The 72,089-nt window shown below is 43.3% G+C and overlaps 3 protein-coding genes across 3 annotated transcripts; 1 reads left to right on the top strand and 2 right to left on the bottom strand.

Moving 5' to 3' along the window:
- The first annotated feature begins 32,287 nt into the window (after window positions 1-32,287).
- Window positions 32,288-36,261, top strand: LOC124660894 (RNA polymerase II subunit 5-mediating protein homolog). Its single transcript, XM_047198735.1, has 11 exons — window positions 32,288-32,512; window positions 32,609-32,668; window positions 32,767-32,934; window positions 33,418-33,481; window positions 33,948-34,237; window positions 34,343-34,420; window positions 34,530-34,566; window positions 34,766-34,848; window positions 35,610-35,648; window positions 35,726-35,803; window positions 35,900-36,261. Exons 1-11 carry the CDS (start codon window positions 32,309-32,311, stop codon window positions 35,960-35,962), a joined length of 1,164 nt encoding a protein of 387 aa, XP_047054691.1. The 5' UTR covers window positions 32,288-32,308; the 3' UTR covers window positions 35,963-36,261.
- Window positions 36,262-39,770: 3,509 nt separating this feature from the next.
- Window positions 39,771-45,293, bottom strand: LOC124659477 (protein LAX PANICLE 2-like). Its single transcript, XM_047197343.1, has 5 exons — window positions 45,108-45,293; window positions 44,620-45,071; window positions 44,253-44,303; window positions 43,699-43,771; window positions 39,771-40,201 (listed from the first exon to the last, which is right to left on the bottom strand). Exons 1-5 carry the CDS (start codon window positions 45,291-45,293, stop codon window positions 39,998-40,000), a joined length of 966 nt encoding a protein of 321 aa, XP_047053299.1. The 3' UTR covers window positions 39,771-39,997.
- Window positions 45,294-54,591: 9,298 nt separating this feature from the next.
- On the bottom strand, window positions 54,592-58,674 carry LOC124659934 (long chain base biosynthesis protein 2d). The gene is made up of 12 exons (XM_047197739.1): window positions 58,458-58,674; window positions 58,283-58,348; window positions 57,178-57,266; window positions 56,925-57,070; window positions 56,709-56,833; window positions 56,536-56,629; window positions 56,289-56,452; window positions 55,926-56,087; window positions 55,715-55,841; window positions 55,459-55,625; window positions 55,188-55,295; window positions 54,592-55,015 (listed from the first exon to the last, which is right to left on the bottom strand). Exons 1-12 carry the CDS (start codon window positions 58,581-58,583, stop codon window positions 54,920-54,922), a joined length of 1,470 nt encoding a protein of 489 aa, XP_047053695.1. The 5' UTR covers window positions 58,584-58,674; the 3' UTR covers window positions 54,592-54,919.
- Between the last annotated feature and the right edge of the window lie 13,415 nt (window positions 58,675-72,089).

Below are 72,089 nucleotides of genomic sequence, written 5' to 3'. Positions count from 1 at the left end.
CGAACACCTCCATCATCGGACACCTGAGTCCAGCTTCTGCACCACTACCTCGGCGAAGAGCCACTTACAGTGCTTGATTTTTGGCCCCATCGTCGGTGTGCATGTATGGAGTCCTGACCAACCATGACCAGGCACCTTGACAACATTTAGTTTGAGTTTCTGCATGATAGCTTCTCTAGGATGGTGGTCCAGTAGTGAGATTTAATTCAAAGAATTGGAGATTTTTTTTGATAATAATCTTTTCCGTTTGTTATCCTGATCCCAAATACTAATCCAAGGAACTTTATTGATCTCTGAGTCTGCACTTTACATTGAAATTAATATAACTATTGTGGAAATCTGGTATCAATTGCTGAAAGTTATGTGTTCGACAAAATTTAGAAATTATGTGCTTGCTATCCCTTTGGCATCTCAGAAACTTATATTTTATTATTTGATATGTGCTCATTAATTGTTTACCTTCAGAGTTTGTGTTCTATCACCAGAAAAATACTCAGAAGGGAAATCCCAATTCAGAGCAAAAATATAGGCATATGTGGTGCCGATGGATATATATGTTGGTAAATCCTTGAATATAGACTAAAGTTGACTCTCTCATTTAGCAAAAGTTTCCTTAATCCTTATTCTTGGTTCTCCTGCATGCTTCATGCATCAGCTCCATTCTGTTAAAAAAAAATACAGAAAATTTTCTTCTCTCAAGCTTAACCATTCTGCTTTCTTCACTTCTCACTTCTAGATTATAAAATTCCTTTGGAACAATCATATTATTTGAATGATGCCATATTGGCTTATTCTGGAGAATTAACGTTGCTTCTTTGTTTTGCATCGTTGAGTATTATGTAGCTTGTAGCTCTCGGTTCTTTTTTCAAGCTTCTGGAGAATTTTCTTCTCTCAAGCTTAACCATTCTGCTTTCTTCACTTCTCACTTCTCCATTCTTTTTTTTTTGTTTTGCTTGTAGCTCTCGGTTCCTGTTAGCTGGTTTCTCAGCATCTTGTATCTTCTTGCCGGCAACAGCCTTATTAATTTAAGGCAGGGCTTCAGCCTACTATTTAAAAAAAAAGTATTATGTAGCTTTTTGTAAAATCTGAAATGAACTTTCTGATACCACCTACCACACTTTTCAGTTTTAGTGTTAGCACTTTTCAGTCACTAAGCCAGTACTTTTGCACTTTGTGATATAACTATATATTGTTGCGACCAAATAAATGGTTGTGATAATAATATTACATTACATCACCGGAATCTGGTATTCCTCTTCTCTATACAACATGTCACTTGGAGGGCTCGGGTCTTGTTTGACGCCTGCTCAGCCACACCGTTATTTCATTTTGCACATTGTTATTCCTTTTGAAAAGAAGTATGAGAAAATGGATATAATTTTTGCTGGTATTTAGCAAGTTATTTTCATGGGGAACTTGATATATATGTGTTTTCTAGAGTTGGTCCATAGTTACCTTTGTATTTCTTATTTTGTTATATATATTGTTGTTCTGTGATACAATCATCATTTAGTTCGCTTTATGTTTTTTGGGCGGTTTAATTCTTCGATCCCAGTAGTTTATTTGCATAAATATAGACCAATTAGTTAGCTTATGCCTACATCGTCTGTCACATATCACACGTGAAGCCAAAGAAGTACAGATCGCAAAAAAATGAAATGATAACAACGAAGAAGGGCGCTGCAACGCGCGCAAGGTCCATCTAGTAACACACTGGGCCTTGGGTCGGTCCTACTCTGCCATGCGATTGCCAACTTTTGGCATGATCATTGGCTCCTTTCTTCTTACCATTGCATCACGCAAAAAACAGATTTATAAAGGAAGCAATGCAACAGGCAAGGAAATAAACGGCTTCTTGATTTAAGCAGAGGATTCAAGGTCGCCGTGAAGGTCTCATCCTCTTCAAGGCCTTCTAGATCAGGATGTAAATGGACACGTCCGTCCGTGATATCTGTCACTTGAATCGCATCGGCTACGTAAGTAAATTTTGTTGTCCGCAGTATCCGTATAAAGTACCTCAGCAGACCGCGGACGTGTCGAACATATGATGCTAGCTTGTACGAACTACTGATTCCTCTGTGTATTATACCCTATATAAAAGTTGATCAAAGTAACGACCTCAACAACATTTTGACCACTGTAGATATGGTATTTATCCTGATCCTGTTCCAATTGTTACGTGACAACGTTTTGCTTTCAATGATTTGTGATTAGTCGGGTAGGCTGGTTTGGTTTTTATTTTATTTTTCTGCCTTAAAAGGGCTACCGGTTACCTGCTGGATCCTGTATGCGTTCTGTCTGGGTATAACTACCTGGAGGCCGACCTCCGCGAAGTCCACCAACCACGCCGCGGCAATAATCCAGCGCGAAGATCGCGACAAGCGAGAGCATGACGTGTGGCCGCTGGCGTGGCTACATCGCGGAAGTACTACCCGACGCGCGGAGTACTTCTACGCTCACGCGCGGGCTCACGTACGCATGTCTCTCAAGCGTGGAACCAAAGTCATGCCAGCTCTGGTACTTCTCTCTTATTGTCTTAGGGCATCTCCAACCACGCGATCCAAACGGACGCGCTGGGCCGTTCGTTTTTGGGTGGCCGAGCGGACACACGGACAGCGGCCCGCGTCCGCGTGTTCGTTTGGATCGCACGCTGCGCCCAACGCGCGGACGCAGCGCATAATCGGAGAAATACCAAAACAAAAGAAAAAATGCAAATTTAAACGAAATTTGATTAAATATATGTCCTATTTTGGGCAAATTTGTACATAGCCCTATTTTGGGCAAATAACTAACAAAAGAAGCCCCTATATGGGATTTAAAATTTAAACTTAAAAACCCTCTATTAGGGTTTGGTCGGCGGCGCGGTGGCCGCCGGTGCGCCGCCTAGCCCCATGTGGGCGTCGTCGGCGTCGTCGTCGGCGTGGACGACGTCCCCGGGCGGCGAGGCACTGTTGTGGCTCGACCGCGCCGGCGACTCCGGCCACGGAGACCACAGGGCCTCCTCCCAGGCCGAGTGGGGGTCCGAAGCCACCCGAGGTAGCGGCGGCGCACGGAGCAGCGCCTCCTCCCCGAGGCGCCGCTCCTCTCTGCCGCGGCGCGGCGCCTGGCCTTCTGGCGCCGCTCCTCCTCCGCGCGGCGCCGAGATTCCTGACGCCGCTGCTCCTTGCGCCGCTGCTCCTCCGCGCGGCGCGTGGCCTCCTTCCGCCGCGCCGCTTCCTCCTCCTCCCGTCGCGCCTGGCGGGCCTGGGCGTAGAGCTCCCAGCCCTCGGCTTCCTCCACCGCCTGCCGGGCGGCTTCCTCCATCTCGGAGGTGCGAATGGCCGCATGGAGGTGCGGCGATTTTGCGTCCTCCTCCGCCGCCGAGATGAGCAGCGCGGCGCGGAGGTTGGGGTCCTCCTCCGAGGACTCGGGCTTGGGCTCGAGCAGCAGCGGCGGCGGTTGCGGCAATGCCGCGCCACCGCGGGCGGCATCTCCGATGTGGAGGCCACGTCGGTTTCCTCCGGCTGGCCGCAGCGCCGGCGGACGACGGCGGCTGCTGCTCGCCTCGTCGTCCTTGGCTCCGGAAGCGAACCGTCGCTTCGGGGCCATGGCGGAGGTTTCGCTGCGGGAGTGGAGTGGGGACTGGAGTGGAGGGCCAGATCCCCTCCAGTCCCCATTTAATAGCGTCCCGGGTCACCGATAGGTGGGCCCAAGGGAGACGAGGCGACCAGCGCCCGGACGCGAGCGGACGGCGCGTGCCATCCGCGGCCACGCAAACCTAGCCCAGATTTGGGCCGGGTTTGCGTCGTTCCGGACGCCGCGGCCGTCCGCTTTTGCGGTGCGTCCCCGCGTTGGGCCGGGATTTTGTCCGGCTCGACCCATCCGGACGCGCGGGCGCGGGATGGGTCGCCCCGTTGGAGATGCCCTTAGGCCCTCCACAGTGTGGTCGATGCCCACAACCTGAAAATATTGCCACCTCGGCAGCGATGGAGTGAGAGAAAAATCAGGCACTGATCCTCACAGTGTGGTGATGCCTCAACAAGAAATACCGGGCCCACTTATATTGATAAAATATGTTGATTGAACCAACGGCAGGTTTCTAGGGCGATTTACACAGAAATAAACCTTTGCTGGAAGTATAGCACAGACTGATCCTCCGGGGAAACTATTTCACCCATCTAACCCTTTTGTGCGCCGCCCTTCACATCGGCGCCACACGTTACTGTGCGGCGCCCGTGCCTGCGGCGCCACTCGCCCATCCGACGTGGCGCGGTCGACGCTGATGTGTGCTCCAGTCCGACGTGGCAGGATGTGTGGCGCCGCTCCCATCGGCGCCACAGAGTGAAAGTGTGGCGCCGATGCCAAGGGCGCCACACATCCACTTATGTGTGGCTGTGCGAGCCCGCCCCATCCCGACCCAGCCATTCTCCTCTCTCTGTTCCTTCTTCCCTCAAGAAGGCGCCCGATTTTCTCTCTCCCCCCTCAAATCCCTACTAAAATCTCTTGGATTTCGTCAGATCTGCCCGTGGAGATCGTTCCCAACCCGTTCCTTGAGGTAATCTCCTCCGTTCCCCTCCTTTTCATCCATTGATTTTGTGTATTTGGTTGAATCTACATGTGAAACCCTAGATGTGAAACTCTAGGTTGATTTGAGGGTGTATTTGGATTTGGTTGGATGTTAGGGTTGTTGAAGTAGGAGAAATGGTAGTGTGCTAGGTTGTATGGGTAGATTATGTTGATTATGGTAACTAATGAACACATGTATGTATGTGTTGTTCACATTATGCTAGGGGGATGGATAGAATTGTACTTGTTCATCATGTGGACAAGGATGCTTTCTTGAAGGGAAACATAGAGCCGGACCCGGAAGAGGTTGGCTTGGTGTTTGACCTTAGCCCTAGCTTTGCGGAGGTGGTAGCACAAGTGAGGGTTGAGTTGAATTGGAATGAGCCAAATGATGGTGTCGAGCTAGACGGAAGATGTGATGACCCAGCGTACCACTGCATGGTGTAGTACACAAGTCGTTGACATAACACAAGTGAAACACCGTTCCACTCATATTACATCCCTCAGAGTGGTACAACAGAAACATATGCGAGTCCAAGGTATGTCTATAGAAGGATACACAAGCTGTTTACAGAAGATCAACACAGCCTCCTACTTTACAGTGAGGTAAAACTTCAAATAAAGCTCCAGAAGAACGACTCGTAGTCTAAGCTATTGCTAACTCAAGCTTTTAGAGATATCTGGCTTACTACAGAATTCTAGCTACTTAGGTGCTAGGATTAGGGAAAAGTTCCCTTCTAGTACTAGTCTAAGTTTCCACTATAGTTGGTGCAGAAGTTGACTCCATTGACTTCTTTAATTGGATTCTTCATCTTGTTGCAGCTTGACTCCTTTGTCTTCGAGTTCCACGGTAGTTTCTCCTTCGGTGCCTTGATCTAAGAAGGGGGTTCAAATGGGATAGAATGAGTACGAGCGTACTCGGCAAGTTCATATTAGGAAATATGTGTATCATGCACTAGCTACAGCCATAGACCGGAAAGTCATAGGCCAATGCAAGTTTTTGTAATCATTTCTTCCAAAGGTTTATTTTATTCTGAAAACTATGCCCGTCAGTCTTCACAGGTTGAACAGAACTTCATGGAGTTCCTTTCCTGCCGCGTTCGCAGTTCCCTTCCCGGAACGAGGAGTGACAGATCACAATTCGGTATCCTCTCGCAGAGGTGCGTTACTTTTCCCATAAGAGACCTTATCCTTGTTGCCAACCGGGCGATATCTTTCCCGTCCACACTTCCTTGGTGTGAGGCCAGGTGTAAGATCCAAGTCCACACCGCCTTCTCCGCGACCTCGCAGACCCACCCTTTTGTAAGTCTGTCCTCTCCTATATCTATGGGTAGACCGACCCAGGCCTTTGTTCTCACCTTTACCAATAAGGTAGACCGTTCCGAACAATTAATATGACCTGTCCTATACACCATAGATAGACCGATCCGGACAACCCTTACAATCCTTCATAGACCAATAATAAGTCTACCCTCTCCCGTATCTAATGGTAGACCGTGCGGGACCACATGTCCCCACCTTTACCAAAGATAGACCGATCCGGGCAACCCTTATCACCGAGTCCGTTGGCATGCGAGAGGGAAAAGATACAGCTGACTTCCCCAGAGCCATTATAGATCTTATGGTTAACGCGATATGTACGGCGCCAGAATCACTGGACGGCATTGGTACTTAGTCCTAGATGAATAGTACCCATGCAATGGAACCTCCACCAATCAACACATACCATGGTTCCATTGCCCACCACATAGTCATATTCATAATTGTAAAATAATACTTTGCTTTTCAATGCATGAGTGATAAGTATAGTACTTTGCATATAGTTTGATAAAAATAATCAAATGACATGAGCAAGCGATGAACTTGCCTTTCTTGACTGCAAGATTATGCGGGCAAAAGCTTCGATACGTGAGAACTCCAAATTCTGAAATACCATCATTGTCCGGTAAGGACAATGTTTAAAGAACTGGCAAAGATGCTATAATGCATAATATGAGATGCAATCGTCCCGTGCGTAACCTAATCTCGATGATTTAGGATGTATGAGTTGTAAATATTTCTTTAGGATTGGTTGCACTTTTAGAATGGTTCTCAAACAAGGTTCTTATTAGGGTTTGGTTATATTAGCATCATAACCAAGTGATATAGGACATCATAACAATCATAAACATAAAGAATAGTGATGAAATAATATGTAAAGAACAGTTGTCAATTTTAAGTTCTACGGAACATGGTTGATGATTACTTATACTATACTTCAAAAGAATAACTTTTGAAGAACATGTTAATTAAGAAATAATGAGTATTTCAAATAAGAACTATGGTTTCTATGGCTTGATTGACATTTGTACTTCAAAAGAATAACTTTTGAAGAACAGGTTAAAATAAAAATATGAACTACTTTAAATAGGAGCTAAGTGCTATTAGGGTTTAATAATAGGACTGGTTGGTGCTTAAGTAGAAGTGATCTACATGTAGCAAGTATTAGTAGGTTTATTACTATGGTTTCTCCTAAGCATCATATCAAAGGATGGTTATCAAGGTGTTGCTATGAGTTAGGGTTTACTATGACTTCATATTTGCTTTACCAAATAATCTCTAATAGTTTCTAAGCTAAGTGGTTTATCATTTCCTAAGTAAGGTTTAGTTGGATAGGAACATGTGATGTGATTTGCTACATAAGGTTATACTAGGGTTTATCATTATGGTTCTACTAGGGTTTAATGCTTGAGGTTAATCCTAATGGTGTGGTATAATGGATTGGTGATCAATGGCACTACTCTAATTATCAAGCTAGGGTTTGCATCTAGGTGGCATTAGTGGATCATACAAGGTTTGAATAGGGATATGAAATTATAATCTCATGTGACTTGGTTTTATGCTAGTGGATCATAAGCATGCATTCAATTGTTGCTTATTAGGGTTCTATATGTTAAGTGAATCTCACATGATCACATGTGACACAAATTAGGGTTTTAGAGTTGCTTCTAAAGTGGAATGATCACATGAAATAATGAGATCAAGGTCTTACTCAAATTGAAACTAGGGTTTCTAAATTATGGTACAACTCCTAAAATGATGATTGGCAACATAGGTGTGGTAACTAGTTACTTTGAAACAAAAATAATGATTTGTCATTTTATTAATGTTCACAAGACTTAATAATTAGAGTAATTCTTTTTTAGGTTTAATTAAGAATCAGGGTTTAATAAATGTTATTAGGTTTAAAGTATTTAACTTGTTGACTTAAGATGTTTAAATAAACAATTGTTGGGCTACCAAAATAATATTGGCTTTTAATATTTTCTTGAGTTATTACTATTTAAAGAAAATAAAAATAGTAATATGCCACTTAGGGTTTATGAATTACCACTAAGAATGAAGTTAATGCAATTATGGTAAATAAAATTAATCTTAACATTTTACTTAGTTACTGAATAGTTAAAATTTAATTTTTATCACTTCACTAATTATTGAATTCAAATTGTATTTTAAATAATTGAAATGGCATAATTAATAAGGTTAAAAATAAGTAAATTTTTATTTTGACACACATTTTTGTTTTACATTTTATTTGAATAGAGTTTATTTTTGTGAGCATTTTGATATATTATTCATATTTTTCTGAGCTGAAATGGATTTTATATAATTTTGCAAAGTTTCGGTTATTTACCGGAATTTGAATTTAAACAAAAATACTAAACGTACCGGTTCATACCTAGCTATAGACACTGACGAGTGGGGCCAAGTCCTAGTCATCTGCCTCGTTGGCAGCTGACCGAGTCAACACGACCAGCGGGTCCATCTCCACGTCACCCTACCGGCGGCTCAACGCCGGCGAGGCGAGGCACGACGGAGACGTCGATTTAAGGCCCCCGGGACGGACTCACTGGATGATTTCGACTCCTCTCGATCTACCGAACCCGATGGTGTGGTTGTCTACTCGAATAGCTCACCGTAGCTTCGCCGACAATCATGTCCGCGGCGGTGCTATCCGGCGAAGTGGCTAAATGAAGCTACGGATGTCGATATGATGCGAGAGCGAGGCTCTGCGGACGCGCAAACTCACCCTGAATGTGATGGCGTGGTCGGTGACGACGATGGATGACGGAGACGGCGAGGACCTCGCCATTCCCGGCGATCTGCTGCAAGGGGAAAACCCAAAATTGGCGTCGCTCCGAGCTCCCCTGGATGCGTAGCTTTGCCAGTAGAACGGCGACGTCGAGGCGCATCCCCTCGACCAAACGGTGAGCTCCGGGGTGGTCTCAATCGACGGCTAGCCGGAGAAGGACTGCCGGTGAGTTTGGTTGATTGAGAGAGATAGAAAACGATTGAGGAAGAATGGATGGGCGGCGAGGTACTAGGGTTTCCTGGAGAAGTTCTTGACCTATTTATAGAGCTCGGCGAGGTCAAATTAGGAAGTTCACCGCCGGCGACGGCCGAGATGTGGCGGTGTCATTGTTACCGCAAATGAGCACGAATCGGGACGCAATTAGATAGGCTCGGACGCGAGAGGATTTTGGGCGCGGTTCCGAGATTTCGACGACGTCCGTGGCGTCCCTATCGGCGGCGACGACGTGGCCGGAAGCTCCCGTGCGCTTGTCGACGCCGGGGAGGAAGACGAAGCCCCTTTTCTTCTCTTTGCCGAAACGGTATGGTGGGCTGGTTGTTCGTGGGCTGGGCTGAGGCCGGCCCGTGGTGCTAGCACTGGTGTTGGGCTCGTCGTTAGGCTTCGACCGAAGAGGTAAGCCCCTCTCTCTCTCTTTTCTTTTTCTCGTTTTATTTTCTGTTTTGAATTTTTCTATTTGAATTCAAATCTGATTTCTATTTTGTTTTGCGGGTTCTAAACTATGTGAATATCAACATAAATTGATAATAATGCTTACTCGTATTATTTTGTTGTTTAAATAAACATTGAATTTTTGATTGGAGTGATATGTTGTGGGGTTTAATTAAAATGGACATGGTTTAGATATTTATCTAAATTTCTTTTTAATTTAGGAACAAATTCTATTTGAATGAATTGGAAATTCCTAACATGTGCATGGTGAACATATTCTATTGTGCTAGTGCTCATTCATAGTGATTACTCACATATAATTTAATTATATCTAGGGTTTAACAAATGGAATAGGGTATGGAATTGGTTTATGATTTTATGTGGAGAATTATTCCTAAGTTTTTAAGAAGATGGTTAAGAAAGTTCTATAATCACTAATCTGGTTTTAGTAAACTTTAGCTTGAACTAATTAAGATGGATCCTATGTTTATAATTAGCAATGCATTTGCTAATGATGGTTTAATTTATAGAACACTACTTCATTTGGTCTACTAGGATGGAAAGGTAGGGTTTAATATTTTATGTGAAGTGATTCCTATGTGAAAGGTTTAGGGTTTTGGTGATGCTTCACTAATTGAAGTATTAAATAGGCATGAGGCATGGCAGGGTTATAATTATAAAGTAATCCATGGGTTGGAATTCACATGTAGTTTAGGGTTTAAGTTGTGACCACCAATATGACACACAACTAGAATTAGGATATGGCATAAGCTTTGGTTATGTTTTATCGATGGGACATGGCTCTCACCTCCAAGATTAAAGGTTGGTTTGAACAAGTAGAATTTAATACTACTCTAATATTCTCTAGGATAGACATGGATATGGTTAGCATCTATAACCACTCTCACTTATCAATGTCTTGGAATATCCTAAGGTCCTACTCAAGATATGATGATATGATCCTCTAATTATATGGTTTGCCTAGGAATTCTACCTTGCAATCTTATGTAGCTTGTTCTTCGGAAATCCGATAAACCTGCATCTTGTGGTATGCCTCCACCTCCTAGCTTCTTCATCTTGATCCTAGCTAATTCACATGGAGTGGCTCTATGTGTTTGTTCCCATGTATCATGGTACTTGATGAGCAAATGGATGAAGGGTGTGGCTCTATTTATAGGCTTGGGCAAGCTCTAGTATCATGACACCTAGGTGGTGACTCTTGTGTTGGTTTGATGAGTAAGGTGCTTGGTTGTCATGCCCTCATCCATAGCAATCCTTTGAGCATGAGGTGGCAAAGCTTGGAAAGCAAGTCATGTAGATATTTTCATCCCATGTGGCAAGATCATTATCCCCTCATATGATTTATTTTTGGATAGCCAAGTGGCATTTGCTACTAAATATCTTGTGGATGGTTTTATTACTGTTGATGAGTCACTAGATCATATTGGATTGGATTTATATTATAATATTGGTGAAAAGGTTAATGTTGAGGGTTATTTCTCAAGTTTGGATAGTTGGTGTTTGAATTCACCAAGGCATGATCATATGAGTTTCCAAATACTCATAGTTAGTTTGATTCAAATAGTTTGAACTATAATTTGTAATGTAAATGGATTTAGTTTTATGATATTCCATGTATTTAATAAGTTATGATTTAAACAAGAATGTGTGGCTTTTATGCACTTTAGACCCTGTGGTTTAATGTATTTATAAGTGAATTAATTTACACACAAAGGTAGTTGCTAACTTTTAAGTGTTAATAAGTTAGGGTTTGATTCTTAAAGAATGTGTTGTTGTAAATCTAATTCCATTTGATCTAATCCATAGATCAAATCATCTCTACCCAAAACAAGGTTTAGCAAAGATCACAAGTGAAGTTTATAGCGCTTGACTTGATGATCTACTTCAATTCCAAGCAAGTCAAGTGAAACTTCGATTCATCGTGGTAAGTTTTATTTGAAGCGCGAAAATCCCCCGGATTTTCTATGCATGAATGCAATGCACACTTTGGTGTTCTCTCATTTTGTTGCCTCTAAACCTGGGATATTACAGCCTCTCCCCTTAAACCGAACTTCGTCCCGAAGTTCGAACGCTCTTATGTTTCGGAATGTTGAAATGTCTTGAACAGCATCACCATCCTTCAACTCCATGGTGATCACACTAGATATAATTGGATATATCCCTTGTCCAGATCCTTCCGAAGTCTTCTCGATGTCCGGCATCGATACTTTCTTCTTTTCTATGATTCCTTCCAACACTCTAAGCTTATAGGTTTACTATCCAAAGATTCTTGGATTAAGACATCTTATTGTGTTAATGAGCCTTACTAATAGTTGTGATGACATCTTCCTATTTAGGTACTTAAAACTTGGTTCTACCAGCTGCGGTAATCCAGCCTGCGATGTAATATGGCACTATGGTGTACCGGCTGCGATGTCCAAACCTAATTCTAAAGGATTTGTTTAAAGTAAGGTATTGTTTTTCCCTTACTACCATAACGAAAGTAATGGTACTTGGTAAGGTATTTACAATAGGCATGGTCCTGGTGGTTTAGTCCTACGAACGGATTAAACTCATTTAGTCCATCCAATCATGGCTTCTAGTTTATGCTAGTTATCTTCCTTTTGGTTTCTTTAGGTTCCATGAAAGGAATCTTTCTAATAGGTTTATGTTTTAGTATGGTCAAACTCCTTCGTATAGTATCTTCTTAGGCTTTGATTGTTCTACGATAACTTCTTCATCCAACTCCATTATCTTAAGCTTACTTAAGTTCTCTTGGTTTTGAGTAATAACAATTACCCACTCTAGTTAAGGTCTAACCCTTACTTCCTCGAGATATGAACCTCGGCTTCTGGTCTGACAACCTCCTGAGAGTACTTTTATATGGGTAGTTCCCAACAACCTTATAAAAATAAGATTGGACTTCCTCTCAGTTCAGACCTTTTTCTCCGTCTATCATACTCCAAATCATATTTTAATACTTCTCCTTCAACCTTCCTCTCCCCCTTGGAGTTTACTAATGATCTTCAAACTTCCTTTCTTCTAATCATTAAACTCCAAGGTTAGGTAGTTGGTTTAAGTCTGGTTTATATTTTATACCTTTCTAAAGTTTCACGAAGAATTCTTTGCGGTGTATCCACACAGTTGGGGATATCCATTATGAATCCTCCGACTAAATATTTACCAGCTATGGAATACCAGCTATGAAATACTAGCTGCGGAATCCCCCTTTCTTTTAGGGTAAAGAATTGTTCAGGCTGTGGGCTATCCGGTACCAGCTCGCAAACTACCTAGTACCGGATGTGGCTTATTGGATACCAGCTTGTGGCTATGTTATAGTTCTAGTCACCACCTTCTTACCACTGTGGCTACTTACCTAGTTTTTGTTAAGATATACCTCACTTTACATACTTTCTCTTCATGATTATCCTATATCAGCTGCGGTCTTATTATACCAGCTTGCGACTTCACTTGTCTACTTTCCTTCTTCTAGGGTTTGTTTTGTGAGATAATCACTTGTTGATACTATGAAAATAGTATTGTAAGTGACTTCACTTGCATTCCCTTCTTCTATAATGAATACAGTTCTACTTCTTTTGCTCTATATTCACCATTTTTTTCACTTCCATGATACTTCCATGTTGAAGTACTCCTTGATTAAGGATAGAAGTGAGTTTGATTGGTCCTTCCATCAGATTGTTGTGGTTACTTCCCACAATTTTACTTGCTTCTACAAGTGAACCTTCATCTTGTCTTCCAAAATCTTCATAATTCGTCACTTCCTCACACGAATACCTTTACCCTCTAGACCTATAACATCAAGTAAGAGCTTGATAGTGCAACATGCATTTGCATATCAAAGTCAAACTTCATGTATGGATCTAGTGAAACAATGAAAATCCAATAAAATCCAAGAAAATCCAGCTTTGTGTTTATAATACACATCCTTATATGCCTGAATATAATAATTGGGTAAGACATCCCTAAACATCAGGCTCAGATGTGTAGTATATAACACCACATAAGATAGGTTTAGGTTGTGATACTTAGCACAAATACGTGAATTTCTACTATTTGTCTCAACATTTATCTTAATTGCACATTTGCAATGAGACAATTTGAAACAAAATGGCCTGGGATAGTTGAAGTTAACCTAGTTTTCTTTGGAATTACTAATAAAATAGTATTCCATATATATGTGCTATTGAGGACTACTTCCTATAATACAATTAGTTCTAACATGTCTACTCTAAATACATGGTTGTTTAGAATATACCACCTATAACTCTAGGTTTTCTCTATGTGATATGCTCTAAATAAGACTTCTTTAAATTAAGGACTATGGTTCTAGAATACTTGGCACAGTTATTAGGATTTTAAGGCCTAAGCTTTCGAACTATTCCTTAAATCCTACTCCTCATCATACTTCTGTTATCATACTTATGATGTTCTACTCCCTCATATCATGATTCTCAAGTGAATCATATATGATTACCAACTTTACCATGAAAAGTAGACTTAAATACTCCTATCACTCTTCCTTACCTCCTATGATTGACTCATCATAGACCTATACTACCTTATATAACTTATCTCCCTTACTTAACATCAGTAATTTAACATTTTAAATGACTCTTACTTAACCATAACATGACTTGGTATACATCTTCCAATAGGTTATCTTCCTTATGGTTGTATCCTCTCTTTGGACTACCAGGTGTTGTATACCAACTGTGGTCTTCTGCCACCCTATCTTAAGCTTCAAGGGTGTTCTAATTATTTGGAATGAAGCAAGATAACTAACTAACTTAACTTTAGAAAATAGACGAGAAAGATTGACTCAAGTGTGTCAGGATTATTCTCAAGTGAATACCCATCTCAAGTCAAGAGAATAGTTGGTTTAGCATAGTTGGCTTGGCTAAAACACTTCCTATAGACACTACCAAACCTATAGGTCTCCTTTAAAGGGTTTTAATCCTAGGGTCAAAGCATTTGCTCTGATACCAGCTGTGATGACCCAGCGTACCACTGCATGGTGTAGTACACAAGTCGTTGACATAACACAAGTGAAACACCGTTCCACTCATATTACATCCCTCGAGTGGTACAACAGAAACATATGCGAGTCCAAGGTATGTCTATAGAAGGATACACAAGCTGTTTACGTAAGATCAACACAGACCTCCTACTTTACAGAGTGAGGTAAAACTTCAAATAAAGCTCCGGAAGAACGACTCGTAGTCTAAGCTATTGCTAACTCAAGCTTTTAGAGATATCTTGGCTTACTACAGAATTCTAGCTACTTAGGTGCTAGGATTAGGGAAAAGTTCCCTTCTAGTACTAGTCTAAGTTTCCACTATAGTTGGTGCAGAAGTTGACTCCATTGACTTCTTTAATTGGATTCTTCATCTTGTTGCAGTTGACTCCTTTGTCTTCGAGTTCCACGGTAGTTTCTCCTTCGGTGCCTTGATCTAAGAAGGGGGTTCAAATGGGATAGAATGAGTACGAGCGTACTCAGCAAGTTCATATTAGGAAATATGTGTATCATGCACTAGCTACAGCCATAGACCAGAAAGTCATAGGCCAATGCAAGTTTTTGTAATCATTTCTTCCAAAGGTTTATTTTATTCTGAAAACTATGCCCGTCAGTCTTCACAGGTTGAACAGAACTTCATGGAGTTCCTTTCCTGCCGCGTTCGCAGTTCCCTTCCCGGAACAGGGAGTGACAGTCACAATTCAGTATCCTCTGCAGAGGTGCGTTACTTTTCCCATAAGAGACCTTATCCTTGTTGCCAACCGAGCGATATCTTTCCCGTCCACACTTCCTTGGTGTGAGGCCAGGTGTAAGATCCAAGTCCACACCGCCTTCTCCGCGACCTCGCAGACCCACCCTTTTGTAAGTCTGTCCTCTCCTATATCTATGGGTAGACCGACCTGTGCCTTTGTTCTCACCTTTACCAATAAGGTAGACCGTTCCGAACAATTAATATGACCTGTCCTATACACCATAGATAGACCGATCCGGACAACCCTTACAATCCTTCATAGACCAATAATAAGTCTACCCTCTCCTGTATCTAATGGTAGACCGTGCAGGACCACATGTCCCCACCTTTACCAAAGATAGACCGATCCGGGCAACCCTTATCACCAGTCCGTTGGCATGCGAGAGGGAAAAGATACGACTGACTTCCCAGAGCCATTATAGATCTTATGGTTAACGCGATATGTACGGCGCCGAATCACTGGACGGCATTGGTACTTAGTCCTAGATGAATAGTACCCATGCAATGGAACCTCCACCAATCAACACATACCATGGTTCCATTGCCCACCACATAGTCATATTCATAATTGTAAAATAATACTTTGCTTTTCAATGCATGAGTGATAAGTATAGTACTTTGCATATAGTTTGATAAAAATAATCAAATGACATGAGCAAGCGATGAACTTGCCTTTCTTGATCTGCAAGATTATGCAGGCAAAAGCTTCGATACGTGAGAACTCCAAATTCTGAAATACCATCATTGTCCGGTAAGGACAATGTTTAAAGAACCGGCAAAGATGCTATAATGCATAATATGAGATGCAATCGTCCCGTGCGTAACCTAATCTCGATGATTTAGGATGTATGAGTTGTAAATATTTCTTTAGGATTGGTTGCACTTTTAGAATGGTTCTCAAACAAGGTTCTTATTAGGGTTTGGTTATATTAGCATCATAACCAAGTGATATAGGACATCATAACAATCATAAACATAAAGAATAGTGATGAAATAATATGTAAAGAACGAGTTGTCAATTTTAAGTTCTACGTAACATGGTTGATGATTACTTATACTATACTTCAAAAGAATAACTTTTGAAGAACATGTTAATTAAGAAATAATGAGTATTTCAAATAAGAACTATGGTTTCTATGGCTTGATTGACATTTGTACTTCAAAAGAATAACTTTTGAAGAACAAGGTTAAAATAAAAATATGAACTACTTTAAATAGGAGCTAAGTGCTATTAGGGTTTAATAATAGGACTGGTTGGTGCTTAAGTAGAAGTGATCTACATGTAGCAAGTATTAGTAGGTTTATTACTATGGTTTCTCCTAAGCATCATATCAAAGGATGGTTATCAAGGTGTTGCTATGAGTTAGGGTTTACTATGACTTCATATTTGCTTTACCAAATAATCTCTAATAGTTTCTAAGCTAAGTGGTTTATCATTTCCTAAGTAAGGTTTAGTTGGATAGGAACATGTGATGTGATTTGCTACATAAGGTTATACTAGGGTTTATCATTATGGTTCTACTAGGGTTTAATGCTTGAGGTTAATCCTAATGGTGTGGTATAATGGATTGGTGATCAATGGCACTACTCTAATTATCAAGCTAGGGTTTGCATCTAGGTGGCATTAGTGGATCATACAAGGTTTGAATAGGGATATGAAATTATAATCTCATGTGACTTGGTTTTATGCTAGTGGATCATAAGCATGCATTCAATTGTTGCTTATTAGGGTTCTATATGTTAAGTGAATCTCACATGATCACATGTGACACAAATTAGGGTTTTAGAGTTGCTTCTAAAGTGGAATGATCACATGAAATAATGAGATCAAGGTCTTACTCAAATTGAAACTAGGGTTTCTAAATTATGGTACAACTCCTAAAATGATGATTGGCAACATAGGTGTGGTAACTAGTTACTTTGAAACAAAAATAATGATTTGTCATTTTATTAATGTTCACAAGACTTAATAATTAGAGTAATTCTTTTTAGGTTTAATTAAGAATCAGGGTTTAATAAATGTTATTAGGTTTAAAGTATTTAACTTGTTGACTTAAGATGTTTAAATAAACAATTGTTGGGCTACCAAAATAATATTGGCTTTTAATATTTTCTTGAGTTATTACTATTTAAAGAAAATAAAAATAGTAATATGCCACTTAGGGTTTATGAATTACCACTAAGAATGAAGTTAATGCAATTATGGTAAATAAAATTAATCTTAACATTTTACTTAGTTACTCGAATAGTTAAAATTTAATTTTTATCACTTCACTAATTATTGAATTCAAATTGTATTTTAAATAATTGAAATGGCATAATTAATAAGGTTAAAAATAAGTAAATTTTTATTTTGACACACATTTTTGTTTTACATTTTATTTGAATAGAGTTTATTTTTGTGAGCATTTTGATATATTATTCATATTTTTCTGAGCTGAAATGGATTTTATATAATTTTGCAAAGTTTCAGTTATTTATCGGAATTTGAATTTAAACAAAAATACTAAACGTACCGGTTCATACCTAGCTATAGACACTGACGAGTGGGGCCAAGTCCTAGTCATCTGCCTCGTTGGCAGCTGACCGAGTCAACACGACCAGCGGGTCCATCTCCACGTCACCCTACCGGCGGCTCAACGCCGGCGAGGCAGTGGCACGACGGAGACGTCGATTTAAGGCCCCCGAGACGGACTCATCGGATGATTTCGACTCCTCTCGATCTACTGAACCCGATGGTGTGGTTGTCTACTCGAATAGCTCACCAGAGCTTCGCCGACAATCATGTCCGCGGCGGTGCTATCCGGCGAAGTGGCTAAATGAAGCTACAGATGTCGATATGATGCGAGAGCAGGCTCTACAGACGCGCAAACTCACCACGAATGTGATGGCGTGGTCGGTGACGACGATGGATGACGGAGACGGCGAGGACCTCGCCATTCCCGGCGATCCGCTGCAAGGGGAAAACCCAAAATTGGCGTCGCTCCGAGCTCCCCGGATGCGTAGCTTTGCCGCAGAACGGCGACGTCGAGGCGCATCCCCTCGACCAAACGGTGAGCTCCGGGTGGTCTCAATCGACGGCTAGCCGGAGAAGGACTCGCCGGTGAGTTTGGTTGATTGAGAGAGATAGAGAACGATTGAGGAAGAATGGATGGGCGGCGAGGTACTAGGGTTTCCTGGAGAAGTTCTTGACCTATTTATAGAGCTCGGCGAGGTCAAATTAGGAAGTTCACCGCCGGCGACGGCCGAGATGTGGCGGTGTCATTGTTACTGCAAATGAGCACGAATCGGGACGCAATTAGATAGGCTCGGACGCGAGAGGATTTTGGGCGCGGTTCTGAGATTTCTGACGACGTCCAGGGCGTCCCTATCGGCAGCGACGACGTGGCCGGGAAGCTCCTGTGCGCTGTCGACGCCGGGGAGGAAGACGAAGCCCCTTTTCTTCTCTTTGCCGAAACGGTATGGTGGGCTGGTTGTTCGTGGGCTGGGCTGAGGCTGGCCCGTGGTGCTAGCACTGGTGTTGGGCTGCTGTTAGGCTTCGGCCGAAGAGGTAAGCCCCTCTCTCTCTCTTTTCTTTTTCTGTTTTATTTTCTGTTTTGAATTTTTCTATTTGAATTCAAATCTGATTTCTATTTTGTTTTGCAGGTTCTAAACTATGTGAATATCAACATAAATTGATAATAATGCTTACTGTATTATTTTGTTGTTTAAATAAACATTGAATTTTTGATTGGAGTGATATGTTGTGGGGTTTAATTAAAATGGACATGGTTTAGATATTTATCTAAATTTCTTTTTAATTTAGGAACAAATTCTATTTGAATGAATTGGAAATTCCTAACATGTGCATGGTGAACATATTCTATTGTGCTAGTGCTCATTCATAGTGATTACTCACATATAATTTAATTATATCTAGGGTTTAACAAATGGAATAGGGTATGGAATTGGTTTATGATTTTATGTGGAGAATTATTCCTAAGTTTTTAAGAAGATGGTTAAGAAAGTTCTATAATCACTAATCTGGTTTTAGTAAACTTTAGCTTGAACTAATTAAGATGGATCCTATGTTTATAATTAGCAATGCATTTGCTAATGATGGTTTAATTTATAGAACACTACTTCATTTGGTCTACTAGGATGGAAAGGTAGGGTTTAATATTTTATGTGAAGTGATTCCTATGTGAAAGGTTTAGGGTTTTGGTGATGCTTCACTAATTGAAGTATTAAATAGGCATGAGGCATGGCAGGGTTATAATTATAAAGTAATCCATGGGTTGGAATTCACATGTAGTTTAGGGTTTAAGTTGTGACCACCAATATGACACACAACTAGAATTAGGATATGGCATAAGCTTTGGTTATGTTTTACTGATGGGACATGGCTCTCACCTCCAAGATTAAAGGTTGGTTTGAACAAGTAGAATTTAATACTACTCTAATATTCTCTAGGATAGACATGGATATGGTTAGCATCTATAACCACTCTCACTTATCAATGTCTTGGAATATCCTAAGGTCCTACTCAAGATATGATGATATGATCCTCTAATTATATGGTTTGCCTAGGAATTCTACCTTGCAATCTTATGTAGCTTGTTCTTCAGGAAATCCGATAAACCCGCATCTTGTGGTATGCCTCCACCTCCTAGCTTCTTCATCTTGATCCTAGCTAATTCACATGGAGTGGCTCTATGTGTTTGTTCCCATGTATCATGGTACTTGATGAGCAAATGGATGAAGGGTGTGGCTCTATTTATAGGCTTGGGCAAGCTCTAGTATCATGACACCTAGGTGGTGACTCTTGTGTTGGTTTGATGAGTAAGGTGCTTGGTTGTCATGCCCTCATCCATAGCAATCCTTTGAGCATGAGGTGGCAAAGCTTGGAAAGCAAGTCATGTAGATATTTTCATCCCATGTGGCAAGATCATTATCCCCTCATATGATTTATTTTTGGATAGCCAAGTGGCATTTGCTACTAAATATCTTGTGGATGGTTTTATTACTGTTGATGAGTCACTAGATCATATTGGATTGGATTTATATTATAATATTGGTGAAAAGGTTAATGTTGAGGGTTATTTCTCAAGTTTGGATAGTTGGTGTTTGAATTCACCAAGGCATGATCATATGAGTTTCCAAATACTCATAGTTAGTTTGATTCAAATAGTTTGAACTATAATTTGTAATGTAAATGGATTTAGTTTTATGATATTCCATGTATTTAATAAGTTATGATTTAAACAAGAATGTGTGGCTTTTATGCACTTTAGACCCTGTGGTTTAATGTATTTATAAGTGAATTAATTTACACACAAAGGTAGTTGCTAACTTTTAAGTGTTAATAAGTTAGGGTTTGATTCTTAAAGAATGTGTTGTTGTAAATCTAATTCCATTTGATCTAATCCATAGATCAAATCATCTCTACCCAAAACAAGGTTTAGCAAAGATCACAAGTGAAGTTTATAGCGCTTGACTTGATGATCTACTTCAATTCCAAGCAAGTCAAGTGAAACTTCGATTCATCGTGGTAAGTTTTATTTGAAGCGCGAAAATCCCCCGGATTTTCTATGCATGAATGCAATGCACACTTTGGTGTTCTCTCATTTTGTTGCCTCTAAACCTGGGATATTACAGAAGATATAATGTGGGGTTTGGAATGCACACTCGTTGGAAGACAATGTGTATCAACTCTGAGCAACGTTGGTCCGTTTACAAGGAGATGGTGGCCGGGTCACAAGACAAGGCTTTGGAGTTGTTTGCAACCAAGACGGTTGATGCTCGTATTGAGCTTGACCTTAACCGGCGCTCCTCCCCCGTTCAAGCTAGGAGTCCACCACCAATGAGCCAAGACGAAGCCACTCAATCTCCCATTGTCCAATCTCCCATTGCCCAACAACCTCTTCAAGATTGTTGCCTCGCTTACTCCGAGCGCCGCTTTGAAAACCTATACAACGGCTTGCTCAAGCACAAAGACCTCACCCCGGGTGGTTTTGAGTTTCTTCAGAGGCACCTTATATTTAACTCAAATTGGGCACGAGCTTATGATGAGGATGGGAGGAGATATGGCCAAATGATAAGAAACATGGCTGAGTGCTTCAACAATGTGCTGAAGGGTGTTCGTGCATTGCCCGTGACGGCAATCATTCAATACACATTCGAGAAGTTGAATGTCTATTTCCAAAACTACACCGAAGAAACGGAGAAGGAAATTGCTAAGAACTGCGAGTACCCAACGAAGGTTCAAGAGTTCATGGACTTTCAGGCGAGGAAGGCGGACTCCCAAACGGCTATATGTTATGACAATGTTGACTGGGTGTATCAAGTGAATGAGCCGGGAGGCACCACACAAGGTGGTGTCCAACACGGAGACCGGGCTTTCCGTGTGTCCCTAAAGACAAGTGAATGCACATGTAGGAGGCCATCTTTGCTTCATTTGGCTTGCTCCCACTTGCTCACAGCGGCACACACTAGACGTGTGGACTACAATAACCCTCTCACCGTTCGGGAGTCCGAGTTCTCCATCGAAGCCACAAAAAGGACATGGGCTCCAAGGTTTTCTCCCTACTTGGACCAATCACAATGGCCGGAATATCATGGAGTGCAAGTTTGGCCCGATCCGGAATGGAAGGTTGTGAAACGTGGAAGAAGAAAGACAAAGAGGTATCACGGAGATATGGATAGATGGGGTCATTCGGGAAACAAGTTATTCCAAGAGGCTCGCGAGCCAACTAATTGTGGATCATGCAATAGTAAGGGGCACAATAGAAGAAAATGTACATCCGGCAAAAAGTTAAAGGGGAATGATGCTAGCACAACCAACAATCAAGTAGCCAACAAGCTTCAAATCAGCCTCCAAGCCAACAAGCTCCAACCCAACAAGCTCCAAGCCAACAAGCTCCAACCCAACAAGCTCCAAGCCAACGAGCTCCAAGCCAACAAGCCCCACGGCAACAAGCTCCAAGGCAACAAGCTCCTTCGCAACAAGCTCCAAGGCAATAAGCTCGTTCGCAACAAGCTCCAAGGCAACAAGCCCCACGTCAACAAGCCCCAAGCCATCAATCACAATGGCGACAAGCTCCAAGGCAACCAAGGATTCATGTAGGGCTTAGTAGAGGTCGCCATGGTGGACGCCGGGGTACTAGTATGCTAGGATACCTAGCGAGGCCTTATCCGTATGTGTCTCCAATATATTAATTGTATTGTACTTTCTATTTTCCTATTCCATGACTAACTTTGGTTTTTTCAATTTTGTTTTCAGTTATGGCAACTCAACCCACCAAGGGGAAGGAGGCGTGGGAGGGCAATGAGAAGGACGAGACCGTTTGGGAGGAGGCTGTGAGGACGATGCGGAAGAGGGAGAAGGAAGAAGTTGCGAGGAAGGAGAAGGAGGAGCACGAGAACAAGATGGCCGAGCGTGCCCGTATGCAAAGGAAGTATCAGGAATACATATGGCGCGAGAAGAAGAGGAATGAGAAGATCAAGGCCGAACGGGACCGTCTATGGAGGGAAAATTTCCAGAAGAACTGGAAACTTGCTCAAATAGCGAGGGAGAGGGTCAATAGGATGCACCTAGAGGAGGTGCCTAGGGAGGCTGAGCGCATCCAGGAGGAAAGAGCTCAAGCGGAAGCTTCAAAGACGGTGGAGCGCCACCATTTCTTCGACTCGGTGGTTCAGTTGGCTCGTGACATAAGGGAGAAGGAAGAACTAGATGAAGAATCTAAGAAGAAGAATCCGTTTGGCTATGTTCTTGTTGTTGAACTTTTATGTTATCGAACCTTGATGTTGTGTGAACCTTGATCTTGTCGAACCTTATTGTAATTGGAACCTTGATGTCATTGAACCTTATGTGTTATTTGAACCACTATGTTGTCTCGTACATGTTGTGTGCAATGTTGTATTCAAAACTGTTGAAATATGGTAGATATTTTCATGGTTTAGCACAAGTCAATGTGTGGCGCCCATGCGAGCGGCGCCACATGATGTCTACGGGAGCTTCTATTCTTGTAGACAGTGTTGGGCCTCCAAGAGCAGAGGTTTGTAGAACAGCAGCAAGTTTCCCTTAAGTGGATCACCCAAGATTTATCGAACTCAGGGAGGAAGAGGTCAAAGATATCCCTCTCATGCAACCCTGCAACCACAAAGCAAGAAGTCTCTTGTGTCCCCAACACACCTAATAGGTGCACTAGTTCGGCGAAGAGATAGTGAAATACAGGTGGTATGAATAAGTAGTAGCAACGGCACCGTAAAAGTGCTTTGCCCAGACGATAAACAAGCAAGTAGTAACGCAGCAGTAGTAACGCAGTAAAACAAGAAACAAGCAGCGATAGCGATATTTAGGAACAAGGCCTAGGGATTAGACTTTCACTAGTGGACACTCTCAACATTGATCACATAACAGAATAGATAAATGCATACTCTACACTCTTGTTGGATGATGAACACATTGCGTAGGATTACACGAACCCTCAATGCCGGAGTTAACAAGCTCCACAATTCAATGTTCATATTTAAATAACCTTAGAGTGCAAGAAAGATCAATTCGACTAAACCAAGTACTAACATAGCATGCACACTCGTCACCTTCATGCTATGTAGGAGGAATAATACACATCAATACTATCATAGCAATAGTTAACTTCATAATCTACAAGAGATCATAATCATAGCATAAACCAAGTACTAACACGGATGCACACACTGTCACCATTACACCGTGCAGGAGGAATAAAACTACTTTAATAACATCACTAGAGTAGCACATAGATAAATTTTGATACAAAACACATTGCAATCATAAAGAGATATAAATAAGCACTTCACTATGCCATTCATAACAGTGAATAAGTATTCTGTGAAATATAGCCTAAGAGACCCACACGGTGGACACACTGTCACCTTTACACACGTGGGACAAGGAGTCTCCGGAGATCACATAAGTAAAATTCACTTGACTAGCATAACGACATCTAGATTACAAGCATCATCATATGAATCTCAATCATGTAAGGCAGCTCATGAGATTATTGTATTGAAGTACATAGGAGAGAGATGAACCACATAGCTACCGGTACAGCCCCCGAGCCTCGATGGAGAACTACTCCCTCCTCATGGGAGACAGCAGCGTTGATGGAGATGGCGGTGGTGTCGATGGAGGAGCCTTCCGGGGGCACTTTCCCGCTCCGGCAGGATGCCGGAACAGAGACTCCTGTCCCCCAGATCTTGGCTTCGCGATGGTGGCGGCTCTGGAAGGTTTCTGTGGGTTTCGTCCTTCGTAATAGGGTTTTCGCGACGGAGGCTTTAAATAGGCGGAAGGGCAGCCTCGGAGGGGCTCGGGGCCACCACACCATAGGGCGGCGCGGCCCCCTCCGGCCGCGCCGGGTGTGGTGTGGGGCCCCCATGGCTTCCCTCTGGCGGCTCTCGGGTGTTCTGGATGGTTCCGGGAAAAATAGGAACCTGGGTCTTGATTTCGTCCGATTCCGAGAATATTTCGTTACTAGGATTTCTGAAACCAAAAACAGCAGAAAACAGGAACTGGCACTTCGGCATCTTGTTAATAGGTTAGTTCCGGAAAATGCACGAATATGACATAAAGTGTGCATAAAACATGTAGATAACATCAATAATGTGGCATGGAACATAAGAAATTATCGATACGTCGGAGACGTATCACCACACTGCACTGTGTGGCGCCCATGGCATCGGCGCCGCACATGTCAACTTATATCACCTTATGTGTAGAAAACATCCAGGGGCTCCGGACGCTTAGTCCTTAGCCGTTTTGGCGACCCTGTTTGTGTGCCCTTGACGTCGGCGCCACACTGCATAGTGCGGCGCCCCTGGCATCGGCGCCACACAAACAGGGTCGCCAAAACGGCTAAGTCCCTGAGGAATTGTCTTACAGTATGTTTTGGGCACACATAAGTGGATGTGTGGCGCCTTTGGCATCGGCGCCACACTTTCACTGTGTGGCGCCGATGGGAGCGGCGCCACACATCCTGCCACATCGGACTGGAGCACACATCAGCATCGACCGCGCCACGTCGGATGCGCGAGTGGCGCCGCAGGCACGGGCGCCGCACAGTGACGTGTGGCACCGATGTGAGGGGCGCCACACAAAAGGGTTAGATGGGTGAAATAGTTTCCCCGGAGGGTCAGTCCGTGCTATACTTCCAGAAAAGGGTTATTTCTGTGTAAATCGCCGGTTTCTAGCAGAGAGGAAGTTGGTGTTGGCAGCTAATAACATGCATATTTTAGTGGCACTTGGAAGTGGGAATCGGGGCACGGAGAAGCTCCGATGCCTTGAAATTTCAACGCGGTCACCGGCTCCACAGCGTGCGGGCACCGACGATTGAAGCCTGAGACGAATGGGGCACCGATAATTTGCAACGCTGTGGAAGGCCTTGGGTAGCACATACACATCCATTTTTTAACTACAAAATATAACTCATGTACACCACTACATGCACGTCATTTTCCGGCCATTGTTCGTCTCGCACCTGCACTACAAGGACAACCACATACACTAACGAGTACAGTCACGAATAACGCACGAGTACAGTAATAAATATCACCCGAGTACAATTGCGATATACCACGAGTACAATTATGCATAACACACAAAGACAAGTACAGCTGCACACACGAGCAAGTACAAGTCCACATGCACACATCAACGAGTATAGGTACAACTACACACGCGAGCGAGTACATGTAAGTACAGTCACGAACACGAGCAGGTACATGTACAGAAGTACAGTCAGACATACGAGCAAATACAGTCACGCACACGAGCAGGTACAATCGCGCAAACAAGCGAGTACTGGTACAGAAGTACAGTCGCGCACATGAGCGAGTAGTGGTACAGAAGTACAGTCACGCACACGAGGAAGTACTAGTACAAAAGCACAGGTACAGTAGCGCACACGAGTAAGTACAATTATTGAGTAAAGGGAAAAATTGCATCAAATACACAAAAAACAGAAGTACTTATCAGTTGAAGCACGAGTACAGTTAGGTACACTACAAGTACAATCACACTAGTATTGAAGTACGAAAAAAAGTATCTCGAAACTTATCAACATGGGATCTAATTTTAAAGATCTAGATGCGAGGATCTCAAAAGTGAAAACGGTTCGTAGTTTGGACTTACGGTTCGCAAGATATTTTATTTTGAAAAAACGAATCTAAAAAGTAAAGGGAAACTGGACCATCCTTGTCTTTCTCTATCCTCTCATATCCCACATTCCTTCCTATTGCGGCACTTACGAGCAGGGAGACCACTTCCCACCAAAATTCTGGCACCACAACACGTCACGTGTCGCATGCGGAGAGACTTTTGGACCTTCGCGAACACCAGCCTTTTTTTAGAGAATTCGGTTCTGTCTTCCTAACATACTGGCCTAGCAGTGTGGGCGTTTCACCCATCATCGAAACGAATGTGACAAATTCTCATCGTATCACCGCTTTAAAAAATCTGGCCTTTTCTAGATAGACATCGTGTTCCCTCTTTTTATCCACGCCTTGGTCAGTTCGTCTACCCCGGTGTCGTGGATATGACCACGCCAGGTGCTACAGGGGTGATGGCGTGTATTTCACACGTTCGTTGGGGAACCCCAAGAGGAAGGTATGATGCGCACAGCAGCAAGTTTTCCCTCAGAAAGAAACCAAGGTTTATCGAACCAGGAGGAGCCAAGAAGCACGTTGAAGGTTGATGGCGGCGGGATGTAGTGCGGCGCAACACCAGGGATTCCGGCGCCAACGTGGAACCCGCACAACACAACCAAAGTACTTTGCCCCAACGAAACAGTGAGGTTGTCAATCTCACCGGCTTGCTGTAACAAAGGATTAACCGTATTATGTGGAAGATGATTGTTTGCGAGAGAAAACAAGTAAAACAAGTATTGCAAAGAGATTTGTATTTCAAGTATAAAAGAATGGACCGGGGTCCACAGCTCACTAGAGGTGTCTCTCCCATAAGATAAAAGCATGTTGGGTGAACAAATTACAGTCGGGCAATTGACAAATAGAGAGGGCATAACAATGCACATACATGTCATGATAAGTATAGTGAGATTTAATTGGGCATTACGACAAAGTACATAGACCGCCATCCAACCGCATCTATGCCTAAAAAGTCCACCTTCAGAGTTATCGGCCGAACCCCTCCAGTATTAAGTTGCAAAGCAACAGCACAATTGCATTAAGTATGGTGCGTAATGTAATCAATAACTACATCCTCGGACATAGCATCAATGTTTTATCCCTAGTGGCAACAGAGACAACACAACCTTAGAACTTTCTGTCACCGTCCCGTGTGTCAATGCAGCATGAACCCACTATCGAGCATAAATACTCCCTCTTGGAGTTAAGAGCAAAAACTTGGCCGTAGCCTCTACTAATAACGGAGAGCATGCAAGATCATAAACAACACATATGCAATAACTTGATAATTAACATAACATGGTATTCTCTATCCATCGGATCCCGACAAACACAACATAGAGTATTACGGATAGATGATCTTGATCATGTTAGGCAGCTCACAAGATCCAACAATGAAGCACAATGAGGAGAAGACAACCATCTAGCTACCGCTATGGACCCATAGTCCAGGGGTGAACTACTCACTCATCACTCCGGAGGCGACCATGGCGGTGTAGAGTCCTCCGGGAGATGAATCCCCTCTCCGGCAGGGTGCCGGAGGAGATCTCCCGTAATCCCCCGAGATGGGATTGGCGGCGGCGGCGTCTCCGGAAGGTTTTCCGTATCGTGGTTTTTCGCCTCGGGGGTTTCGCGACGAAGGCTTTAAGTAGGCGGAAGGGCAGAGTCGGAGGGCCGACGAGGGCCCACACCACAGGGCGGCGCGGGCCCTCCTTGGCCGCGCCGCCTTGTGGTCCGGCCACCTCGTGGCCCCACTTCGTATGCTCTTCGGTCTTCCGGAAGGTTCGTGGCAAAATAGGACCCCGGGTCTTGATTTCGTCCAATTCCGAGAATATTTCATTACTAGGATTTCCGAAACCAAAAACAGCGAGAACAAAGAATCGGCACTTCGGCATCTTGTTAATAGGTTAGTTCCAGAAAATGCACGAATATGACATAAAGTGTGCATAAAACATGTAGGTATCATCAATAATATGGCATGGATCATAAGAAATTATCGATACGTTGGAGACGTATCAAGGGGGCAGCACTTCGTTGATGCGGGGGCAAGGAGACACAGCCATCTGCGGAACGAGGTGCACAAGACGCAAGGTTTTACCCAGGTTCAGCCCCTCCGGAGAGTAAAAGGCCTACGTCCTGCTAGATCTATTACTCAGTGGAGAATTACAATGGGGGGCTCAGTCGGCGGCTGCGCTAAGAGCTATGAGGGAGATCGGATCTCAGATGATATATCTTTCTAGGGTCTAGCTCGGGGGTTTATATAGGCACCCCCGATCTAGGGTTTACATAGAGATAAGTCCGAATCAAATCAGTTGCTACTAATCCGGGATTCGTCGCTCCTCTTGCAAGTAATCTCCTCCTCCAGTCGCACGGGCTTGGCGTCCAGTCGGCCTGCCCGAGGATCGTGGCCCAGTCGCTCCAGGGCCCATCCACCCAGTCGTCCAGGCGACTGGCGCCTCATTTGGGCCCTTTACTCCATGGCGAGTGGGACTGGTGACACACCCACTTAGGGTATATCCCCATCAGTAGTCCCCGAGCGCGGTGATGATGAAGCACAGGCTGGCGACAGGTCTTGAAGAGGCGTGGCGAAGGGTTGATGCGAATTGTCACCGGGCTCCCGAAACTCCAGTCTTCAGTCGCCAGGGGTCAGTCGATGTTGGCCAGTCGGCGTTGCCAGTCGGCGTTTGCCCCCTCATGGAGACACGTGGAGCCTTCAACGGCTAGATTCACGTTGACTGAGGTGGGCGCCGTTACAACGCAGCTGACCGTTGGGCTTGACATGACCGTTAACGGCTAGATAACGGTTATGCAGCCCAATCCGGCGCAAATCTCGGCCGTAGATCTCCGGTCGGTGATTTCAGAGCAGCTTTGAAGGGTGGATCTCGTTCCTTAAGTCTGGTGAGTGCGGCCATATAAAGGGTTGCCTCTACAGTTAGGGCTCCTCACTCCGCCGCATTTCTCCCTCCTTCTCTTCTCCACTTCTTCCTTCTCTCCTCCGCATTCGAGCTCAAGCGCATCAATGGCGGCCAAGGGATGGGGTAAATCCAAGGTCACCCGGGAATCCCTCCTCCCGTACATCTCTGCGGGGATCATTCCCGAGTTCAAGCACGAGAGGTGGAGGGTGCCGGTGGCTAACGAGGTGGAGCCGCGCCCGAGGCCGGGGGAGTTCGTGATCTTCATGAGCTTCCTCGACCGCGGCTTCGCGCTCCCCACCTCCGACTTCCTGCGCCAGCTTCTAGCATTCTACATCATCAAGATCTCCGACCTCGGGCCGCACAGCGTCCAGCAGATCGCCCTCTTTGTGGCGTTGTGCGAGTGCTACCTGGGCTGCCCGCCCTACTTACCGCTGTGGGTGTCAATCTTCCATGGGCGGGCGACCCGGGTGAGCAAGAGCGACCAGTCGCTCATCCCGAACGGCGGGATCACATTCCAAGTGAAGTCCGGGGAGAGCTTCCTCGACATGGCGCTCCCGAAGAAAGCGCAGGCGCAATGGCGCCGGTTTTGGTTTTACGCCCAGGAGCACACTCGGCCTGGAGACTCTCACATTCCCCAGTACTCGCCAGAGCTGAGCGCCCCTCGTCGCCTCAACGTGCGGTCGCTGCCCCGCGACCAGGAAGAGGTAGTGAAGGCGATGCGGCTGGCGATCCAGACGCTGAAGGACGGCTGGATGACGACCGCCAACATGTACAACTGTTGGCTCGTCCGCCGCCTGATTCCTCTACACAGTCGCGGCCATTACATGTGGGAGTATCGGGGGAAGAACGACTGCACCCTCTCGACTGCGGTCGACTGGAGCGAGGACGAGTACCGGAAGGTGCTCGCCAAAATCACCACAGCCACCTTCACCTCCCTCGACGATGGGCTGCAGCCCTTCTCCGAGGACCGGCCGGCACCTCAGGTACTGATCTTTCTTCTCTTGTCCTCGAATTGGGCAAACGGGGTCGGCGGAATTCCTGACGTGTTTCCATGGCTATGGCGTAGAAGTGGCACAAGATCGCCGACCATCGGGGAAGGAGCCGCCGGAAATGACCGAGGGCGAGGAGGGTGAAGGAGCCCGCGTGGTTTCACCCGTAGGGAGCTTTTGGGCCGTGGCCCATTAACATGTAGGGAGCCTGTAGGTCTCGGTTTTTTCGGTTTTCGTCGAGTTTTTTTTAAGGTTTTTCTTGGGTTTCGGTTTTCTTTCGGTTTTTCTTCGATTTTTTGATTTTTTGATTTTTTCTGTTTTTTATTTTTTTAACAAATTTTAAATTGGAGCAAAATTTAAAGTTAAGAAAATTTCAAATTCGAACAAATTTTCAAAGTAAGCAAATTTTTAATCTTAGCAAATTTCAAATCTCAGCAAATTTCGAATCTAGGCAATTTTTAAATCTAAGCAAATTTCGAATCTGGGCAAATTTGAAATCTAAGCAAATTTTCGAATCTGGAAATTTTTGAAATAACCGAACTAATGGGCCAGGCCCATTAACGGTTTCCCCTTAGCGATGGTTATAAACCATCGCTGGTTAGAGCATCTCCACCGGCGGCCCCAATAGCGGCCTCGATAGCGTTTTGGGGGCCGGCGTGGATTTTGGGCTCACACCGGTGCGCCCCAAACGGCGCCGGCTAGTTTTCGAGCCCAATAGAATCACCGCCGTGTCGGCCCCTTCATGTAGGGCGCGAATCGGGCGCGCCGGCGCCTCGCGGCACAACGGTTCTCGCGGGTGGGGGCGCCTTGTCAGCGAGAGGACACGATGGTTCGCATCGGCCGCGACACGGGAAGGTTGGTCGTCGGCCTTTAATGGTCTCCCGCGTGGAAACCGAGGCAACGACGAGGGCAACGACTGACCACACGGCGTCCAGTCGCCTAAGCCGCCGTAAATGCGGGTAGTTGGCACCACTATTTAGTACGTACGCCGTCCACCACCGCGGTGCTATCCTCTCATCTCCACCACCGCCACCGCGCCATTCTCTCCTCTCCACCTCAAAAATGCCGCGCCGTCTTAAGACGACATACTCCATGCTTGTCCTCAACGGCCGCGCGCTGCCTGCGGCGCCTCCACCACCACCGCAGCCGGAGCCGGAGCCGTAGCCCGACGCGGACTACAGCTCCGACGATGACGAGGACCCACGGTTCGCGGCGTGGCACGAGGCCTACGTTGCAGGTGTGGAAGCTGAGGCGGCGCAGTGGGGCGAGCAGCCGCAGGCCCCCGCCGACCGGGAGCAGGCGGCAATCCTAGCGTCGTTGAACGCGCAGCGCTTCCAGAGGTTGAAGGAGGAGCAGCGGGAGTTCGTCAACGACGCTAACCTCGAGCACGCCCTCGAGATCTCGCGCCAGCGAGCGGCCACGGAGGAGGCGGGACGCCTCCTCATGGAGGCGGAGCGACAGAAGCTCTACGACCTCAACGCTCATCGCCACTATGACGCGTTCGCGCGCGAGCAAGCGAGGCGCGCCGGGAATGAGGCTTCTCGGCAAATGAAAGCACGGGGACAGCGCCGCCGGCAAGCTCCTACGACGCTGACCGCCATGCTCCACCGCCAGATGCTCGAAGCAAGGGACGAGAAGCGGGCACAAACGCAAGCGGCAAAGGCGAAGAACGACGACGAGGCAGGCCCGTCGCGCGCCCCAACCGATGGCCAGTAGATTAGGATTAAGTTTAAGTTTTATTTAGGTTTAAATTCGAGTTACTTTTGTATAAATTTCGTATGAATTTTGGTTTTAAATATCATTTTAATTTAAATTTCTATTGGGACCACAGTATAGGGGGCACCGGTGTGAAAGCAGCATTCCCAAATAGAGGATGTTCTGGCGACAACGACAGTACCGGCGCCCCTGCCGGTGGAGATGCTCTTAGCTCCGCCCCGTTGTAGGCGCTCCCATTGGCGTCCCAAAACTGGTGCAATGAACCTCTACATGGGCCGGCTGGGTCAGTCCACTTAAAAATATTAAAGCCCAAGTATATGACAAGTGAAGTAAGGGCAGGCGTAAGGTAAGGGCCCATTAGTTCCGGAGGTTTTGTTTTGGGGGCGACCAGAACCAGAGTCCAGAGCACCGGCGATGGCTGCGGCGAAGCAGGGAACGGCGACGCCGCTGGGGGCAGTGTTCTCGCCGGATGATACGAGGAGGGCCGTGTCCCGTGTCGCCCAGGCCGTCGCCGACCGCCGCGCCGAGCTCGCCCGCGTCCAGGGCTTCTTCGCCGACAACGCCGCCCTCGTCTCCCTCGTCCAGCGCCTCCCCGACGAGCTCTCCCACCAAATCATGGTCCCTACCCATCCCTACTTCAGCTTATCTCCCTGTTTTAGCAGCATGGTTACTTGAATCGAGCCAATTTGGGGATGCGTTGGTCTGGTTTTGCAGGTTCCCTTTGGCGGCGCCGCGTTTTTTCCAGGCAGCTTGATCCACACGAATCAACTCATGGTATGGCATTCCGCAGTTTTCCTATTTTGATTCTACCTCTACCTGCCTGGGATATTTGAACTTCAGCGTGGAAGCTTGCGATTTTGCCTGTGCCTTAGGTGCTTCTAGGGGATGGGTACTATGCTGATAGGTCAGCCAAGCAGACGACCGAGATACTGCACAGGAGGGGAATGGAGTTGGAGACTCAAATGGAAGCGATCAAGGCAACCATCTCGGACCTTGAGGCTGAGGCCAAGTTCTTCGAGTCCACTGCCGCTGAGGCTTCTGTAAGGCTCTTTTTCTGTCCTTGTGAGGAGTACATCTCAGGCATTGACGCATTGTGTATTGGTTTACTGTAATAACAATTTGGTTGAGGTCATTGGTAAGGAAAAAAAAGGAAAATGGGTAGTAGACCCTTCGTTGACACATGCGCTTCACAATTGTGCTACCGATACCATGCAGTTTATGCTATATTATGTTAGCCTTCTTATTAAAAGCGGGGTGCTGCTTGTTGCTAATATGTTACTCTACACCCTGGAAAATAGTGTAACATGAGCAGCGTCTTACTGTACATAATGGGTTGAGGTGCGGCAATATAACCTTGTACCAGTGGCACTAAACTAAGCTGCTCATATGGTTGATTGTACTCTTTTGTCTTAACAAAATTGAGAACTATCAGTATGTTGAGCTTCACTCTATTTTTTATTGTGGGCTTTGCTTCTGCGCAAAATTACTTGTAATTGGATGCTTAATTATGATGATGCCTGCAGGAGGGTCTTGTTGAGATCAGGGAAGAATATGACGAAGAAGCCGAAATAAATCCATCAAAATCAGGTAACCAAGTCTGAATCCTTACTTCATTATTATCTTCAGTATGTGTTTGGCTCAGTATTGATGTTATACCGATATGCATATACTTCTTGTGAGTCCTTAGGGTGTTTGGATGCGTGGTATCTTTGAGAACTTACCATATTGGTTCAGACCAAAATTTACCAGACCCGGATTGCCTTTTTATTTCGTATAATATCTTTCTCGACCATTCCTGAATTGACAAGGTCTAGAGTAATCTTGCAGAAAGTTGATCTGTGATATCTCATTCTACAATGAAATGGTGTGTCGGTACGGAGGAATGTTGAGAGCATTATAATCTTAAGTTATTGACATCATACCAGCAGGACGTCTTGTTGTGCTGGGACTATTTCTGCCTTTAAAAGAAGTGACAAACCTTAAGCCCCTACATTTGTTGGCAAAAAGCAACTTCTGCTCCAGCATGACTATTGTTTCTACTTATCTTTTCCAGAAGCTTCAAGTTCTTCTGGGACATTATCAGATGAGGAACATGCTCGAATCATGGCGAGGTTTGACGAACTTGAAATGTTAGAAAAGGAAGCTGGAAGTTCTTCAGAAGATGAAGAAGAGGAAGAGGAAGATGATGACGACGACGATGATGATGATGAAGGTGCTGGAACAAATGAGGATGACGAGGAAAACTTGGATACATTAAGTGATGGAAATGATCACGATAATGTTGGTTTTGGTGCCTCAGTTTCTGGGAGTGGAGCTAATGACCGGAGTCAAGGAAATGCCCAGGTATCTTTGTTTTTCTCCAACCGTCGTGACATAATTTTGGTGTTATCTTAACTTGACCATGTGTTGAAGTGCAACTTATTTATATTTTGCTTTTCGTACTAATAGCTGAAGAGTGCACTAAAGAAGCTAGGAGGAAAGAAAATGCTGAAAGGTGCTTCTGTTGCACCATCAGCCAGTTCCTCTGTAAGCTCCTTCAGAATCTTGTACTTTGTGTCTGAATTAATGGCTAGCAGTCGCAGTTGTTTATCTTAGCTTCTGTAGCAGTCACAGTGTATTTTCATACAATGTGCAGATAATCAACTCTGAAGTTCGGGCTCCGCTTAGAAAAGGTTAGTCCTGATACTGCCATGTGTGACAAGTTTCAGTGCACATGATATTTTGAATACCAAGTTACACACCTATACAGACTTTTTTGTCACTTTATTTATGTAATGTTACTGGAGTTGGAACTTCTTAGTTCGCCAACATGTTGCTTGAAGTTCTATATTAGAAATTTAATACCCTGTGGCCTAAATTTCCTACTTGCAGCTGTTTCTTTTAAGGATGAAAACGGGAATATAGTTAGTTCGTCGAAGTCTCTCTCGCGACAGGATCCAAAATACTCTGCTGAGGTACCAATTGCAAGGGATTTACTTCCATTATTACTTGCCCATGTAATTTTTTTCATATGTTCGGTTCTCTGTTTTTCTATAGAAACATTATAAAACAACGTGAATGTAAGTAATGGCTCCCACTTCGCAGCTCTCACATTCGTTGCATTTTTGGTTACTGATCCAATATACTTACAGTATCATGAAACCAATCTGCATATGTCATATGCAGATATGCCTGTGCAGCTGTGCTTTAGATCTTCACACACGGCTGACTTCTGAAGTCTACTTGTTAGCATGATGTATGCATTCCGTGCATACACTTTGTGCTTACCTGGCTTGGCATTTATAATCTGTATACCTTAGGCAGTGTAGAACTATTACACTCTCCTTTCACAAATCACAATTATATGATGTTTTGGACATTGGCACGGCCTCAGACATGCAGCTTTGACCATTAACTTGTATAATATTTTTAGAAAACTATATGGGATATGTTATGAATTACTCTATCATCGCATGAGAAATACAATGATATCATTTACACCTCACCATCTGAAGTTCTTCTGCATTTATTGTTACTTATTAGTAGCCAAAGTCAATGAAGTTTGACTCCAGGCTTTCTAAAAGGATAGTTTCATGAACGGAGGTAGTCCATCTCTGTGACCTAAATCTGGCAGCATTCTGGAGACCTAGGGATGCAGTTTATATCATGTTTCATCTGTGGTTTGTTATTGTTTTGATGTATTCATAGTGCTGACTAATGGTTATTGGCTTGGCAGTCTTCTCATGAACGAAAGATAATATCAAGTGGACAAAAGGTCATTTGCCCATACTCTGATGTATACTGATATACCCTTTTGAAATTGCATTTAACCTAGTTTATGGCTATTGTTAGGCTTTCACAGGATCTATCGTTGAACACGACGATAACCTTTCAGTGATTCAACTGCCAAAGAACAATGATAGTGAGAAAGTAAGCTCCTTTTTTTTTTTGTATCTTTTGATCTGTGTCGTGTGGGCGGATTTACATTGATCTGACGTCGTATTTGTTTGCCTGAACATTCGGCAGCCTGGTAGTTCTGCTCCGTCAAGGCCTGTATCTAGATTCAAGATGCAACAGGGAGGGCGTTGAGTCTCTTTGAGACTAGAAAGGACGCAAAATTGATTAACCACATGGTCGTTGGCAAGAACGGCATTGGCAACAACTAGTATCACCTTTGAGAGATGCTATGCCACATCAAGATTGTTTTTGTGGGTGCCAATGCACGGGAAAGGAGACAGAACTGTCGATATACTAAATGTATGGCAATGGCTAAGAGCTCAAGATATCTGTATCTGTTTCGGATTGACAGCTGCCAACACTGACAAATACTTATCATGTCAGCTTGTGAAAACTTAACTGTATGGAATGAGACTCCTACCGTTCACTGGGACACAAAGCATGGTTCGATGCATGTCTACAGTTGTGTGTGTTCGCTATTTCTACGTCATCCTAGGATGGCAAATTTGGTCTAGTAGTTCCCAACATATTCTTGTAGAGGCACGTAGCAAAAGAAAAATAGAATATAATGGTTATGTCAAAACTTTTACCCACAATAGATGAAAGGGGAAGAAAAGGGAATTGAAACAAAGGCAAGCAGAAAATAGGTGTGATTCAATTGTTAATTGGTTGGTTGATCTGGGGCCAAGTAACAAAAGTTTATCAGCAGCCAGGTCAGAGAAGCAAGGCGAAGTGGGAAGACGAATTAAATTACTTCTTTGATAAATTAACACCAGTTGGATTCGATTGGTCGACTAACTAAAGTTTCCTACATTTTATTTAGTGTGTAAAAGAGCGTCATGACATGGTCAGTGGTAGCTGTAGCCTGCAAGCGTCGATTTGGCAGCTCAGCCTCTTTCTTCGCTTGGTGTCAGTGAGCTGCAACAAATGCAATCTCTCACGTGTTTCATTTGCACGAACGAAGGAATTAGATGATCTTGGTTTGTTAGATGTGCGGTCATAGAGATGAATGGTGTATGTATGTAAGAAAATGGCTTACGTGTTTCATTTGCAAGAATAGAGGAATTAGATGATCTCGGCTTGTTAGATGTGCGTTCATACAGATGAGTGGTGTATGTATGTGAGAAAATGGGTTACCTGTTAGAACAAAAACTTTACTATGGGCTAGTAGAGAATTATTGCTACTTACTCTGTCCCATAAAAGATAATGGAGCGAGTGCATTTCATTTTGGGTAAACCAACTCTAACTTTCTCGCTCTAAACTTTGTTGGTCTAAACATTTGTAAGATATGCCGCCTGGCATAGGAACAATAGTACTCCCTCCGGGTTTTTTTAATTAACTCAAATTTAGTACTCCCTCCGTTCATAAATAGATGTCTTAATTTTGTTAAAATTTGAATGTACCTGGACCTATTTTAGTATCTACATACATCTAAATTTATCTAAAGTTGAGACATCCTTTTATGAACTGAGGGAGTACAAAATTATACTAAATTCGAGTCAATTAAAAGAGACCGGAGGGAGTAGATTGGAAGAGGGCTAATGTACTGAAGTTTAGTGAATTACGTCTTCCTATAGGATCGGAGCAGCTTTCGAGTTAAACCATATAAACCCTCACTCATGACAATTCTTCATGGCCAAATTTATTCACGGACTAGTTATTACTGAGCGGGCTAGTGTACCGAAGTTAGACCATGTAAACCCTCTCTCATGATAATTCGTCATGGCCAAATTTATTCATGGACTAGTTATTATTGCGCGGGCTGCCATAGTGCCATACCACCCCATGCATGGTTTGGTTCCAAATATTAAACCGGCCAACCCGTGGATTCAACCCAAACCAAACCAGTTTCACGAACACGCGTGTTACTCGTACTAGTTTTTTTTCAAGAGTAATAGAAGGCAGAGTTTTGAGTATAAGAACAATCAAAACTCGCTGGGAACAACACAATTCCACAACATCATCAACGCAATACGAAGAAAAAAAATAGTCTAAGAAAAGCACCGTCTTCAACTCACCGGCAACAACGTACATTACGCCTCCGAAGATTAACTTAGGCAACGGTGAACACCGGAGGAGAGCAACCTAGAACCTCCATGTCGTGTCTCCAAACACGGTGCTCCCAACAGAGGAACGACGTCGAGGAGGCCGCCATCGCGTGGATCCAACTCCGAATCTAGGCTTTCGCCCAGAGACAACTACCCACACCCATAGGGAGGGCGCCCGCAGCACATCCTCCAGGAGCTCCTTCCTAATCCTAGCAAGACACTCCGAACTGCTGCCGCCTCCGGTGCTTGCTGATGCTCAACCCATCTTCGCCGACCCTGTTGCTTCCCCTTCCGAGCTCCTCCGCGCCTCCGTTGCCTCAGCCATGCGCCGGAGAGCACCTCCACGCCCTCGCGCCGCCGCCCGATTTCCACCCTCGCCGCCTAGGTTGATGTCCGCCTCCGTCCGTATGGGGCCATCGGGACGCTCTGCCCTCACCTGCCACCTTGGTGGCTAGGTGTGGCCGCCACCGCTGACACCGGAGACGCCAACGGCCGTGGATGGTGGATGGGGCGGATTTGTAGGGTTTGGGGGAGGGAGCCTCCGGAGCCGCCTCGCGCGAGGTGACCCTGGAGGGGAAAAAACTCAGTCCACTACTCGTACTAGTCAAAGAGAGCATAGTTGACGCACCCGTTGGCCGATCCGAGACTCGCAACTGCTTATGGGCTAGGTTGGTTTTAAGCCAAAACCGGTTAAAAGCGTGTATGCTGCTATGTCCAAGAGTGAACAAAACTGACCTAGTGCCATCTCCATAGGCAAGGACAATCGTGCCAACTAAGAGTTCACGGTTCTAACAGTAGTAGATGTGTATGCTTCATTATTTTTTATTTTATCTTGAAAATATTTACTTCTATTCCATTCATGTGATATCATTTCTATCTGAATGTGGATTCAGTCCCCGGGGGGGTTCGTTGCCAGCTGACATTCAACGAGAAATGTGTTTGTCCGATGGACGGGACATCCCGTGCATGTTGGTGCCATTAGATTCTCTTTGTTTCATGCTTTGAGATTTGTGCTACTGGATATCATGCCGTTTGGGTTATTTTACCTCACTACTAAGCATAGATGGCCCTCTCATGTTTTCTGTGCTTGTGAAAACATGTACTTCTTGGGCCAAGAGGGTGGCAAACATGGAGTGAGAAGTGTGGAGTTTGCGATAGGATAAGGAAAAAAATATTTTATTCATCGATTTTATTCTTGTTTTGTATGATGTAGAATATTAGTTTAGGCAAATTCTAGTACTTCTCTAATTCTATCATGTGAATGAAACGACACCCTACAACTATACTCTCTCCATTACTTGATATAAGTCATATAATTTTTTGCACGAAAATTAAAGAACGCATATTGAGAAAAATTTACACCATGTGTTAGGCGGGATTAACCCTAGTCAAGTAACGTGAGCTAATAGAAGACTTTGCATAAGATAATAAAACATAAATTGTGGGCGGTGCAAAGGTTTCTCCAGGCGAAAGCTTAGCGCTTCGGCGATGCCTGCGGTTTTCGTAACCCTCTTGGGGGCACCATTGCGGTTACCTTCTCCGCACTACAACTCCAGGTGAAAGCCCTTGAATTTTGGTCTCGGCGATGGTCGTGTGGCGCGTCGTTACCCTCTTTGTGGGGGGGGGTCGTGGAGCTGTATGTCCTCTTGGTCTCGTTTTGGTGTCCTCGGTGACATGTTTAGATTTTTTTCCCCGTGTTTTCTTTTGTTTATCTTGATCTGCTTTGTAGGGGGTCTCCCATCACCTTTTATATGTGTGGCCGTTGTGCCTTTATTTACAAAGAGGAGCGAAAACCTATTTCAAATAACGTTTCATCTGTTCAGCCCCCCGTCAACGTATAAGAGAGAAGGAAAAGAAATGAACATTTCCGCCAAATGAGCCATAGTTTTTGCACAGAAGAGATGCATAGGGAATTAAAGCAAAAGAAAACAGAAAAAAAGAGAGTATGATTCATGGTTAGTTGGCTGATTAATCTTGGAAAATCAAGCTTCAGTTATAGCCAGATCAGAGACAGAGAGGAGAGGGAGTAGAAGAAGAAATCAAAGAACTCATCGGGTGTTGATTAATTAATTAATTAATCAGAGGGGCATTTGATGGATCAATCATTCGACTAGTTAGCTAATGATTCCTAGCTGTGCTGTAAAAGAGTGTCATGACATGGTCAGTAGTGGTGACTGCATCTCCGGGTGAGCGCCGAGGTGGGATCCCGGAGAGAGCGGCCTCGTCCTCCATTGCCGCCGGTGAGCCGCACCAGATGCTGTCTCTCACGTGTTTCATCAGCAGGAACGGGGGAAGGAGATGCCCTCTACATGTCAGCTCCAACTGCAGGGTCCAGATAAAAGAAGTGTTGGTTAATCAATCCACTTCGATGTACGCATCAGCGCAGACAACAAATTATATCACAAGAATTGTCATGACAAATAAACTAGTACAATGTGTACGCGCTATCCAAAATCGTACACGTACGCGCGCAGGCATCTTCGTCTAAGTACGACGTACATGCATGTACGCGCGCATGTGCAGTACTCAGTACCTGACTTCACATAAGCATGACGGCATACGCGCGTATGCATTTGTATATATATGTTGACGACAGATGGATATGGAGCTAGTAGCCGTAGCTTAAACACTTGGAAAGACATGTGTTGGCCGTGATTGATGGTTGCACCGTAGCGATCTCGCATGCATGATGCATGTCACGTCGCCTGTTGCACATTGGCTAGCTTCGCATGCACACCGCACTCGACACGTAGCACTCATGCATGTAATACGTACACGCATGTATTCCAGGATGCTGACATGCATGCGTACGTACGTATGGCGCCATTGATATACAGAGAGAATGAACGTGCAGCTGTACGTGTGTAGGTTCGGCGGCCGTCGCTGCCGGGCTGTACTGCTCTTTTGACAGGATGCCGAGCTGCCTGCTCGGTCGTGTCCTAATCGCGCACGCGCGTAGGTACATCCAGTCCGACCCTAGGTAGCCAGCCAGCTCTGTCTCTCTCCGGCGTCCCGTGTTCTAAAGCGACCCATCCACTGCACGCACCACTGCGCTGCAATCATTCCATCGACCACGTTTCCAATTCAACCCGTGCGCGCGTGCAATCTGGACGTGCACCGTGCGTCCGTGGTGACGGGTTCACGTCTGATCGACTGCAATTACACCACTTTTGGTCCATCGACGTCCACACCTATGCCGTGCATATAGCTACCTCGGATCATTATTTTTGGAATATGCACATATGCATTATTGCGAACTAACCAGCTTTTTTCACGAAAATTTAAAATACATGGGTGACATATGTCTTTTCTTCATGAAACTTTGCAAACATGTAAAAGATATAGACATGAATAACCCCAAAAAAATGTTTTTAAATTTTGAAGTATTTTTTATGAATTTAATTTCCATCTGTGACCATATGCTCTCGTAAGGCAAAACAACACATCCTTGGTACGACGGAAACTTAAATTGCATGATTGATCCCCGATCCATTGCAGTATCAAAATTGGTATCATCAATGTTGTGAACTGATTTTAGATTAACAATAAAAAAAAGTAAAAAAAAACAGGAATGGAGATTGTAAGAAAACCAATATGGTGGGATGGATATTCGAGCTAGCTACCAGAAATTTAGCGATACTAAAATTAGCTAAAATATAGTAGAACAAATCTAGTAAAATTAACCAAATATTCGGTGACATGCGGTATTGGAAAACGCCTGTAGTGATACATGCATACGAAGCATTCGGTGTGATATATCATATATTGAGATGAATTGTTTATTTTCTATCCATCTAGAATCAAACAGTTGCTTGCTATAGAAAATGTGTCCAGATGGCCTTAGAAATAACGACTCTCACCCCACCTATATATATACAAGGCTAGAAATACCAAACCTAATACTGATACATCAGAGTGACTATGCGGCTCAGTGCCTTAGTCGACTTAGAAATAGTTATTTCTCATTCAGCGCGTCAGATTACAACGTTGAGTGGCGACCCTCTATCCGCTGAGAATCAAGTAGTTGCTTGCTATAGAAAATGTCTGTGTACCAAACGGCCTTAGAAATAGCGATCTCTAGGGCCACCTAAACATCAAAGTGATTATGTGCCTTAGTCGACTTAGAAATAGTTATTTCTCATTCAACGTCGATTACAATTCTCTCAGTTTATTCTGCATTTTCATGAATCCTAGAATCTGACCAGGCGATTCTTAGAGATGGCTTTGAAATAGTTATTTATACACCAAAACTTGAACGAGCAAAGTGTATATAAATGTATACCATGAGTCTAGCTACGGCGCAATGAAAGGGAAGGCCTAGCTAGGTAGCAGGTAGTCAGCCAGCCTCAGCACGTAGACGTAACGCTATTTATTGGTGATAGGCTGCTAGCAGCTGTGATGTGCATGTACACTACTACAGCGATCAAGCAATGCATGCATGCATGCGCACACTACATGAGGTGCAAATACGCTAGCATTGTGTCACCCATGTACGAAAATCGCCCTGTACGTACACGACGGTGACGAATTGATTGACTGGTACAAATTCATAAATGTATACACAATCACAAAAACTAGTTTTAAACATGCATAAACTAGATGGCCTGCACGTCGAGATCAGGCAATCAAGTTGACCTTGATTATGTTTAGTCATGATGATTAAGTGTTGTCGTGTTGACAATGGTACAGTACACTGCACGAACTACTAATGAGAATGAAGTTAGCTGGTGTACTCCTACTATAATTAGATGAGTTGGGACAGCCATATGGCAATAGTTTTATGTGCATCGACACTTCAACAGTCAGTAATGGTGTGTTAATTGTGTACCAACAGAAAACAGTTAGTATAATTTTTGTGAGTGGTCGATTGACTGAAGAGACTTGGCGGCAAATATTCTTGCATGCATCAAGCTAGGAATAGGATACAAGATTTTCGTACAAAGATGCTGACATAATGCCATACTTATATTTTGGTATGCAACACCACCAACTCCTTGACATCACTTCCGTGATCATACATGGGACCAAACAGTCTTTGGATTTCAGATGGTGCTTATTTGTCTCGCCGGTTACTAGCTTATGGCAAACAATTAAAAATCGACAGACATTGACAGTGTGTGCATTCTTACGAGCCGGAAGGCCCGGAAGTGACAGTGACCATTATCAATGTAAAAATACGCATACACTATATTCACATTGGCTTCATGATAGTTGTGCACCATATCGATCTGTGTAGTAGATAGTATTTTTTACTAAGGGTTTACTGTATATATGTTCATGTTAGAAATGGTAGTCAAGTGAACTGCATCGCATTGTAATTGTACTTGCTTAAGTTTAAGAGAACTTGATGCATATGATGTGGGCCTTTGACCTGTTGCTTTGTCTAGTATCCAACAAAATGTGAGATGTTGACATAGTTTAGCTACGTGGTACGCTTAATTAGGTATACTGTTACTTTCATGATTATTCCACGTCCCAATAGCGTACCCATATATGCGGCCCCACAGCAAGAAACCAATACTCGCTATGCCTTGCAGTGCAAATTCAACAATTGCGCAACTATTCACCGTTAATGACTCGACTGGTACTTCTCGACTAAATCGGATGTAACTAATGTGATCAACAAAAATGCATAAACAAATCCTATAAAAGGAAACAGAAAATATTTATCTTTTGGGCTAAATTTGCGTTTTCATTTTGCGAAAACAAAGTGGAGGAGTGTCCTACAGATATCTATAAAGGAGTAAATTATTTATATATAAAAACTCCCAAGATTAACAAGGGCCAAATAGATTGATGTTAAGGTTTCTGAGATGTACCTGTTGAGATTGTGTGAGTCCTAGCTTATCAGCCAAGTACTTTAGCACCACTTCCACCTTCATGTTGCTATCCCTGTACAAAATATATATATACATTATGAGATATATGTGTGTATGTAAGCATGACCATTCAATTCATATCCAAAGTCTCTTTTTTTACTGACCAATTCATATACTCCATTTGTTCACTAATGTAAGACTTTTAGATATTCTAAAATATACTAGATACGGATTAAAAATAGTGAACTACACTAAAATGCGTCTCGATACATGCATTTAGGGTTAAAACCTAAAAGATCTAACATTAGTGAACGGATGGAATATATCAAATGATAGGTGCTAATCTTACATCTAGCTACCTATCTCTTGCATGACCTACCTAGAATTCTAGAAACTTTCGAGTCTAGCTAACAGGTAGCTAGATAGGACTTGCAGAAATTAACAAAACAAAGGAAAGCTACATATATACTCAATGTGCATCGATAACACTATTCTTCATTGATTTAATTTTCACTCTTTGGAGAAACAAAAAGAAAAGACGAATATAATTATACCTGATTCTTAAGTAGCTCTTTGGTATCTGAGGCAAAATGGGCTCTCTAACTCTGCAAGCATGGCAAGAAGAGTAGTTAAGTACTAAAGCTCCACACCGCAGCTTGAACACAATACTAATTAAATGTAATCTGAGGTAGCTTTGTTGGCATATGTGCACTGCAACACCATATGTAATTTATCCAAAGAAAAAAAAATGCACAGCATGCAATAGGACTTGCATTGCTATGAGATGCATTAGATGGATCAATGGGTGCAACAAGTATACACACATTGCTATCTTTATGATCAAATTCAAAAAAAAAAATTCAGAAGGAAATCGAATTGAATATGTGTGCACACATATATCTAATTTGCATATATGCTTACTGGTTGGGAGCTGCCTGAAGTGTTAGCCACAGGCCGGCGGCCTCCGTTCTGGGCGGCGGCGGGCTGACCACTCGCATCAAGAGATCGGAGGAGCAGCTCCTCAGAGGCCGCGCAAACGGCAAGAACGGCGGCACCGGGGTCATGTACCCGCTCGCCGCCGTCGTTGGCCGGTACCGGTCGTGGCCGTACTGGGACTGGGAGGGGTAGCTCCTAATGGGCAGCGGGAACAACGACGGCCGGCTCATCCTGCTCGCGCTTTGCTTGCTGCTGCTGAATAGGTCCAGCGCAGCCGGTGGCGCCAGAGACTTGGCGGCGTCGTTGTCGCCGCCGGCGGAGGAGGAGGACGAGGAAGATGCCATGGCACCGAGGCCCAGCTGGAGCCAGTCCTTGTCGCCGCCCGCGTCCTCGTCGTCCCCGCTGCCGCCGCCCCGCGAGCTCGTGCCGGCCGCCTCCTCCTCCCGTTGGGACCGCGGCCTCCGGCGCCCCACGGCGTTGTCCTCATCGGCCATGGCTAGCCGCCGAGGGAACCTTGACGGCTGCTGCTTGATGTCGGCGCCTTGCGCAGCCTCCAGCTGGGCGGCGATGTAGTATCCTGGGTCGTAGTACGACAGCGGCTTGCTGTTCTTGCCGCTGGAGTCATGGTGCGGCGGCAGGCTCCTAGTGGTTGGCACCATGGCGGTGTCGCCGGCGATGTGCTGCTGCTGCTGCTGCTGCTGCTGCTGCTGATGATGATGATGATGACCTCGGCCGTGCAGCAGCACGTCTCATGTCTTATTCACCGGCGGAGGCTGACCAGATGGTCGAAAGCTCCATTCATGGCTGGGTCGAAGATCGGAGCAGCAAGCAAGGATCGAAGCAAGAAGCAAGGAGAGAGATTTGATACTAAATCTGCTAAAAGTTTTTCTCCTATGGCAAGCGATGGAGAAGACAAGGAGATGAGGAGGGAGACCGAGGAGAGCGAACTATATATTTCCCCTTTGGTCTGAAACTTAATACTAGGACTTGCTAGAAAGAGAATGTTGATAAAAGTTTCAGAGAGGGGGGACAGGCAGAGGAGAGAGAAACTGAAGAAAAAAAAAGATAATTTGGAAACCAGGAGCTGTCAGTTGTTAACTAATTTATAACTGTATATGTGTGATTTGTGAAAATAATAATTATATATGTGCATGCCATCGTTGGTGTAGTAGTAGAATCTATGTGCAAGCTAGGTGGACAGACATGGCACTGGACACGAAAACTACCTACGCGAACAAACTCACGTAGACATAACCATAGGGTAGAGATCGAGAGGGAATGCTAGAGAGAGACAGAGATCAGGTAGGAGAAATGGATGTGGGTAAGTGAAGTATGTTCTACGTTGAAGTGACAGCATGGCAGCTCCCTTACCTTATTAAGATGACGAGTAATAGTTCCTAAAAAACATGGTCGATCAAGGTAACAATATTTGGTGCAAGTAGTGTAGCTTTGCAACAACTAAAAGTTATCTATCTGTGCAACTCGTCTTTATCTTCATCAAAAAATATTTGATCGGTACATTAAAATTAAATTATCTTGTAAACTGTAGTAGAAAAGGAGCTAGCTGTCAAGGGGGGCGTGCGTCCTTTTTTTTACGAATATTTCACCGATCTATTAATATTCATCAATAGCAGTATAAAGAGCTTTAAAAGTAATAAAAATTACAAAAATATCATTAGACCACCTTGCGACGACTACAAACACTAGCGCGAGCCGAAGGCGCGCCGTCGTTCTCGCCCCTCCATCACCGGAGCCAAGCAAAGTTTGTCGTAGTGAAACTTGTTGTAGTAGACATACAGAAAGTTATCGTGATAAGGCCCCAAAGGACCAGCCACCGGAGCAGCAACCATCACCGATGATGACAATTGTAGATCGGAAGAGACTGATCCAAAATCACACCAACTAACATAGAAACCGACCAGATCCCCTTGTTGGCGCATCAATAACTTAACTAAGTTGTAAAGTAAACATAAGAACAAAATAGAATCTACGAGAGCAGCGATTCTCCCATGCATTGTTTTAGCCATCAATATGGTGATTTAAGAAGGGATTAACTTCGTGCTCAGTCAAGTCTTACATCATTTGATTTGCATCGTGATTCATGCTATTCATGAGTTGCAAAATATGTCATGTTGCAACTAAAATTTGATAACATCATCTGTGATTGAGAACAAAGTTAGTTCAAATAGTCACACCCATTTAAGAATCATGCCACAATGTTTGATCAAGTTTCGTTGACTTGCAGTACGTTTAAACCGAATGAAATACAACTTAATTGAATGAAACCGTACATGAGAGGTCCCGTGCACGGTAGAATAACATTTCTCATAAATCTACCATACACATGCACACACACAGCTCGTTATCCATCTCTTTTGTGTCAGCTACGGCGAGATTCTGAACTCTGGCGCAAAATGCATAATCATTCTGTTCAGGAGGAGTGAACACACACATCCATCGTCCAACACAGGATAGGTATGCTTAATCATTATGTTCAAGAGGAATGAAGACACACACACGTGATGAGGCGTGAGGTATCTTTCCCTGGAGGATATCTTGTTATGGTCCTGTTTAAGTTAACACGCTGTCATGTTTTCCTGTTGCAGGATCATTCAGCCAGATTCCTTAGTCACCAAAACCTTAATTTTCTGATGCCAAGTCATGTCACGCACAGATGATATACTCCTATATGTTCTGCTGATCCCCTAGCTACTCGTTAGCATTATAGAAAAATGTTAATGGTAAATGTAACAGATGATCGTGGATCTGGACAATTGACCATACATGCATCTATGAATGATGATTACATGCATAAACAAGTCTATAAAGTTCCTAGTTAAGGAGTGCCACTTTCTAGGAAGCGTATATAGAACTGGTACCTTTGATAAATTAAGTACCCATAAACAAACAAAACATGGTGTCGCATTTTTTTTCCTTCAGAGGCTTAATATGAGTACATCTGGATATATGGAGGTTTGATGCTTTGATTGGTGCAGGAGTCGTGATACTTCTGTCAGTTAGAGATGGAGTAGGATCCTCATGAATGGTACATAATCATATAATCATAGTAGATAGTACACATACAAGGAGCTATATGGCAACAGCAACATGTGTGTTAAGCACTAATGATCATGCACGTATTCGTGTAGTTTAAAAATATGAGCAGGTAACTCACTATAACAACTATTTATAAATAAATATTAACCGAATAAACTAGCATACATGTCATTATTGGTATATTTTATATGCCAAGACCTGTCATTTGTAGCAAAGCATTTTAATGCACTCCTGACAGTAATTTGGCAGCTAGCTACATCAGCTTACTCTGTTTCTTGATGGAGCATATCCTTAATCAAGGGCATTCGTGCATGTACATGGATCAATCGATCCATGGTTACATTGAAAATTGGATGATGATATTGTAACTGAGCATTATACTATTCATGTGTATAATTGACATGTATCCACTTGAGATTAATACAACTATATGGATCTTCAGTATCATAATTATCCAGAGCAGCTGGATATATGTTTGGTTAGTCCTTATCAGTTGTCCGCAGGTGAGGCCATCACGTAATAGAGATTAATTAAGGGATTGCATGCAGGAGCACTCTGTGGCTCTGCAATATAATAATTAGTTAACCTACTTCTATAAATTAGGTAACGTAGCTGCACAAGCATATTAATTTAATTGGCATATGAACAAAAACAATTGCATTACCTAGCCTACAACTACAGCCGCGTATGTTGCGGCAGTTGCACATTTCACCAATCTGTTATGCACAAAATCATTATGCAATCATGCAGCACAATTGACAATTTTATCAAACTAAAATAAAAGATCCAGCGGTGGATAGTGCCTTCACGTTGCATACACACGGTTTCTAAATGCAATTTTACAATGTAATAATACTGCTAGTTGACATGGATTATCGTATAAAGATTTTATCATTTCAGTTGTTTTGCTTAATTAAAGTATGCACAAAAGTATAGACTGTGTACGTACGTGCCAGTCACTTACTACTCATTATCAGCATCAGATTAGTCTCTTATCATCTATACGTAGTTGTGTTGACTTTCTTGAAGAAGAAAATTTCTGACAAAGGAGAAAGATATTTTATGAACATGCTAATAGCTAAGCTAATTATGACAGAAAGCTGTGTGTTTGATTCTCCTAGTATTTACCTATACATTTTGCATGCAATTTATTTTGATATAAACCTCCCCACCAAACTGCATTTTCATGTTGTATTAACAAACAAGCTAGAGCCTAGAGGTTTACCTTTACGTAGCTGAATATCATTAGTGGCTCCCAACGATCTGTATATTCTTTATAATTTTGCTCCTTATTGACTAACTTGTGTTTCTGATATGCCCTTGGAAAGCAAGACATAATCAGGTGTCGCCTTTCGCCCTTCAACAATTAGCATTTATTCATGACAACATGCACAATTATGTGTGCTTCTCAAGTCTGAACATAGAGTAGGTTAATAAGAGGATAATTGCCATGATACTTACAGGAAACTCACAGATGCACACTTCTGAGCAGCCATGGAATTTAATTCTCCTATTTAACCATACATTTTGCATGCAATTTATTTTGATAAACCTCCCGCCAAACTGCATTGTCATGTTGTATTAACAAACAAGCTGGAGCCTAGAGGTTTACCTTTATGTAGCTGAATACCATTAGTAGCTGCAACGATCTGTATATCCTTTATAAATCCTACACCTTATTGACTAACTTGTGTTTCTGATATACCCTTGGAAAGCAAAGACATAATCAGGTGTCGCCTTTTGCCCTTCAGCAATCAGCATTTATTTGTGATAACATGCACCACTGTTTGTGCTCTTAAGTCTGAACACAGAGTAGGTTAATAAGCAGAGGATGATTGTCATGATACTTACAGGAAACTCACAGATGCACACTTCTGAGCAGCCATGAAATGAATGCTCACATGAGTGCAATCTCATCTTTGATGTCATGCTCGATAACCCAACCATTGTTATGCTTGAGTCGATGAGGGAGGTCCTAGAACTTGCGACTTTAATTGGGATGACCTCCACTTTAAGGATCCGAGGTTACAAAGCCTTGGCGACCCGTTTTCGGAAGAGGAGGTGTGCAACACCATAAACCTCATGCCTAGTGACAAGGCTCCGGGTCCGGATGGCTTCACCAGTGCTTTCTTCAAAAGGTGTTTGGACATATCAAGGTCGACGTCATGAATGTGGTACACATGTTTGGGAGCCTTCACACGGAAAATTTTCATTGGCTAAACTCCGCAAACATTGTGCTCATTCCCAAGAAGGAAGAGGCCGAGGAGATTGTTGACTACCGGCCGATTAGCTTGATCCATACCATTGCCAAGATCATCGCCAAAATGCTTGCCACTAGACTTGGGCCTTTCATGGCAATCTCGTCTCCTTTTTGTGCGACAAGGCAACCCTCTATCACCGCTCCTTTTTGTGCTTGCAATAGATCCACTTGCACAAATCCTTGAGAATGCGACGACGATCGGCCTCTTACACAAGATTCGTGGAAGGAGGGCTATTTTGAGGACGTCTCTATATGCGGATGACGTGGCGGTTTTTGTGGCTCCTTTCAAAGAAGATATCCAAAATTTGGCGTCCGTCCTTCAAAACTTTGGGAACACAACTGCCCTTTGCACCAACTTTCAAAAAAGCGTCGTCGCACCGATTCATTGTGGGGCCGTGGACCTTGACTACATCCTTGAGGGGATGCCGGCAAGCCGTGTCACCTTCCTGATGTGTTACCTTGGGCTTCCGCTTTCGGTTTGTCACTTGAGAAGGAGAGATTTGCAACACCTAGAAGACAAGTGCGCCGGAAAGCTACCAACTTGGAACAGAAACCTCGTCACCACCGCTGGAAGGACCGCATTAGTCAAATCGGTTATTGTGTCACAAGCCATCTACTACCTTTACCCCGCTTGCCATTCCATCGGGCACTATGAAGTTCATTAATAAATTGGAGCGGGCTTTCCTTTGGTCCGCCAAGGACACCACCACCGGGGCCAAGTGCAAGCTCAATTGGGACAAAGTTTGTCGACCGAACAAGTATGGAGGGTTGGGGGTCCTCCACATGGGAAAATTCGCGACGGCTCTTAGACTCTGTTGGCCATGGCTTGAATGGAAAGACCCAACCAAAATTTGGATTGGCTCTGGAAACTCGTGCTCCGAAGAGGATATGGAGTTGTTCTATGCCACCACGACCATCACATTAGGGAACCCATTTTGGCATGCGCCTTGGTTAAATGGTATGAGACCAATCGATATTGCACCTTTGATCTATGAGAGCTCCAAGCGCAAAAATTGGAAAGTGGCGCAAGCACTTGATCGGGAGGCTTGGATTGACAAGATCGATTTGCAAATGTGACTTCACCATGGACCACTTCTTGCAATTCGTTGAGCTTTGTAAGCTTCTTGGTACCATCCTTCTTAACCCCGATAGCAACGATGAGATCACTTGGAAGCTCACACAAGATGGGAACTACACCACCAAATCGGCCTATGAGATGCAATGGTTTAGTCTCATCTATTCCCCTTTGGACAAGATGGTTTGAAAAGCTTGGGCGCCGCCGAAGACCAAATTCTTTGCATGGCTTGTGAACCAAAATAGGATTTGGACGGCCGATCTCTTGGCAAAGCACGGTTGGCCAAATTGCGGCCTTTGCCCGCTTTGCAAGCAATGCACGGAGACTGTTGACCACCTCTTCGTCATGCCGCTACACAACCCGCCTTTGGAACTCCATCAAACAATGGTTGGCAATCAATGTGGGACATCATCATCACCATGGCACCAACCCCACCGTCCCCGAGTGGTGGGAGCTTATGGCGGGAGATCATGCAAGAAACCGCAAGGCCATGGCCTCCATCATCCTTCTTGTCACGTGGGAAATTTGGAACGAGCATAATGATAGGATCTTCAATAATAAGAGTGCACCCTTGCATATAATGCTAGATAGGATTAAGAGGGAGGCATGGCTTTGGATCATTGCAGGCGCCAAAAGGTTGGGAGATATCATGCTGAGAGAGTAGGCCTTGTTTTTATTCGGACCTTAACATGTTCTTTCATGTAAAACTTCTTCTTAATCAATAGATTGGGGCAAAACTTTTGCCCCCGTTTCAAAAAAAAAAATGCTCACATGATGACACTCACCAGAGACATGTTGAGAGCACAGCCAAGGCAGTTCAAATGTCTCTGAAAATATGAACATAAAGCATTTTTTTCTGCCCACCTTCGTTTTTTTCCTCAATCTATTGTCAGCAGAAAACACATACACAGCAGCCCAGCAACCCAGCGCACATGTATGTACATGTAGATACAAACAAATATGTATTCCAATTTGTAAAAGCTGAGAATGATAGGAGTGGCATGTCTTTCCTGCTGAATTGCTCAAGGTGTGTCCGTATGTGTGTGTGGTGATCAATACATCCATCAATTCTAGAAGACACATGCACCCCTTTCTTTTTGAGTTTGTGACACATTTCCTTTATTTGGCTCACCTTCTTGAAACAAATGTGCCACACACACAGACACACGTCTAATGATGGCAGCCAAGCCAAGAGCACTTGAGCATATAGAGCCATCGATGCGTGCACTCGATAGCCAGGTACTGTTTGGCTCCCTGCAGATTGGCACTCTGAAATGTTGAAATGTTGCATAGATATATATAGCCATAGAATAGATATGGATTTCACTTTGCCTTGTGCTGCAGTGTTTTGGCCTGGCCTCACTTCTGCATGCCTATAAAGTGTGCACACCCACAAACACACAAGCATAGAGAGAGAGAGAGAGAGAGACTGAAAGCTGTGTATCTTTCTCTCTCATATCTCCAATGTGGCAGGGGAGGAGAAAAAGATTGTGCATGACAAGATGTTTGGATTGGAGGAGGTCAGAGTTTTGATCATGGTTTCCCTGTGACATGCCAAGGAAGATCTTGTGGACCAACCATGCGTGCATGCATGCAAGATTGGCTGCATGCTGCAATCTTTGCATTTGCTGCAGCCATGCACACACTGATCATGCCATGGAAAGACACATCACTGAATCTGTGTGAACCAGCTCAAAACCCACACAAGGGTCCTCCTATGTGTTTCAGCGTTCCCATTAATCTTGTTCTCTGCTTTCTTTTGTCTCTAGCTGTCTCTGAAAAAAGCCTTGTAGGTGTAGCTAGTGCTCACTGCAGCCTAGCTGCTTCACTTGCCAGCTTATTATTGCAGGAACAGCCTTCCTTCAGGCTTAGGGCATCTTCCCTGTTCATGTGCTGTCTCCTTTTACTGTTTTTGTATCCTTCTTTGATAGCCTAGGGGAGGGGGCAGGGTTTTCACTCCTACTCACAAAAAGGATAACCAGTAGTACAAATCTATGCATGCACGTCTCTGAAAAGAAACATGCATTAAACCAGCATGCATGTAAAAAAAAAAGCATATGCAGATCATGCACGCACACGTTTGTGCACAGCACCTAGCTATGTGCAACGAATTAGTCATGCTATGTTCCTACACAGTTTTTTGCTCCCTTGTTTGCAGGCCAGGAGACAGGGAAAAGGTTAATCTTAAGCTACTCCACTACTACAGAGCAGAAAATGCACCTAAAGTCAAGGACAAATTCGGCTCGGGAACGCACTTGTATAGTTGTATTGCATATATATTTCTAGCACTCCAGAATAGGAGTACCAGAAAAAAAAATGAGGTTGACAGTACAGATGACCAGGAATAATCTCACCTGTGCTGGCTCCACCAGAAATACCTAGCCCATCTTGTCGAAGTCCCAAAATCAGACTGCTCAAATATTCCAACATTTGACAGTTATTCCATGTACATGGATATTTGCAGCAGTAGTTGTTGGTGCTTTGCAGCGCTAGCTAGCCAGGTAGAAGCTCTCTTTTTGTCTCATGCCATACCTACCACTGTTCTCATGCTGCAAAATATTTCCTTCTGAATTCAGTTTCCCATATACTGCCTATAGTACACCATATCAGCCTGAAAAATAGTACACCATATAGTCTGAATCACCCAAAAGAGAATCCCAGCAAGCACTTTTCATTCAAAAGAAAAAGAGAATCCAGTAAGCAGCTTTATTAAAAGAACCACACCACATACTCCTACCTCTCATCCTTGTCAAGACAAAGTGCAAATATAAGCCTGCATATTGTTTCGTACAGCTGCAGGTTGCTGTTTGACCAGACAAAGTGTGTGATATAGAGTAGAGAGCCCTTTTGTGCCATGCAAGGCAATCAGACCACAGGAGCAGTACATAATGCACTAGGCATTTGTATCATAGCAGGCATGACCGAGCTCTCATCTCCTACATCCTCCAGCCCCTAGGCATGCATGCTAATGCTACAGCCTCAACATATCTCTTTTCTCTTCTCCTCCTTGATCTCACTAGCAACCAAAACATAACAAGACAAACAGCTGAGCTGAGGCACATTGAAACAGAAAGACAGTGTTGTTCCAGTTGAATTGAATCACATGCTTGTGCAATCACAGCAGCATGGCACAGCATTTCTCTTTCCTGCCTTCTGATGATAGCAACACTTGAGTGACTGTCCTCTACTCTCTTGATATGCACATTGCTCACATCCATTATTAACCAAGGGCTCAAGGCCCAGCTAGTTTCTTCTTAGTGGCAAAAGGCTAACTTCTTTCTTTGGCCTACCATAACAGCTCATCAACATCTTCATGTCCTAGCAAGTAGCAACAGATCTGTGAAACCTACAGAGCTGCACCTGATAGGGAGCCCTATTGAGATAATTCAATATGATCAATCAACAGTACTTCACTGATCACTAAAAGAGTATAACCACACATGCGGAGCACTTGACTGAAATCCTGTTCTTACACTGGGTTTATGAAACTAAACCCACCATAGTCTTAAGTCTAAACAATATTTGACAGTCAAGCTGGTTTTGGACATGGTCAATGCAGGTAATGTTGAGCCTTGAAAAGAAGTTAATAAAAAGAAGGGAATTAGTATCTACAAGATTTCAGTCACTTACAGGGTTTCAAGGTTGTAACAGAGATTCTGTTTTCTTGAATACAACAAAACAGTGTCTATATAAGATAAGTCGTGTTATGTTTCGAACTATAATGGATGATTATACAAGCTGTACAAAATTCGAAACTGCTTCCTGAAAAGAAGAAGAGTGAAGGGTCCTGAAGTGCACAAAAGAGCCAAACCAAGCATGATGACTATGCCAAGACGACTGAGTAGATCTTGCATATAAGCAGCAAACTGCTCCCGCTTGTCTGTTCTCACTGCTCACTGGAGCTTCTTAAGTTTGTCAACGGATGCAGGCTTCTCTTGCTCAACTGGAAAGTACTTGATTCCCACAAGATCACCAACTTTGCTGATAACCTGAACAATTTGCATTGAATTTAATATATAATCAGTGATGTATTGTGTACATCTCACAATCCATAAATGCATTCATATTATTCATGTATTCAGATCAAGTACACTACATGGATTTACTGCAAACATGCGGCACCAAACCACCTAGGCACATCAATGGGAGAGTGGATTTTACCTGCAAGCCTTTAATAAGATCTTCCCTGGTTTGGGAAGCTGAGATACATATCCTAGCTCTGGCAAGTAGTAGCGGCGTAGCAGGAAATGCAACAGTAACAACAGCAACCTAGAATTACAGAACATGCCACATTAGTAAAGATGAACTCAAACTTCACCAATTAGAAACATAAGCATGAATTGCTTAATTTCTCTTACAAATCTAAATAAATGAATAATACATAACTATTTTATGAATCTAATGTGTGCTGCAACACGATACGAAAACTCACATTTTGCTTCAGGCACTCCCTTGAGAATGCAGGAATTTTAGCAGGGTTGTAAAGCATGATGGGCATGACAGGTGAGTCATTGTCTCCTAGCACCTCAAACCCCATTTTCTGAAGCTCTGAACGGAAAAAATTGCTGTTCTCCCGAATCTGAGCAAGTTTCTTGGCCCCTATTTAGAGCAATGACTAGATTAGGAATTTCGTCAAGACAAGAGACATACAGAAGTGATAAAATCTTTCAATCCTCATTCTGATATACCTCTGTTAGATCCATCTTCCCCAAGGACAACTTTTATCGCGGAGATGACCTGCTGGACTGCTGGAGGTGACATGGATGTTGCATATATATGGGCTGGGCATGCATGCTTGAGATGGTCAATTATCTCCTGAAAAACATTGAATGGCCTACTGATCAGATTTATCAAATCTGTACAAGTTCAGTCAAGAATTGGTAAGAATATTCTTCATACTTTTGATGCTGCAATGTAACCTCCGCACGATCCAAATGATTTTGTAAATGTTCCCATCATAATATCAACATCAGCAGGATCCACTCCCAGTAGTTCACATACACCTCTCCCTGTTTTCCCAACAGCTCCAATACTGTGTGCCTCATCTAAATATGTGTAAGCCTATTAAGAAGTTTAAGAACTCCAGTCAATACTCGAATAAATCACTACCAGTTCGAAGTTTTGCATAAGCATAGCTGGTGAACACCAGTACTATATATGCCACAAGTAATATGCTCATTATGCAAGGAACTATATTTTTCATTACTATATGATGCAGTGTTCCAACAAAATAGCAGAAGTCAGTATGCACAATTCTCAAACCTTATATTTCTTGCAGACAGCCATAATCTCAGGGAGGTTGCACAGCTCCCCTTCCATGCTATAAATTCCCTCAATAATCACAATTATCTTCTTCCATGGTCTGTGTGTACGAGGCTGGCCCCCTGCAATCTGCTCCCTCAGTACGTCTTCCAAATGTGCAGGGTCTGGAAGAAAATAAAGGAAAGCATTAAAACACATGACTCATCATTGAGCTAATTACTTGAGATGCAGCTGTTATGGAGCTTACTGTTATGTTGGAAAACCTGGACCGTAGCCCCTGAACCTCTAGCTCCATTCACTATAGAAATATGGTTCAATGAATCACTAACTATCAATCCTCCCTGCAATCATTGCTATTCATTAGCTCCATCGTGTATCGGAAGAGCAGAAGAAGGAAATGACTATCTCCTCATCACATACCTTCCCAATCAAGATAGGAATGATCGCCGAGTTTGTCACATAACCCATGCCAAAAAGAATAGCTGCAGGTTTGCCAACAAATCGTGCAACCAGCTCCTCAAGCTCTGTGTGGAGCTTAGTATTTCCTAAGATCATAGAAATAAATTAACCTTCTTTTCAGTATATTATTAAAGTACTATATGGAGGCAAACTACAGCATGGACATTAAACACCTACCTCCATCAACTCGGGAACTGCAAGTACTCACAGAGTATTTCTTGAGTGACTCAATAACGCGAGGAGTGCAGTACTCATCTGCTGCAGCAAAACCAAGGTAGTTGTAGGAACCCAAATTAAGACACTTGGATGTATTAGTGGTACATCTGCATTGAAGATGCACTGAATTAGAGACCTCCATTCATCCTGGGATAACATCCGCAGCAATAGCTTATGCTAATTAGGTGTGGAGTTGAATGTCTGGAATACATACTTGAGTGTCTTGTTACCATCATTTGAGGTTCGCTCAACTACATCGAACCAAGCATCCGGCGCACTAGCAATAGGCCGGTTAAAACAGTCCTGCCCACCCGATAAGGAAAGGCAAACAAAAATAAGTTCCACAAAAATCATTGAATACATTGTAGAAGTATGGTTTCCTACCGGTTAGTTCTTCATGATAATTATTTTTTACCTTGGATAAAAAGTGGAATAGCACAAAAAAAAATGTTGAAAAATGAACAGAAAGTTCAAGATCACCCAAAACAAGCAATATTTTACTCTAAGTAAACAAAATATCTCGCTATTTCTCCGCTACACAGTTTGGGAGAAGCTCTCGCTGTGTTTAAGCCATTTTACTCGGCACTACAAGCGAAATAGCACGCTAAATGTCGTAGCATATACCGCTGCTATTTTTTCCTTCCACAAAGGTGAAGCCCAATCAGCTTTAGGCCCAAAACCCCTCCTGTCTTAACCTAACCCGCTGGTGGTTCGCCAATCCCCAGTCCCCACCCGAACGAGCTTGCGATTCCCCACTTTTTACTGGTTGAACCTTTACAGCGACATTTCAATTGATAGTGTGATATTCTTGGGATTGAAATACGGCTACAGTGAAAGATGTATGCAGGTATTGCTATGCTGGACAAGTCTTTATATTATGTTTCAGTTGAATAGCTGCTGAAATCCTTTATTTATTTTTGGCTATATCTGTCACTTCTTGTTGCAAAACACTATTTGATCTTGCAACCGGCCGTTATAGCGTCTGGAGGAGGGCACCACTAAATAACTTGGCACTCTATTTTTTCCCTTCATTTTGCTTCACTCAACCAGTGATTGGACATATGAAGGAAGTTGTTTCACTTAGGATCTCATAATTCTAGTGCAGTACTAGATGAGGTTGGGGTGCTTTCAGATATCGCAGCAACTGATGAACGTCTGGAGCTTTCACTTGGGATACTCACCCTCCATCATATGATCTACCTAAGTAGGCACTAGATTTACCAGGGAACTCGAGCAACTGACTCAGAATTACATGATCCAAGTCAAAGAAAAAAAGGATTTTTTTACGAATCGTCTGCAGTGGGGAGGAGATCCCTCACCTGGATGCGGAGGTAGAGGCGGCGCGTGTAGAAATCCTCGTACCCCAAGCAAATGGGCGCGTAACCCTACCGAATCAGCAAGAGGAACAGCGTCAGGGCCCGGAAAGATATTCGGAAAACACAAATCAGAATCTTTCTGGCCGGCCGGCCGGCCGGGCAGGGTAGAGGAGCGGACCTTGAGGTTACTGGATTTTCCGGCGTCGAGGATCCTGCGGAAGAAGTCGCGGAAGTGGCCGAAGGCGAAGAGGAGGCCGTAGCTGAAGAGCGTGGTGAGCGCGGTCAGGTACGGGAGCCTCACCATCCTCGCTCGCTTGCACGCGGCTCGCGGGAGGCGGCGGGAGCGGGAGTATTAGTGGCCGCCAGCCCCCGGCGACTTGAGAGGGGCGGGTGAAGCGGTCGTGAACGGCGACGAGGGGCGGCGACCGGCCAATGGTTCCCGATGGCGACCGGGGTAGATTGGAATCTGTGAGGTTAGCGGGCGGTGAGGTTAACGGAGCGGTGCCTGCGTTTGGTTGAACGTGGACGGCGACGACGGAGGCCAGCGCAGCGCACGCGTATCAATTCCGGCTCCAACTCACCCGCGGAGCACCGGATCGCCACACGCGCCTTGTTTGTTTCCAAGTAGTTTCCTATACGCCCACAATTCAATTCAATCTTTCTTTCTGTTTGGCAGATGTAAGTTTTGAGCAATTTCATCTCTTTTCTTAATATTAAAGCATGATCTCCAATCTTTTTTCAATTACTTTTCGTGCGTGCATGTGTGTGGTACCTTGGTCTGATGACGGCAGAAAAGTCCACACTTGACTATTATTCCTTGATGGAAGACTCTTACATAAGGATACTCGTCATGCTCTGTTTGCTGATGACATGAAAACAAAATCTGCATACAATGTTTTGGACCTGGTACTGTTTTGTGATATATTTTATGTTTTGTTCCTTCTGACCAAATTGATTCACCTGTTAGGTGCATATAATCATCTACAGTACTAGCAATATTTTAAAGTCAACAGAGCTCACACAACCGCCTCTATGGACTTTATGGTGGAGGGAACTTGATATTTATTGTGTCGGCCGCTCTGATGCCCATGCGTTGTGGCAAAAATGATCAACACGTCTGCGAAGTGTGAAGAGGTGAGAATAAAAGGCTCATTAGACGGGACAGAAAAAAAAGTGTTAGTAGAGCGTTCAGGTTGTAATCCTCCCAGTGAAGATATCGTTGAAGACTTAAGCATGCATGTGGTATGTTTGTCTAGGAATAAGGATTTGTTTTGAGTGTTATAAAATCGACACTAGTTTATTTTATTAACTTATTTTGCCAATGTATTTTTCACAACTCCAGTTTATTTCTGCTGCCAATATTATAAATATAAGTAAAATCCCACTCAAGTCCCTCGTTTTTTTAGGGAAAGCCACCAAGGCGGGTTATACTAATTTAGGAAAAATACATCGTTTGCAATTACATCGACAAGAAAATCATGGGGGGGGGGGGGTTCATCCATCCAAACACCTTGGGGATTCACCACCGCCTCCCTAGCAAGCACATGAACCGCATTGTTGTAACATCCCAACCTTGTTTAATAAATAAGCGTGTGTTCATGAGCATATCATGCATTTAATTTGAACTTGAGAAAAATTTGCATCAAAATGAAAAAAAAAACTAATATGTGAATCCTCCTCTAATTGAAATGCCTTCAAAATCTCTCAAGTTTTTTCAAACTAAATTCACATGGCATTTCTGTTGTTAACAGGGCCATGAATGTTTTATATATTTCAGAAAAAATTGAATCTTCAAACTATTCTCAAAATAGAATTTCAAATTTGAAAGCTAGAAAAAGAAAAGGAGAGAAACCCTCCCCTCCTTGGGCTGGAAGCCTATTTCTCTTCCTCCCTCTTCTCTTTGCGCGTAGCCCAAGGCAGTCCAGCTGCAGCCCAGCCAGCAGCCCACCCGGCCGAGCAAAAGCCCAGGGCGGGGGGGTTTCAAAATGGCCTTCTTCCCCAGGCCTCCAAGCAGTTGTTGATGAGTGTATTTTTGGAGTGTTTTACTCCTTTATTTCACATAGGTATTCTTGTGTACTGATGAGTGCATTTTTAGCATGTTTTCATATCGTTATTTCATTAAGTTATCGTTGAGTAGTAGTAGGAATTTTGTATTTCACCGCGCTACCGCGCCCTTTTATGCTTGTCTACACAGGATCTCCAAATAATAAGTCAATGATGAATATCAATGAAAACTGTCATTTTCTAGATTTTTGACGTGATAGAAATCATTTTTGCACTTAACTATGCACCTAGGCTAAAGGACAATGTGAGGACAACCTCATGTAATTTTAATGGGCATCGGTACGGGCAAGGCCCGCCCGTACCATCCGCCCGTACCAACTACCGGAAGCACCGCCTCGTCAAATACTTTCACCTCCCCCAGACGGATCTGAGATCCAAGCGAGTACGCGACCAGAAACACCAGAACACCGTCCCAGAAGAGATCTGAAGGAAGATCAAGAAGGGGCCTCATCCAAGCTGCTACCCGGATCATTGGAGCACAAGGCATCATCACCTTCATCATCAACCACAACGAATCATCATCTCCATTCCCTCCATCTCATTAGATTGTAATCTCCATTCCCATTGTGGATGTGTACTTGGATTCACACCGTTATTCCTATTACATACGCAAGTTTATGATGATGTTCTTGATTGTCTCCATGTGTGAGTAGTTCATCCCGTTCTTGGGGAGATGGAGAAACCCTAGCTAGTAGTATTACTATATGAATTAAGATAATTTATAGCTTTGCACTATGATTGTATGTTAGTTTTCTCTTGTGATATTGCATGATGTAGACCATGTGATATTTTCCTAAGGGTCACATGAGGGAACTACCGTCGGAAGTTCGGTAGTGTATACGGCGGGAAGTGACATTCCGTGTGTGGTGCATTATTGTACGGAAGAGGGGGATAAGAAGGGACTTGCAATGCTTAACAAATAACCACGGGGTAATCCTTTAATTGTGATGGACCAATAGGTGGCTTGCCGAAGGTTGTTGCGGTGGTTATTTAGGGATATGCTATGAGATATATATTCCAACTTCGAGCCTTTTCCACATACAACGAGGGCTAATATATGAGTTATCTAGTTTGTGTCTTTAGTTAATACTAGAGGTGAAACCAACAACCCTCGAGAACATATTAGTATTATTGCAGTCCAAACATACTCTTTAGTTGCATTTCCATTCTTCAATTCCAGTCATTAATTTGCTCTAAAAAAGCACTCTACAACACTCCTTTTATATTAAATCCTTCCCTTGAGATTTGAGACAACTTTAAGTAATTTTAGATAATTAGTAAAAAGGGGGCATTAAGATCACTACTAGTAGCTCCTCGTGGTTTGATACTCTTATTTCGAAACTAGCTACATTTGATATGTGTTCTCGCAGTTATCAAGCTATTTTCTAGCGCCGTTGATGTTGTGCAAAGCACGCAGTTGGGAAACCCCAAGAGGAAGGTATGATGATCACAGCAACAAATTTTCCCTTAGTAAGAAACCAATGTTTAATCGACCAGTAGGAGAAAGAAATCACTTCTGAAGGTGTTGCTATCTGACTTTCGCAGGGTGCACTACCGGTGTCAGCAACAACGTGGAACCTGCCCACAACACAACCAAAATACTTTGTCGCAACTTACAGTGAGGTTCTCAATATCATCGGTTTTGCTGAAAACAAAGAATTAGACGTATAATGTAGAAAGAGATGTTTATTTGCAGTGAAATAAAGAGAACAATGTGTGGATGCCAGAAAAAGAGTTGTTGTTGTGGGAGTTGGCAATAAAAATAACATGTATTTGCAGTATAAAAGAAAGGACTAGGGTCCACAATTCACTATAGGTGTCTCTCCATAAAGATAAATAACATGTTGGGTAAACAAATTACAGCTGGGCAATTGATAGAATAAAGACCATTGATACGTCTCCGACGTATCGATAATTTCTTATGTTCCATGCCACATTATTGATGATATCTACATGTTTTATGCATACTTTATGTCATATTTATGCGTTTTCCGGAACTAACCTATTGACGAGATGCCGAAGGGCCGGTTCTCGTTTTCTGCCGTTTTTGGTTTCGAAATCCTAGTAAGGAAATATTCTCGGAATCGGACGAAATCAACGCCCAACATCCTATTTTTCCACGAAGCTTCCAGAACACCCGAGAGTCGCCAGAGGGGAGCCCTGGTGGGCCCAGGAGGTAGGCCGGCGCGGCCCAGGCCCTAGCCGCGCCGCCCTATCATCTCACCGCCTCTTCGACCCTCTGACTCCACCTCTTCGCCTATTTAAGCCCCCTCGACCTAAAACCTCGAGACGGAAAAGCCACGGTACGAGAAACCATCCAGAGCCGCCGCCATCGCGAAGCCAAGATCTGGGGGACAGGAGTCTCCGTTCCGCACGCCGCCGGGACGGGGAAGTGCCCCCGGAAGGCTCCTCCATCGACATCACCGCCATCTCCATCAACGCTGTTGTCTCCCATGAGGAGGGAGTAGTTCTCCATCGAGGCTCGAGGCTGTACCGGTAGCTATGTGGTTAATCTCTCTCCTATGTACTTCAATACAATGATCTCATGAGCTGCCTTACATGATTGAGATTCATATGAGTTTTGTATCACAATTCATCTATGTGCTACTCTAGTGATGTTATTAAAGTAGTGTATTCCTCCTGCACGGTGTAATGTGGACAGTGTGTGCATCGTGTAGTACTTGGTTTATGCTATGATTGTGATCTCTTGTAGATTATGAAGTTAACTATTACTATGATGGTATTGATGCGATCTATTCCTCCTTTCATAGTGTGATGGTAGTAGTGTGCATGCTATGTTAGTACTTGGTTTAGTCGTGTTGATCTATCTTGCACTCTAAGGTTATTTAAATATGAACATTGAATATTGTGGAGCTTGTTAACTCTGGCATTGAGGGTTCGTGTAATCCTACACAATTAGTGGTGTTCATCATCCAACAAGAGGGTGTAGAGTAGTCCTATTATGTGATCATTGTTGAGAGTGTCCACTAGTGAAAGCAGGATCCCTCGGCCTTGCTTCCAAGCATTGAATCTCCGTTTGTTTACTGTTTTGTTGAATGTTTACTTGCTGCCATATTTTATTCAGATTGCTATTATCACTCATACTCATCCATATTACTTGTATCTCACTATCTCTTCGCCGAACTAGTGCACCTATACATCTGACAAGTGTATTTGGTGTGTTGGGGACACAAGAGACTTCTTGCTTTGTGGTTGCAGGGTTGCTTGAGAGGGATATCTTTGACCTCTTCCTCCCTGAGATCGATAAACCTTGGGTGATCCACTTAAGGGAAACTTGCTGCTGTTCTACAAACCTCTGCTCTTGGAGGTCCAACACTGTCTACAAGAATAGAAGCTCCCGTAGACATCAAGCACTTTTCTGGCGCCGTTGCCGGGGAGGAAAGGTAAAAGGCACTCATACTCCGGTTCTAGGTAAAGTACTTTTCTGGCGCCATTGTGTGTGTGCTCGAAGCTATTTCCTTTAGATCCTGCAATTGCATCTTTTTGTTTCTTGTTTACACTAGTTAGGCATAATGGAAAACAACAAAAATATGAGAGATCTTTATGAACTTTATCTTGAATTAGGACATGATGTGTTTGAAGAGAAAATTAAAAAACCCATGGAACTTTATATGCATGCTAATGGGAATGTTATTAATATGAATGCTTTGAACACTATTGTTGCTAATGCTATGGAAAATTCTAAGCTTGGGGAAGCTGGTTTTGATGAGCATGATCTTTTTAGTCCACCAAGCATTGAGGAGAAAATCTACTTTGATGATACTTTGCCTCCTATTTATGATGATTATAATGATAGTAGTCTTTTGGTACCACCTGTTATGGAGGATAAATTTGATTATGAATACAATATGCCTCCTATATTTGATGATGAGAATAATAATGATAGCTACTTTGTTGAATTTGCTCCCACTACAACTAATAAAATTGATTATGCTTATGTGGAGAGTAATAATTTTATGCATGAGACTCATGATAAGAATGTTTCATTTGATAGTTATATTGTTAAGTTTGCTCATGATGCTACTGAAAGTTATTATGAGAGAGGAAAATATGGTTGTAGAAATTTTCATGTTACTAAAACACCTCTCTATATGCTTAAAATTTTGAAATTGAGCTTGACTTGTTTTTCTATGCTTGTTGCATTATGCTTCTTGAACTTGTTTATTTACAAGATTCCTTTTCATAGGAAGCATGTTAGACTTAAATGTGTTTTGAATTTGCCTCTTGATGCTCTCTTTTGCTTCAAATACTATTTCTTGCGAGCGCATCATTAAAACTGTTGAGCCCATCTTAATGGCTATAAAGAAAGAACTTCTTGGGAGATAACCCATGTGTTTATTTTGCTACAGTATTTTTATTTTATATTTGAGTCTTGGAAGTTGTTAATACTGTAGCAACCTCTCCTTATCTTAGTTTTATTGCATTGTTGTGCCAAGTAAAGTCTTTGATAGCAAGGTTGATACTAGATTTGGATTACTGCGCAGAAACAGATTTCTTGCTGTCACGAATCTGGGCCAAATTCTATGTAGGTAACTCAGAAAATTATGCCAATTTACGTGAGTGATCCTCAGATATGTACGCAACTTTCATTCAATTTGAGCATTTTCATTTGAGCAAGTCTGGTGCCTCAATAAAATTCGTCTTTACGGACTGTTCTTTTTTTACAGATTCTGCCTTTTATTTCGCATTGCCCGTTTTGCTATGCTTGATGGATTTTTCGATTCCATTGACTTCCAGTAGCTTTGAGCAATGTCCAGAAGTGTTAAGAATGATTGTGTCACCTCTGAACATGTGAGTTTTTTATTATGCACTAACCCTCTAATGAGTTTGTTTCGAGTTTGGTGTGAAGGAAGTTTTCAAGGGTCAAGAGAGGAGGATGATATACTACGATCAAGAAGAGTGAAAGCTCTAAGCTTGGGGATGCCCCGGTGGTTCATCCCTACATATTTCAAGAAGACTCAAGCATCTAAGCTTGGGTATGCCCAAGGCATCCCCTTCTTCATCGACAAATTATCAGGTTCCTTCTCTTGAAACTATATTTTTATTCGGTCACATCATATGTACTTTACTTGGAGCGTCTGTATGTTTCTTGTTTTTGTTTTTGTTTGAATAAATGTTTGTGTGGGAGAGAGACACGCTCCGCTGGTTCATAGGAACACATGTGTTCTTAGCTTTAGTTTTAATGTTCATGGCGAAGGTTGAAACTGCTTCGTTAATTGTTGTGTGGTTGGAAACGGAAAATGCTACATGTAGTAATTGGTAGAATGTCTTGAATAATGTGATACTTGGCAATTTTTGTGCTCATGTTTAAGCTCTTGCATCATATACTTTGCACCTATTAATGAAGAAATACATAGAGCTTGCTAAAATTTGGTTTGCATAATTGGTCTCTCTAAGGTCTAGATAATTTCTAGTATTGAGTTTGAACAACACGGAAGACGGTGTAGAGTCTTATAATGTTTACAATATGTCTTTTATGTGAGTTTTGCTGCACCGGTTCATCCTTGTGTTTGTTTCAAATAAACCTTGCTAGCCTAGCCTTGTATCGAGAGGGATTACTTCTCATGCATCCAAAATCCTTGAGCCAACCACTATGCCATTTGTGTCCACCATACCTACCTACTACATGGTATTTCTCCGCCATTCCAAAGTAAATTGCTTGAGTGCTACCTTTAAATTTCTATCCTCTACCTTTACAATATATAGCTCATGGGACAAATAGCCTAAAAACTATTGTGGTATTGAATATGTACTTATGCACTTTATCTCTTATTAAGTTACTTGTTGTGCGATAACCATGTTCCTGGGGACGCCATCAACTACTCCTTGTTGAATATCATGTGAGTTGCTATGCATGTTCGTCTTGTCTGAAGTAAGGGAGATTTACCACCTAATGGTTAGAGCATGCATATTGTTAGAGAAGAACATTGGGCCGCTAACTAAAGCCATGATCCATGGTGGAAGTTTCAGTTTTGGACATATATCCTCAATCTCATATGAGAAAAATTAATTGTTGCTACATGCTTATGCATTAAAGAGGAGTCCATTATCTGTTGTCTATGTTGTCCCGGTATGGATGTCTAAGTTGAGAATAATCAATAGCGAGAAATCCAATGCGAGCTTTCTCCTTAGACCTTTGTACAGGCGGCATAGAGGTACCCCTTTGTGACACTTGGTTAAAACATGTGCATTGCGATAATCCCGGTAATCCAAGCTAATTAGGACAAGGTGCGGGCACTATTAGTATACTATGCATGAGGCTTGCAACTTGTAAGATATAATTTACATGACACATATGCTTTATTACTACCGTTGACAAAATTGTTTCTTGTTTTCAAAATCAAAGCTCTAGCACAAATATAGCAATCGATGCTTTCCTCTTTGAAGGACCATTCTTTTTACTTTTATGTTGAGTCAGTTCACCTATCTCTCTCCACCTCAAGAAGCAAACACTTGTGTGAACTGTGCATTGATTCCTACATACTTGCATATTGCACTTGTTATATTACTTTGCATTGACAATATCCATGAGATATACATGTTATAAGTTGAAAGCAACCGCTGAAACTTAATCTTCCTTTGTGTTGCTTCAATACCTTTACTTTGAATTATTGCTTTATGAGTTAACTATTATGCAAGACTTATTGATGCTTGTCTTGAAAGTACTTTTCATGAAAAGTCTTTGCTTTATGATTCATTTGTTTACTCATGTCATTTACCATTGTTTTGATCGCTGCATTCATTACATATGCTTACAATAATATGATCAAGGTTATGATGGCATGTCACTCCAGAAATTATCTTTGTTATCGTTTACTCGCTCGGGACGAGCGAGAATCTAAGCTTGGGGATGCTGATACGTCTCCGACGTATCGATAATTTCTTATGTTCCATGCCACATTATTGATGATATCTACATGTTTTATGCATACTTTATGTCATATTTATGCGTTTTCCGGAACTAACCTATTGACGAGATGCCGAAGGGCCAGTTCCTCGTTTTCTACTGTTTTTGGTTTCAGAAATCCTAGTAAGGAAATATTCTCGAATCGGACGAAATCAACGCCCGAGCATCCTATTTTTCCACGAAGCTTCCGAACACCCGAGAGTTGCCGAGAGGAGCCCCGGTGGGCCCAGGAGGTAGGCCGGCGCGGCCCGAGCCCTGGCCGCGCCGCCCTATCATCTCACCGCCTCTTCGACCCTCTGACGCCGCCTCTTCGCCTATTTAAGCCCCCTCGACCTAAAACCTCGAGACGGAAAAGCCACGGTACGAGAAACCATCCAGAGCCGCCGCCATCGCGAAGCCAAGTTCTGGGGGACAGGAGTCTCTGTTCCGGCACGCCGCCGGGACGGGGAAGTGCCCCCGGAAGGCTCCTCCATTGACATCACCGCCATCTCCATCAACGCTACTGTCTCCCATGAGGAGGGAGTAGTTCTCCATCGAGGCTCGGGGCTGTACCGGTAGCTATGTGGTTAATCTCTCTCCTATGTACTTCAATACAATGATCTCATGAGCTGCCTTACATGATTGAGATTCATATGAGTTTTGTATCACAATTCATCTATGTGCTACTCTAGTGATGTTATTAAAGTAGTGTATTCCTCCTGCACGGTGTAATGTGGACGATGTGTGCATCGTGTAGTACTTGGTTTATGCTATGATTGTGATCTCTTGTAGATTATGAAGTTAACTATTACTATGATGGTATTGATGCGATCTATTCCTCCTTTCATAGTGTGATGGTAGTAGTGTGCATGCTATGTTAGTACTTGGTTTAGTCGTGTTGATCTATCTTGCACTCTAAGGTTATTTAAATATGAACATTGAATATTGTGGAGCTTGTTAACTCCGGCATTGAGGGTTCGTGTAATCCTACACAATTAGTGGTGTTCATCATCCAACAAGAGAGTGTAGAGTAGTCCTATTATGTGATCATTGTTGAGAGTGTCCACTAGTAAAAGCAGGATTCCTGGGCCTTGCTTCCAAGCATTGAATCTCCGTTTGTTTACTGTTTTGTTGAATGTTTACTCGCTACCATATTTTATTCAGATTGCTATTATCACTCATACTCATCCATATTACTTGTATCTCACTATCTCTTCGCCGAACTAGTGCACCTATACATCTGACAAGTGTATTTGGTGTGTTGGGGACACAAGAGACTTCTTGCTTTGTGGTTGCGGGGTTGCTTGAGAGGGATATCTTTGACCTCTTCCTCCCTGAGATCGATAAACCTTGGGTGATCCACTTAAGGGAAACTTGCTGCTGTTCTACAAACCTCTGCTCTTGGAGGCCCAACACTGTCTACAAGAATAGAAGCTCCCGTAGACATCAACCATACATGACAAGATGATTACTATGAGATTCATTTGGGCATTACAACAAGATTCATAGACCGTAATCCAACTGCGTCTATGACTAATAATCCACCTTCCGGTTAGCATCCGCACCCCTTTCAGTATTAAGTTGCAAGCAATAGATTATTGCATTAAGTAAAGTGTGTAAAGTAAACAATGGAATTATCCTTGGATAGAGCATTGTTGTTTTCTTCCTAGTAGCAACAGCACATCCTTAGAAGTTATTGTCACTCTCCCAGATTACTAGAGGCATGAACCCACTATCGAGCATAAATACTCCCACTTGGAGTCACAAGCACATACTTGGCCAGAGCATCTACTAGCAACGGAGAGCATGTGATACGTCCATTTTACATCACTATTTTATATCATAATTTACTGTTATTCACTGATATATTTCATATTTAGAGATGATACTTATGTTATTTCACATATTTTGCATGTTTCATGATTATTGGAGAATTACTCACCGGAGTCAGAATTCTGCTGGAAAAAGCACCGTCAGGATACAATATTTCTGAAGATCAACAATTGACGGAAAATATACCGAAGCTCCTATTTTTCCAGATGACGGAGCCAGCCAGAAAGGGAGGCCGAGGAGGGCCGCCATGGGCCCCTCCCCATAGGCCGGCGCGGCCACCAGGGCTGGCGCGCCGCCATGTGGGGAGGGGGCCCACGACCCCCCTCAGCCATCGCCCTTTCGCGTACTTCATCTCCCGAAAACCCTAAGGTGAAGGGATCATCGAGGATAGTCGCAGCCGCCTCCTCGGGGCGGAAAAACACCAGAGAGAAAAGAGCTCTCCGGCGGGCTGAAATCTGTTGGGGAAATTCCCTCCCGGAGGGGGAAATCGTCGCCATCGTCACCGTCATCGAGCTGGACTTCATTGGGATCATCATCATCTCCACCACCGACACCATCATCTCCACCGCTGCACCTCGTCTCCGCTGTAACATCTAGGGTTGAATCTTGATTATTTCATAGGGGAAACTCTCCCGGTGTTGATTACTCCTTGTTATTGATGCTATTGAGTGAAACCATTGAATCAAGGTTCATGTTCAGATTGTTATTCATCATCATATCACCTCTGATCATGTTCCATATGATGTCTTGTGAGTAGTTCGTTTAGTTCTTGAGGACATGGGATGAAGTCTAAATGTTAGTAGTGAACTATGTTGAGTAATATTTAATGGTTTGATATTTAAGTTGTGGTGTTATTCTTCTAGTGGTGTCATGTGAACGTCGACTATATGATACTTCACCTTTATGGGCCTAGGGGAATGCATCTTGTATTCGTTTGCTAATTCTGGGGCTGTCGGAGTGACAGCAACCTGAACCCCCGTTGGTATATCGATCAAGGTTTTAAATAGCGCGCTATTTCATTTAGCGAGGACCTTCTCCAAACGCTATGCACGTTATAGCACGCTATAACGCGCTATATATAAAATAGCGTTTTGCAAAAAGATATGCAAATTTTAATGATTTCGGCAACTAAAAACTTGTCCAGCTGACAAATTGCATAACCAGATCGTTCAAAGTAGATTCCCAGAACCAAATTAAATAAAACATTTTTTAACACATACTAACATTATGATTTAGAGCCAAGGAGACCACTAAAAACACTCATTCAGAATCGGAAGAACTACATATCAATAGTTCAATACATCTACGCATCTACAAATCAGGATGAGGAGGAGGTTCTAGTCAGCTCTAACCTGGTGGGTGATTTTTCTAAGGCGTCTCCGACATCCGAGCCGAAGGAAGTAGCCGACGGAACTCTGTGGGAGGAAGCAACGGACGCCGATGTCACGCTGGAAGAGGCAGCCACCACCGTCGCTTGCTAAACTGGGATTTAGGCTAGGTTTTATCGTACGTATACGGGCTTTAGGTATTTATCTTTCTTGGGGAAATTGGACTTTTGAGCGGATGGGTTGGCATGCAGTTTTGGACCTTTGTTTTTTGCAGCTAAACGTTTTAGCGCCGCTACGTGTTATGTGTTTTAGCGCGATTTAGCATGTTATTTCGTGTTTAGCACTGTAGCGACTATTTTCTGTCAAATATAGCATGGAGGGCCAAATCCGCTATTGCGCGCTAAAACCGACGAAATTACGCGCTATTTAAAACCTTGATATCGATGCATGAGGGATAGCAGGATCTCCGAGTTTAAGGCTGTGGTTAGATTTATCTTACTTACTTTCTTGTATTTGCGGATGCTTGCAAGGGGTTTAATCACAAGTATGTATTAGTCCTAGGAAGGGCGGTGCATTAGCATAGGTTCACCCACACAACACTTATCAAAACAATGAAGATTAATCAGCTATATGAAGCAAAAGCACTAGACTGAATTCCCGTGTGTCCTCAAGAACGTTTGGTCATCATAAGTAAACAAACCGGTTTGTCCTTTGTGCTAAAAAGGATTGGGCCACTTGCTGCAATTATTATTCCCGCATTTTACTTACTTGTATTTTAATTATCTGCCATATCAAAACCCCCTGAAAACTTGTCTGTGAGCATTTACAGTGAATCCTTCATCGAAACTGCTTGTCAACACCTTCTGCTCCTCGTTGGGTTTGACACTCTTATTTATCGAAAGTACTACGATACACCCCCTATACTTGTGGGTCATCAAGACTATTTTCCAGGCGCCGTTGCCGGGGAGTGAAGCGCTATTGGTAAGTGGAATTGGTAAGGAAAACTTTTACTGTACGTGTTGTTTTTATTTTCGCCTGCTGCTATAATTCATTATGGAGAGATCTTCTCTCGAATTCCTATTTGGAAAATCTACTACTACTGCAAAGGTAGTGGATGAGGCGCCAGGTGAGAAAGAGATTCCATATAAAATACCTATGAAAATTATTGAACGTGTTGTGGATAACCGCTATGAAGGGGATGGAACTGTCCATCCTGGAGATCATTTACTATTTTTACATGAATTATGCGGGTTATTCAAGTGTGCAGGTATTTATATGGATGAAGTTAGGAAGAAACTATTCTCCATGTCGCTGTCTGGTAAAGCGGCGCATTGGTATAAACTGCTGAAGAATGGGCATTCTCTTGATTGGAAGGATATTGTGCCTCTATTTTATTCTAAATTCTATCCTCCAAGTGAAATTCACAAAGACCGAAACCGCATATATAATTTACGGCCTCATGATGGAGAGAGTATTGCCCAAGCATGGGGGAGATTGAAGTCCGTAATGCTCAAATGCCCCATTCATGAGCTTCCTGGTAATATCATCATTGATAATTTCTATGCAAGACTTTCTTTTCAAGATAAAACCTTGCTCGGATACTGCTTGTTCTGGACCATTCACGCGCAACAAAGAAGAGTTTAAATGGGACCTTCTTGATCGGATTCAGGAGAATAAT

Source organism: Lolium rigidum, chromosome 6 (genome assembly GCF_022539505.1).
Source record: "Lolium rigidum isolate FL_2022 chromosome 6, APGP_CSIRO_Lrig_0.1, whole genome shotgun sequence".
Lineage (NCBI taxonomy): Eukaryota > Viridiplantae > Streptophyta > Magnoliopsida > Poales > Poaceae > Lolium > Lolium rigidum.
The sequence above is the reverse complement of the archived record's forward strand: the minus strand, read 5'-3'. Positions and strand labels throughout refer to the sequence as shown.

Excerpts from the sequence above, each read along its gene's own strand:
- LOC124660894 (XM_047198735.1), top strand. The coding sequence starts at position 32,309 with ATGGCTGCGGCGAAGCAGGGAACGGCGACGCCGCTGGGGGCAGTGTTC. Across the intron at positions 34,238-34,342 it reads GGAGTCAAGGAAATGCCCAG|CTGAAGAGTGCACTAAAGAA; the intron begins GTATCTTTGTTT and ends TCGTACTAATAG. Across the intron at positions 35,649-35,725 it reads TAATATCAAGTGGACAAAAG|GCTTTCACAGGATCTATCGT; the intron begins GTCATTTGCCCA and ends GGCTATTGTTAG.
- LOC124659477 (XM_047197343.1), bottom strand. The coding sequence starts at position 45,293 with ATGGTGCCAACCACTAGGAGCCTGCCGCCGCACCATGACTCCAGCGGC. Across the intron at positions 44,304-44,619 it reads CTTCAGGCAGCTCCCAACCA|AGTTAGAGAGCCCATTTTGC; the intron begins GTAAGCATATAT and ends CCATGCTTGCAG. Across the intron at positions 40,202-43,698 it reads GACTCACACAATCTCAACAG|TTGGAGCTGACATGTAGAGG; the intron begins GTACATCTCAGA and ends TGGACCCTGCAG.
- LOC124659934 (XM_047197739.1), bottom strand. The coding sequence starts at position 58,583 with ATGGTGAGGCTCCCGTACCTGACCGCGCTCACCACGCTCTTCAGCTAC. Across the intron at positions 56,088-56,288 it reads CTGTCTGCAAGAAATATAAG|GCTTACACATATTTAGATGA; the intron begins GTTTGAGAATTG and ends ACTTCTTAATAG. Across the intron at positions 55,296-55,458 it reads GGGAGTGCCTGAAGCAAAAT|GTTGCTGTTGTTACTGTTGC; the intron begins GTGAGTTTTCGT and ends CTGTAATTCTAG.